Below are 72,089 nucleotides of genomic sequence, written 5' to 3' on the forward strand. Positions count from 1 at the left end.
CAAGACTCCAATTAGACACATATTAGATCTTCTCATCCTGCCCTTCAGATCTCATCATTCCTATTTTCTATCTCGTCTGTCTTTGCTATGTTATTTCCTCAGTTAACTGATTCCTTTATCTATGACTAATATGCTCTTAAAGCACTTGAGTTATATATTTCAATAATTTTATACTTCAAGTTCTACTTGATTCTAATATCTGCATTTATCTCTTATTAGATATTCATTTTAATTCATACTGATTTATTTCATAAGTTATTCCACTTTTGCTAATTCTAATACCTGAATTTATTGAGTATATAAATCTTCTCAATCAAAGTGACATTTCCCTGTGTGTTTGTTTACTTAATCTAGAGCATTAATTAAGGAGGCTTTCGGTCAGAGGGGATTTTCATTCACTTATGAGAGTACCTATCAGAGTCCACTGACCTGGGACTACTTTGCCTCAGAATCAGAGCCTTTCCCTCTTTCCCAACAACTCTGGGTTTAACACACTTTCATGTGTAATAGCCCTTAGTGACTACATTGTTTTCTAATGAGCCAGGAAATGAACTAAATATCCTATGTGTTGTACTTTGTCCCAGAACACATTTTATTTTAGCAGAAGGCTCACTGAGAGTACCTCGTCAACCATACTGCCAGAAGCAGAAATCTCTTTCTTAGTTGATTTGGGTGATTTGCACTTTTCATATTACTCCTTTTCTTTGTGAAAGGAGGAGTCAACTGATGCAATGCTGTAAGAAATTGCCACAGCCACTGGAAACTTCAGCAGCCACCACCCTGGGCAGACGGCAGCCACCAACATCAAAGCAAGACCCTCCACCAGCAAGAGTATCACTCATCTTGCTGAAGGCTCAGGTGATGATTAACATTTTTTAGCAATGCAGTATTTCTTAAATAAGGTATGTGCATTTCTTAGACACAATGCTACTACACTATTAATAGACTGCAGTGTAGTGTAAATATCACTTTTGTATGCACAGGGAAACAAAAATAACAGAGTGGCTTGCTTTATTGCAATATTCACTGTATTGTGGTGGCCCCAAAGCAGATCTGCAATATCTCCCAGGTATGGCTCTATAGGATTAACATAATTCTTATCAAAATCCCAGCAAGATACATGTGTAGATAAGATTATTCTAAAATTTACATGGAAAGATAATGGACTTAAGTACTTAAAATAATTTTTAAAAAGAATAAAGTAGAAGCAAGCAGTCTTTTTGAATTCAAGCATTAAACAGAGGAATCAATACTGTCTGGTGTTGGTGAAGATTTAGACACATAAATCAATGGAATAAAACAGACAACCCAGATATAGATGTACACAAATATGTTCAACTGATTTTTCCCCCAGCAACTCATTTTTGTCGAACTGGTTTTGACAGATGAGCAAAAACAATTCAATGGAGGAAAGAGAGCCTTTATAACGAACATGGTGTTGGAACAATTGGATATCCACAGGCAAAACAATGAACCTAGACCTAAGTCTCACATTTCATACAAAATTAACTCAAAGAATAAATGGACTTAAAAGTATTGTAAAACTATAAAACTTTTATAAAAGAACATAAGATAACAAAGGAAATCTTTGGGGCTAGGGAAAGAGTTTTTGATACCAAAAGCATGATCCATTAAAGGAAAAATTGATAAATTAGGCAGCATAAAAATTAAAAACTTTTGCTCCGTGAAAGACTGTTAAAAAGACAAGCTATAGACTGGGAGAAAATACTTTCAACTTGACTTACAAAGGACTAGTATCTAGAATATACATTTTAAAAACACACTCAGAACTCAACTGTAAAAATATAAACAATCCAATTAGAAATAAAGGGAAAGACACGAAGAAACACGTCACTGAAAAATGCAGGTGCCAAATAAGTACATGAAAGTTCGCCATCATGAGCCATTAGGGAGGTACAAATTAAAACCACAGTAAGAGCCCGGCCGGGCGTGGCTCAGCTGCTGAGCGTCGACCTGGGATCCAGGCGGTCGGGGTTCGATTCCCGGTCAGCGCACATGCCCGGGCTGCGGGCTGCAGCCGATCAATGACTCTCATCATTGATGTTTCTATCTCTCTCTCCCTCTCCTTTCCTCTCTCTGAAATCAATAAAGATATATTTAAAAAAAACAAACAACAAAAACCACAGTAAGGTATCACTGTACAGCTACCAGAATAACTAAAATAAAAAAATAGTGACATCACCAGATGCATAAGGAAGTGAAGAAACTGGATCATTCACACATCACGGGCGGGAATGTAAAGTGACACAGTCATTCTGGAAGGCAGTGTGACAATTTCTTAAAAACTAAGCAAATCAACTGCCATATGGCCCAGCAACTGCACTGCTGGGCATTTATCCCAGGGAAATTAAGACTATGTCCACACAAAAATCTGTATATAAATGTTTATGGTAACTTTATTCATAACAGCCCCAACTTGCCAGATGTCAACCAGCAGGTGAATGGTTAAACAGTCAGGCATCCATGCCGTGGAGTACTACTCAGGCCTTAAACACGGACGACGACGTACTTGATACACACAAGACGGATGAATTTCCAGGGCATTATGCTGAGTGAAAAAAGCTAATCCCAAAAGGCTACATACCGTATGATTCCAGTTATATAGTAACGAAATAATGAAATTATAAAAATGGAGAACAGATTATGATTGCCAAGGGTGAGTGAGGGGTGGGGGTGGAAACAAGGTGGCTGTGGCGATGTAAGGGCACCATGAGGGGTCCTTGCTGGAATGTTCGGTACAGAAGTGTTCTGCATCTTAACAGTATCAGTGTCGATATCCTGTTGTGATATTGCAAGATGTTACCACTGGGGGAAACTGGGGGAAAGGTACACGAGTGGGATCTCTGTGTTGTTTCTTACAACTGAAAATATAAGTTTATGTCAAAATATAAGCTTATTTAAAATACTAGCGTTATACCTATTTTACACTTTATAGAGAACGGGCTCCTTATTTTAAATGTTCATGCCATTTCAAAGGAAAGTACGGGTTAGTTGTCTATATTCCTGGGCTTGATAAAAGTTTAATATAACATAGAAAACTTCTAAATTACTAAGAAAAATGTTTGATCATAGATCAGGAAAAGATACAGAGACAACAGGGTAGCCCTAATTTAGAATATCCTGTTGCATCTTAGAACTAATTTAAATGATATATGATGGCAGCCTTACTAGATAGCCCACCACAAAATAGTAATTAAATGTTAATATTATGGTAACCTTTGGGGAAATTAAAAATTAAATTTGGCACTGGAAAGAGGTTGGATGTGGTCGGGTACACTGAAAATGCCTTTAAATGAACTTAAAATGACCATAATACAGGAAAAAGTTAAAATACAATTTCCTCCACTAAATTCTAATTTGGGTTTTTGTTTCTAGAATCATTATTGAGAGAGGGATCAGCTTTGATGTGAAAGCTTTCCACGATCAGGCCCTCAGCTATGCAAGTTACTTAAAGCTTGTACCTCCCTCTTGGGTTAAATGTCTAGTTTTGAGAGATGTAAACTGAGCTCCCTTTGACTTGGTCTGATTCCTGCATTTCAGATCTACCATGAAGTAGCTGATATAAAACTCAGAAGACATTAGAAATCGAAACTAGTATCAGTAAATCTTTGTTGAGGCTCAATGACTGCATTTCTAAGTTTTCCACCAACGCTAATAGGTTTTGGAGTTAGCAACTACTGTCAAACAGTACTTACAGTAAACACTTAAAAATTTGTACTTTGGGTTTGCCAAAGTGGGAATTAAGGCCCTTTCAAGTTTATTTAAAGACTCAGTTCAGTTCTAGCAGACTCCCTCTAACACAAGCAGGGGTGTTATGTGTGTAACAACTCACAGGAAATCTGGTTTTGCCTTCTGCCTCTTACATTTCAAGCAGAAATGCCATCACTGCACAAAACCTACAGGAATCCCACTCCGAGTAATTAAGTGACCAACCTCTTAAAAACCTGCCAGAAGCAACAGTGTCTATAAAAACCTATTTAGAGTGTCAGTTATTCAGTTCTATTTCTACCCTTAAAATTAGGATTAGTTGGAGAAAAATAAGACATTACACAATTTTCATGTTAACTATTGCCAAAACCCAGCATTAAGATGGACATATTAACACAGTATCTGAATTTTTAAAAATGGATTAAATGAGCCATTAAGAAGGTATGTTCTTTATTCCCTTTTGATAACAAAATTCTTTTCTGCTAAGAGATAGAGTAGGGTTAAATTAGACACATCATTTTTTAAAATATATCTTTATTGATTTCAGAGAGAGAAAAGGGGAGAGAGATAGAAACATCAATGATGAGAGAGTCACTGATGGGCTGCCTCCTGCACGCCCCCTGCTGGGATCGAGCCCGCAACCCAGGCATGTGCCCTGACTGGGAATCAAACCCCGATCGCCTGGATCCTAGGTCGACACTCAACCGCTGAGCCATGCCCGGCCGGGATAGACACATTTTAAAGAGCATTTTGGCAGGAGCATTTGTAATGCATTAGCTTTGAGTGCATTCTAAAGAAAATTCTGGGAGGCTTTCAGCTTCATGTAGTTTAGAGTCTTTCCACATTTCAGTATTTCTCTACTGTGCTGGGCAGTCTTGTCACCTCAACATCACTGCCCCCTCCTTCTGAAGTCTGTCTGCTGTATTGCAAGGAAGCCAGAAACTACATTTTCCAGGCTCTGGTTCCAAGTCAGAGTGAATCAGAGAGGTATTCCCAGGAGGTTGAAAAGACAGAGAAACGGAGAGGCTGCAAGTGTAGGTCGGCAGCAGACATGTGCTTTGAGGCAGCTTCTAGATCTCTTGCAGGTCACCTGCTTTGGAGCTATCAACAGCCAAGCAGACTGGTGGCAGCGTCTTGAGACCAACTGGTGTGACTGCTACCAGCTGAAGAGGCATGAACTTCCAGTGTTCGGAGACTCGGGGCCTCTGGGCCAGCTCCTGAGATCCACGCTCGAAGCTGCTGCACTCACCTTCCCTTGCCCGCCCTTCTGATGCTGGTGGAAGCTCTGCAGGCCGCATATTGAAACCCCTTTCACTTACCTCAAGCGCCTGTTTTCCTGACTGAGCCCTGATAGAAATGTTAAAATAGTTTAAATTACCATTAAGGGGAAACGAGTTTTCCCAGTGTCTTGTTAACTTATGAGTGAGACACTGCCTCATGGTGTCTATTGACTTTGGAAACCCAGCTAAATCAAGACAAATGACCCTGCATGTTTACATCCAGGCAGTCTCTCTACCACTTCCTATGTTAGTGTTTTAGGACACAAAGTCCTAAATACGTGGGGAAAATGGTCTTCTCTTCATTGATTTATGAACTATGACTGGACACTTGTTCAGTAGAGATGTGATGCATTTTGTCAAAGAAGTGGTACCATGTACGTTTCGGCTCCTACTGGTGTTTTTACCAAGTGTATTTCCTTGCTGAGACGTCACGCTGCTCAAATCTTATGGTAAGACCTCTAAAGAGGTCTGAGATCCAGAGGTCAGTTTTTTGTTTTTATTAACTGAATCATGAAAATATACAACTTTATGTTTTGTTTAAGATGCCTGATGGTATTTACCACTAACGAAAATTTTTTTTATCACATTCCAATGAACTAAAAATGTCGCTTAACTCACATTTACACAAACTCTCTTCATCCCATTCTGAAATTTTATTTTTATTGCAGCAACCTGGTCATGTGTAAAAGCCAGTCAATTCTGCCTTTCAAAAAAATAAATGCTGAATAAGTTACCCTCTTCATTAAGTGGACAATGACTTTATTTTCTTTATACAGGTCTTGTCTTTTATTATAACATTCTTTTTTCTACATAATGAAACAAAAATTACACCAACTATAAAAGCTATTCTGCACTTTCCTTGCTAAACTACAGACTAATTTTGTGGAACAAGAAGTCTTCAAAAGTCATTTCTTTTTTCATTATAAATTTGTCTAAAAAGACTGGTATTTCAAAACACTTTTTTTGTGTAGAAAATTTTACCATTTTTAACAAAAGCGGTGAAGACCCCGAAGGACTCAGCGGCGACCTTTTCAAGGAGCAGTGTTCTCAGTACCAATGCAGGCGCTGCCATGGGAACCGGGTGTGCTCAGTGGGCCTGACTCCAGACGCTGTGTCCAAGGTTTGCTGTCCTAGATCGAGGTCCATCTGTACCCATAGCTACATTTTTTTTAATCGATCCCATGCCCACTAAAAAAACAAGCTGCATTATATTGAAATGACACCAGTTATTCTTTTACCATCAACCACTGTGCAAAAACAAAACATTTTCATAATATTTAATAACCAATACACTGGCCAAACACTTCACGCCACACTGTCACTCAATTTAAGTAAAAAAGCTGGTTAACCTCAGTCTGCGTCATTCCAGCATGTTTGGAGCACACTAACATGAACAATGCGTGCATTAGATGAGGAAATGCCTTCAGTTTGAGACTCAGTTTGCCTCAGATCCCGAAATGTTGATAGTTATTAAAACAATTCTAATTTTATTTTCTATAGTGTAAGCTTTGCCACCTTTCAAAGTGATTCTACAACTAACTTAAAGGAAAACTTCAAGAATTTTAAAAATGTGGCTACTGCACTGTTTTTCATTTTATTTTTTTCTAATCAGGATTATTCTTTGTGTCCCAAATATTTTGTGCAAATTTCCCCTGCAAATTTAATGATTCTTAAAAGAATGCAAGCCACTGAAGTTCCTGGTTTTAGTTATTGATGGGTGTCCCAGTTAAAATCACTTATAAAATACTATACTTTAAATAATGGTGCTAAAATCATGCCAAAAAATTGATTTTGCTGTTACTGGGAACTTACTGTGAAATAAGTAGGAGTAAATGCATTTGCCTTGATGATAGTAACAGTTATCAAGTACAACTGTGGCAAAAAAATTGAAGTGATTTTGAAAGTCACTGGGACTTTTAAAGCCCCACTGGTACATTACATGAAATAGCGAGCTTCTCTGCACGTACAAAGAAAATGCCTGACGGGCCCGCACTGACTTCAGAACAGGTAGAGTATGAATTCTCCCTGCCCCCCCATCCCGTTCACTAAAGCAAGCTGATTCTCGTAAACACAAAGTCTCAAAGTTTCTAATCACCCACTCACAAAAAAGTTTTCTACAGTCTCTTTTGTAGAAAAATTGAGTTTTTTTACTGACATTCAAAGCAGTTTCTACCTATTGGTGGCAAAACGTTTTAAGAGTGCCAATAAAAACTGAGGAACATACTCCAGAAATATGGAGAACGGCCCTCATGTGCGATTTTAATCCCCTCTGCTAGGATTTCGGGTAGCAGTCAAAAAAATGGGAGTTAAGTGTCAAGTGTCAGTCCCATGGAAGCAGATTCCTCATGAAATAGAACTATCCAGACACTTTTCAAATCATCTTTATTTTGATTGCAAATGTACTCTTTAGTTACTTAATATTTTATTGTTCCCATTTGAAACTCACAGCTTGCATGTCTTCGCTATCAAACTGCTATGTAAGAACATTATAAAATACAAACTATAAATGAAGATAATCCTCTGTATAGTATTAAGATTAGTGCATTGGAACAACAGTGACTTAAAAGGCAAGTGAGTTAGTTGGCAAACACCAATTCCTTTTCCAATGAAGGATGGTACAAAATGGTACCCAAGGTAAGGACTACATTTTAAGTCTGGGTGCTGAAAAACATCAACTGTGGAAACAGTTACCTCCCCAACAATTTTGACCTAAGGATACAAATGTGACCATTATTCTATAGGATGTAAGGAAAGATCATTAATTTCCATTATAACAGCTGTGGAAACGCACAGCAGAATAACAGGTTGGGATCTTTAGAATTCTAACACAATAGGTATTGATTTGTCATACTCTCTTTCAAATCACATTAAACATTTATAGTGACTACACATTCCCCAGGAAATGTCAGCAATCTATCCTTAGTATATCACTAGGCAATCTACAGCAAGTGCTTAATATATTATACACATCAGGTATATAGAATATAGTAGGAAATTATTCACTGACTTCATTCAGTCATTCAGACTAATCAAGGGTCTTAAGAGAAGACTAACAATAAAAGTTGAACAGAAAATTTGTGCTGGTATAAACCAGAAGAAAAAAAAAGCCAACACAAACAGGTTACTTTTTTAAGTTACTAAGAATATTTCCTTTGCTGGCCAGAATCAAAATTAAAGTTAAGATTTTTAATTGAAGAAACACAAATCTGAGTGCTTGTTACACTGGGTGCTTGTGACAGAGAGACAGAAGCCCACAGAACACACACACACCTTTAATTTATAATCAAAAACTAAGCCAACAGGATAAATAAATTATACATGAAAGACATAAACAATGTAGGCAAAAAACTAAGAGTTATTAGAACAAAAATCATGGAAGTTATGCCAGCACTAATATTTAGAAAAATGTTCAGTATTAGAAAATACCAGATTTAATCCCAAGGAAACATCCCCACAAATAAAAACAAAAGTATGGGAACCACCCTTTATGCAATACCTTTAAAACAACAATAAAAAAACCATGATTACAGGAGCCTTCCTACATAATTTAGACAAAGTAGTGCAACAGTGTGCTCCTTTATAATTTTAGCCTTTCACTCCCAATATGACCCCAATAATTACAGCTCCGATGACAAGGAGAGAAATGATGATGCACAGGGTTTTTCTGGATTTGCGCTGCAGATGCAAAAACAAAAACATGTTTACAAATGCAGTGAAGCATCACCATAGCAACTGAAAATCATTTGGTTCATTTCTAGAGTAAGATCAATAGTAATTTATTGCCCCCAAATTCTTGGCTGTATTTTTTTGCTTCTTAAAAATCTCTTTAAAACACATGAAACTATTTTTTCAAAAATATTCTTCTTGAGTTAATGGGGTAATTCAAGGGGTAGTTATTAAATTTTGTTGGTAATTTTTCTGGGGTAGAAGACAGAAAAAGAAAAGTTACTGATTTAAGCATTAGACTGAGGTTACCTATGTATGAAAACAAGAGTAGCTTAAAAGCTTATACATTTTAAAACTTTCACCAAAAAGTTGTTCTGCAAATTGCCAGTTATAAAAATAGTCATGGGGATACGAAGTACAGCACAGGGAATATGGTCAGTTATATTGCAATAAATACGTGTGGTGTCAGATGGGTACTAGACTTATCACTTCGTAAATTATATAATAAGTGTCAAATCGCTACTGAAACTAATATATTCTATTGTCAACTGTAATTGAAAAAGACACTTTTTTAAAAGCTGTTCGTCAAAATGAGTTCTTTGAAAATATCAGCAAGTGCGTGTGGCAATTTTCCCCAATGTTAATTTATTAGTTTCCAAAATATTCATGAAAACTGCATTCAAAATCTCAACATACAAATAAAAAGCAAAGAGGCAAAAAAAGTAAGATACAGTCATTTAAAATATAAAGGTTAAGAATTTTGTTCCTTTCTTCATTCCTGGCCCAGTTGTAGGTTTCTAGATTTCTTTAATGGCTTGTGTATCTCACAGCAACATGCAGGAATCCTTTTTCTTGTAGAGTAGAAAAATTTGTAAATTTACTTTGTATCAACCAGAAGCACCATTAAATTTACAAAAAGATATGTTTCTGACTCTGAAGTTACGCTAAAAACCATGAATACTTTCAGTGTTCCACATATTCATCTAATTTTTCAACTGAATACTCTATATATGAAACACAATTCCTCTAAAGTTCCAATATCAGGCTTACGTATCTGCCCAGACCCCGCTTGGTCGCCACAGACACATGTAATGCACCTTTAGAACATTCTCGGGTATTCCACTATAGTATAGCTGTTGCCCGGGGAAGCCGCCCTAGGGTTGGGTGGTGAGGTCCTTGGGGTGCTGTAGGGATGAGAGCATTTATCGACTTCCTTAACAGTCCACCTATCCTATCTAGAAGCACCCTGTTTTGCAAAGACAGGAGCCTATTATCAGGCTTCCCGTAGGACTATTGGAAGCGGCCCTTTTCCTAGGACCTGCGTTGCATGCTTTACTCATCACTGCAGGGCCTTGGGTTAAGCACAAGGGCAGCTCCGGTTTTGGAGGTGCAGCCTGGGAAGATGTTTCTTTTCCCCAGGGTGGCTGCAGGCTTTCCCTTTCACAAGGAAGAGGAAAAGTAAAACTTTTATATACCCACATCCCCAAAGTCCAAAAGCAAAATGAAATAATATGTAAACCCAGTCACTGACGAATCCTGCTCAACACTATGCTGGAGCAGTTATAACTGTTGGCATTTACAGATTACCATGTGGTGTGTGTTCAACTATCTATTAGTAATACAGCCTATGACATAATGACTTTCATCTGCAGAGGTGCATGTCTGAATCACGTCCGTAAAGATGGTAAACACGATTACTCCATCAGTGAATACAATACGCTGTAACTCATCGTTCTCTATACAGCTCTGTTCTCTCCAGATCACTGAACATGCAGTCATCTGCCCAGTAAAAAAATGGCATTGACATAAAAGGGAACTTTTATGGTTAGTGAAAAAAGTGGAAAGCAACTTAAACTAAGATGATGCAAATCTTAGATATTTTATAAGAAGGTAACAAGGTCTGAGAAAATAATTATGGACAACAACAACAACAAAAATGAAGTTTGGAAAGGGAAGTCCAATCTTAGGGTGGGATTTAGTGGTTTCCAAAAAGCGTGGCCTTATCCTTGTTGATCATCAAAACTCTACATATACGTTATACTTGACACATACAGATGGATTCCTTATATTAACCTGATTTACTTAAGAAGTCAATTTATTCCTAGTGAAGGGCATGCTGAACAACTAAGTGAAGGACGCTCCAAGCTAAATAATTTCCCTAGGAACTGAGCAGATCTCTGTAGACAGAAGTCCTTGCCTCTTTAGTCCACAGTGTCATTGACAAAAAAGGGAAGAGAAGGTAGAAGGAAACAGTAAGAAACAAAGGTTGTCAGAAAAGCCTGGAGGTCCCCAAGCTCCCCTCAGGACTCTAAACATTCAAGTCCCTGTCCCTGTGGCCATGAATCTGGTTCAACCTGGAAAACAATCAAGCTAAACCCCGTCTTACACGGACGGGCACATTTCTGACCTGTCTGTCATGGGATTTCAAACCTCAACATCCCCAGCCACTTTACGCCTGATTACACACGCACAGTCCGAGTTATAAACAATTGATTACAGCTAATATATTACCTGATAATCTGATGCCCTCGACAGTTGCTGGTTTGCTTGCTGAACGTGCACCTCTGCATTCTCAACGTTGGCTTCTATGCTGTCTTTAAAAGAAAACACACAACTGTTCAACACCTGTTGATGCGACAGTGGAAGAGCTGCACAAACCACGAGACTTCACTCAAGGTAAGGTTAAACATGTTCATTGTTCAAAGGCTGATATTACCATCTGAACTTATATTTGGGTGCCTATAGAGAACTGAGAGCTGTCGTCCGCTCTGTGGCCATCACCAACCCACTTCTGTGCGGGAACCTAGCCCTCCCTGAGGGCCCACACAGCCCTCTCAGACGGTGACAATTCTCACCCTCTTATGGCCTGGAGCAGGTGCGGCTTTGCAGCATGAGACCACTCACTGACTCAGTTTTGAGACAGTCTCACTTGGAACCATTTGCACTGTCGTTCTGACAGCCTGAGCTCTTAGTTTTAAAGCTTGTGCTATCAAACTCACCTACCCCTTCTTGTGGCAGACATCTGTATGGCTCATGGTCTTTTCTTCTCATTCCTCACATATATTTTAGTCCCTGACCCGCTGATGTTTTCTTCAGTCTTTTCCTATTAACCCTATCGCCCACATCAATATCCAATTAATGACCGTATGATATACATTTTCAAAACATATGTATTTTCATATTTCAAATGATCAAAATGATCAGGACCCTGATCAGTACTGCCAATTACACCTTAAATGAACCACTATTACATTTAAAACTTAAAGGGAACCTTAGTGACTGATTTATTTTTAAGAATTAAAAAAAAGAATTCTGAGCATCTAAGTAATGCTACTAAATTAATCTACCTAAAAGCAATCAGAATGAATGCTGGGACAAATAGCTACCTATTCCCTCTAATCTAAAGGGCAATATAGCATGCACAATTATAAATAGCACAAATTTCCCCCAAAGTCCTTACTGTGATGAGAACTCAATTGGTATAAGACTATAACCAGAGGTCCTGGAAATGAGCTAGAATGATGTCGTGTGGTGCCTCCCATGGTCTCAGCAGTAGGCCCTGATTAAATTTGAGTATCCTGAAATAAATAAGTCTGGTCATTTCAACTGCTAGGAGCCAAAAATGAGATCTCTTTCAGATAATACCAAGGGTGATGCTTTGTCTGCTGTAGACTATGCTTTTGATTCCAGAGGAATGAAAAGACAGAGAGAGAGCAGTTATTCTTGCTTGAGAAGTAACCACAGGTAAACTACAGGTAGTTTGCTCACACATCACGAAATCTAATTAGCAGGGCTTACCTATCACATCTCCTTGCTCATGAATCATCATCCCTAAATCTTTAAATATTTCATTAATATCCATAATGTCAGCCTAAGAGAAAGACACATATTATTATAATCAGAAATTCAGTCCCCAATCCACAGAAGGGAAAAATTAAAAAACCCCAAACCACCCAACAGAGAATACATAAATTTTGGAAACATCAGAAAACTATTTACCTATAAGCAATCCCAAGTAAGTAGCACTTGAATAACAGTAACCAGTTCTCTAAAATAAGTTTGTGACATTAAAGATATCAGGCAATAATAATAAATAAAAAATAAATAAATGAATAAAAAAGCTTGGCCAGCGTGGCTCAGCAACTGAGCATCCACCTAGGGTCCAGGAGATCGTGGTTCAATTCCTGGTTGGGGCATGTGCCTGGGTTGCGGGCTGAATCCACAGTGGGGGGCGTGCAGGAGGCAGCCGATCAATGATGACTTTCTCATCATTGATGTCTCTCTCTCTCTTTCTCTCCCTCTTCCTCTCTCTGAAATCAATAAAGACATATTAAAAAATAAATATATATATCAGGCAAGGCAGGATGGAAATGAAGGATCTGTATTAGGAAAGGACTGTGGTTACTGAGTTTATATTATATAATCTGATTTGTTTTGTTATCACGAGCATTAGTCTTTATGCCCTCACAAGGGTATAAAGTATTCTTGTTATGATATATTTCTAGTAAAAATACAGACATCAATTTGACAACTTAAAAGAATAAAACATTAGGTGTATGCAAATTCACGAAATAGTGATAGATAAAAAAGTTATAAACTTACTTTTCTTCAATATATAATAACTATTATTTGGCCTGATGAAAGAGTCAAGTTTAAATACTTTACTCAGGAGGGATGGGGCAATTTACACATTTATCCCATGTCCTAGTCTCCCACCCATAATATGGCGCTGATAGCGTCACAGTTAACCACTTCACAGAGATTTATGAAAATGAGTGAGTCAGTGAACGTACAGAGCTTATCGTATAGTCCTTGGCACATGGAGCCCTCAATAAACTGCAGCTACTGCTGGCTATTAGTAGTCCTCCTTCTAGGGAACAGGTAGGTGCCGTTAGAACTAAGGCTTTAGATCTTTTTGGTGTCATAAGCATACTAAAGAGAAATAAAATACTTTTAAAGCCCTTGTAAAAGTTAGTATACATGCAGGTGAGATCATGTGCCACAGAAGCCATCAGACTCTCTGAACAGCCATTTATCTCTATACTTTTCTCAATGCTAAGGTGACCCAAGATGACTTAAAAGAATTCTAAAAAAAAAAAAAAGAAAATGAAAAAGAGTGGAAGAGAGTATGTTCTCTCATCCCAGCACAAATTCTAATGAGATTATTTTTTTTTAAAAAAGAATTATTCTAATTTATATGAGAGATGCCACCAAATTAATATATTTATATAGTTTCCTTTCTTGAACCCTCTCCCAGCATTAGCTAAGCATCTTGAGGACAAACTCACTAGGAAGAAAACAGCACACCAACACTATAATGTAAAGCTTACTTCAAGTTGCCTAATAGAAGACTCCCTCTCATGGATGAGGCGCAGGTCGTCCTCTGTAATTTCGTCATCCTGCACCTGCACTTGAGATTGAGTCTGGCTAAAAAGAAAAAAGTACGGAAAAAAAGAAAGACTGTATTAAAACAATGGGACTTCCTTCCTATTTAAAGAAATACTAAATAAAATATTTTTTTCAAAGTCAGAGAATTGCTCAAATTCCAAGACTATAACAGAAATATTAATCAAATTTTTAGACTTATTCCATTTCGCTGTACTATTTTTTTTTTTTTTTAAGTGATGATTTAATTATTGGAAGCTGTACTTGGCAGCTGGATATTTCTTGTTGGTTGACTTAAACCCCACACAAGAGAATAATCTATATCAAATAATAGTTAAGCAATAATATTTATTTGGACAAATAATTATAAAGTACTATTTCTACACTAGAATATTTTTATATATTTATATATTTACAATAAATACTAATGTAAATTTTTTTCAAATTTATTATTTTTTTCTATTTATAAGTAATTTAGGATAGTCATGATATAATATACTGAAAACTTTAATTATCTTTTAGGGACCATAAAATATAAAATGTATTTGAGTAAGTATCTTTTGATTTGTATAATGTTTTATATCTCTTACCTTTCCCACGATACAAGATTCCTTTCTTTTGTGCTCTCCTCAGGAAAACCACCCTGAATAATTTAGTAATACAGTGGGTTGAGAAGGGGCAAAGAAAAAACACACAACACTCACATTTCCCCTTATAATAATCTAGACTGTTTTAAGTGTGCATGCGAATATATGTGTAAAGAAGAAAAATTTTGTTCTAATATTTTAGGTCAACTACTTCAAGTAATAATAAAATTATATCCTAAGATGACAAGGATGACAGTCAAAAAATATTTCCAAGAGCCATATAATAAGTGTTATTTAATTAAAATACAACATAGCCTTGGAAACTCTACATTAAGGAACAGGAAAACAACTTGTGATAGTTTCTAAGGGAATTTTAAATTACACTAAGTCAGAATTCTACTCTAAATTATCTTTGCATATATTTTCTTCAGGTGAACATTCTTCAGTATTTGTACAATATACTCCCTCTGTTCATTCCTATCTTCATACAACCCAGGAGTAAAGTGCTCTCTACACTAGCACAAACCCTAAGTAACAGCTTCAAGTTCAAGTAAACATGGGAATATTATTTAGGATTTGACCCCTAATCTTTTCTGAAAATATTTCTATATTTTTAATATAATCTATAATCATTTGTTCCATGACACGAACAAAATAACCACAGTGATACCTAACTACATATCCACCATCCTTCTTATAAACTGAGCAGAAACACTTGAAAATTACTCAAATACTGATTTCCAAGCTTTATGACTTAAAAAACATGCCAATGTTGTCCTGTAAGGGATCCCTGGAGTATTATGCTCATTTTCACAGTGCCTTTTTAAATACTTACAGATACTCTGGAACTGGCTCTCACTCGGGCAACAAAGTCTTTCTCTTTCTCAGCAGCTTGCCTCTGGACCTTCTGAAAGTTTGTCAGTGATGTTGTGAACTCGGCCACCAGGCGATCCTTCTGTATTTTCCTCTGACGCTAGAGGAAAGGGGGATAAAAACCTACTAGAATCAAGCTGTGAAGTTCTGCAGGACTTGCAAACGTCTCACCACTAGCTGGCTCTTTATTTGATTCTGAAATTCTCGTTGACTCTCCAATTACAGGGCCTTACTGATTGATTGTCAATAACATTTTGACAATATATTCAAACACTGTATAAATTTCTCTTGAGGCAAAAAGTCCATACTGCTGAATATCATACCTCAAATTTTCATCCTAAAATCTGGGCCATGATTTTGAGGTTATTTCAAAGTAGTTCTCCTCCTTTCTTTTTAGGAAAAGAAAACCTTATACTCTTACCTAAGAAATAGCATCCACTAAGTAAGCAAGGAAATAAATATGTGCCCCTAGGAAACCTCACATCTTGAATGTGTGCGTGTTATGTGAGGTGGGTCCTGGAAGGCCAGGAAACAATTACTCAGGAGGCATTTTCTGAGCACTTACTTAATTATGGGTCAGGGCAACTGCATGGAAATAATTTTTGCTTCATTGAACCACAGGATACTACCTGGGCAATTAAATATAGTTTTGTGTTCTGTGAACTAATCTCAAATAGAATTCCCTCCCCTAATTTCCTTTCTAGCATAACAGTTCAAAGATCCCATAAGACATTTGATTCCATTCACAATTCAATATATCAACAGTGTTTTAAAGCTTGGTACCTGTTCACTGGGGGTGGTGGGCAGAGATCCAAACTCTTTAATGTACTTATCTGTTTCTTTGGCAAGTTGGTTAGTATACTGCTGCTTCTGCTGTCTGGAGAGAGGAACACACGCTATAGAGAAAGAACTGATATATTTCCTTCAGCTACAAGTCTGCCACTTGAATCAGCCCCGATGAAGTCTGATAAGAAAATCACTTTTTTATAGACTGGCTTCAAATTTCTCTATGAAAATAAAATTATCAGGTTCTATTCTTTGATAAACGTTGAGCCAATATTACATGGAAAGTCCTTTACTCACACGGGACGAGCAACCAAGCTTTGAGAAATAAGTATCAGTGACCAGTTAGAAAGCAAGACGACTCAAGCCAGCTTGAGACTGCGGGATGTCTGATGTCTGAGCCCCGGCGGGGGTGGGAGCCTTTTATCTGCATCCCGCAGTTAGGAGGTCGCCCATAAGTAAAGAGGATTTTCTCCCTTAAACTCTGCCCAGTTCTCAGGTCTTAACATATATCTGGCCTCTCATACTTCTCTGCCTGGGCATTTATACCCTGTAGATACTTAAAAAGAGAAAAGGGGCCCAGCCAGGCGTGGCTCAGCGGTTGAGCACGACCTAGGATCCAGGCGATCGGGGTTCGATTCCCAGTCAGGGCACATGCCCGGGTTGTGGACTCGATCAATGACTCTCTCATCATTGATGTTTCTCTCTCTCTCTCCCTCTCCTTTCCTCTCTCTGAAATCAATAAAGATATATTTAAAAAAAAAAAAAAAAAAGAAAAAGAAAAGGGGAAGAGGTGATAAGTGGTAGTACAAATTTACTATTATTTAAGTTCGCTGCAGAAAAAGAAACAGCATTTTTCCATAGAGTGAACAGGACACAGTAACAAAAGTAAATTATATCTGTATCTACATTTATCTTGCCAGCTAGCTTATAAAGTAAAAAGTAAGATTTCTAACTAAAGAATGTGACACTAAGATAAGCTTGTATTCATGTGATGCTTTATAAATTACAACCGCGGTGCCTCTCATACATACTAGCTCTCATTTTAAACACGGATTAGTCACACTTAGGATCCTTTAAAATAATGAGATGCTAACAGAAGAGTATGTTTAAACACAGATATCTGCATTTGATGGGTAAGGAAGAATTATAAACTATTTGTATCTATTTCTTGAGTACTCTATTTTTATGCCTTTTTAAATCTTTACAACAATATAATTAAAATTCTAAAAAGCACATTTTAATGATATCTACATATTCAGAATCTCCACTACTAACCTTAACAAAATATTGTAACTATTAAGAATTATGTGTTTCTATTTCATTTTACTTTATTTTAATAAATGATTGTTTCTATTTAGATTTGGGTCACCCTGATATCTATACACAACAGAAAAGTACAATATCAATTCGAGATAACTGTAAATTCTTCAAATTGTACTTCATAGGAAATCTGAATTATTACTACCTATCTTTTAATTTCTTCCTCATTTTTTCCTTCAAAACTAATGTTGTTTGATGTATTACTCATTACATATATGTTACTTGAAATTTGTAGCTGTGACTGAGCTAAGATTTAAAACTCAAGTTCAGAATGATGTTCGGTAAATCACCAAACCCCCAATAGACATGTTCTCCTTATAAGCAAAATGAAAATGGTTCTTTTGATTTACCTCACTCCAATTTTATAAGGTTCAGATGAGAAAATGTGTAAAAACAGTGTAAAATCTATAACACCACAAAGTATAACTGCTGTTCTTCTAACAGCATATTAATTTACTAAAACATGTCATATAAATTTAGTATCATGTATTTTAAAAATAGACACTAATGCTTTCTGAAATCAAGTATGTAGGTATAGGCTTTGGGGGAATAGTTCATATTGGATATGTATTAGATCTAAACTGAATAAAAATCTGGCCACTGTAGCACTGTAGGGACTGTTAGGTATGGGAAATAAATCACACACACAAACAAACAAAGAGTGCCATTTCTCAAAAGCCATCAAAAACAACCTATTAAAAAAAGTATAAGAAAAGTAACCAAAGAAGTTCTGCTTTGATAGAGCAAGCCATATCTTAAAAACAAACAAACAAATAAACAAACAAACAAACAAACATCTGCCTACTCTGGACAGGGAAAGACTTACATTAAAGCTTGGTACAAAAAATGGAGCAGAAATACCTTATTAATTTTCCAGTTTTCTTCAGTAAACATAACACTACATACTATCAAAGGAATATAACAATAGTTATTTTTCCCATTCTTCCTTTTTCTTTGTGTTTAATTAAGTACTTACAGCTGTTGCCTCAATTCAGGTGTATCTTGAGGTGTGCCAAGCTGATTCAGAGTCCTCTGTATTTCCACAGCTGTTATGATGGAAAATAAATGTATAACTGTTACAGATGTTAGGGCAACAGGAAATAAGTTAGAAATTAATATAAGCAACTGGGAAGTTAGAAAAACAAAGATAAATATAGAAAACAGTTAAAAAGAGATATAAATGGTTTATTTGAATCTAATTAGTGATAACGAATTAATTTTCAAGAGGAAGCTGTATGGGGGCATTAACATAGGAAATTGTACTTATGATCCAAAAGTACTGTATTCTTCCCTCTCCTGTCAGAATATTTAGTGCAATGGCAAGTGGACTTTCACTTAAAACTTCTGAGAAAAGTATTTGTAATAATTACACAATTCATTGGAATATAAAGTAAATGAATTATGGTTAATAAATGAGGGAGGAATAACAGAATTAGAAAAAATCAACTTTCAATTATCTCTGTAATAAGTAATTCAAAAGCAAGCATCATCAAAGGATACTAAAACCACAGGATATTCACAGGGCCTCAAATTACCACCACATAGACGACATTAATTATAAAAGAGCTAACCTCATCATAGGTAGATTTGTAGCTTAAGGTAAATAACTAAATTTAGCACCACCAATGGTACAGACTGACACTAAGAGCTTCCTGACAATGCAATAATTAAGTCACAAGTCACATAGGACCTATGTATTTCTCTTGCCAAAATATTTAACCTGCAACTAATCATGAAAAAAGAATCAGACCAATCTAGACTGTGGGATAATCTACAAAACAACTGGCTCGGAGTTTTAAAATGTCAGTGTCACAAAAGGAAAAAAACTGAAAGCAGTGGAGCTTTCTAAATTAAAGAATGGAAAAGCCCAAAATAATAAAGCACACTAAAGGTAATATAATTTCTTACTAGATTCTAAATCAGAAAAAAAAAAAATGCTCTAAAAAATTGTTGGGATGCCCTAGCCCGTAATGCTCAGTGGTTATCAAGCATCAGCCTGCAGACTGAAGGGTCTCGGGTTTGATTCCAGTCAAGGGCACCACATATCTCGGTTGCAGGCTTGCTCCCTGGCCCCGGTAAAGGTGAGTGCAGGAGGCAACCAACTGATGTGTCTCTCTCACATCAATGTTTCTCTCTCTCTCTCCCTTCCACTCTCTCTGAAAAGGAATGGAAAAAAAATTATCTGGTGAGGATTAAAAAAAAAATTGTGGGAACAATTGAAGAATTTGAATCTGAAATTTGGAGTGAGGGATAGTAAACAAAAGATGAATAATGTCAACAATTGGTGACTAGGTGAAGGGTACATAAAAAGTTCACTGTACTTACTATACTTTTACTTTTCTGTAGGTTTAAAATACCTAAAATTAAAAATCAGGGGTTTAAAATTCATGCTAAGTTCACAAACCAGAAGTCTACGACCAATGCAATTAAAAAGAAAAGGCTCTTCACAATAGGGGAGGGTTCCTTAGTTTCACACATGTGTGTACACAAATAAAATGTCAAGTAGAAATAAGTTACATCTCAAGGTAAAGAGTTTTCACATTTCCAAGAACTAGAGAAAAATAATGCAACCCACCCGTTCTTTTCGTTTAAAATAAATGGTTTACTTATATAGCTTAAATGCTTTCAAACAGTCATTATTTATTTATGGGATCAAGGGAATTCCAAAACACAGGATAACTTTTGTTCACTGAGCGTGATGTAATGAACACTGCTTTCAAGTCAGAGCTGAAAAGTATAAATACTGAAGAGGAATCATATAGCATATAAGCAATGCTTAACCATTCACCAATTTCAAAGGAATCTTTTTTGCTTTTACTTTGGCAGTAGGTTTTTCTTTTGCAGGGTGGAGAATTCTTGTTTGCCGTTTTTAACTTATGGCTGCTTGCAATTAGTCACGTATTTTCTTTGTGACCTCAACAGATTTACCTCATCTCTTGTCTTTTTAAAAAGTCATATTAAGCCCTGGCCAGGTATCTCAGCTGGCTGGAGCATCAAAAGGTTGCCAGGTTCAATTCCCAGTCAGGGCATATACCTAAGTTGGCAACTGATGGACATTTCTCTCATCGATGTTTCTCTCTCTCTCTCTCTCTAAATCAATAAACATATCCTCAGGTGAGGGTAAACAAAATTAAACAAAAATAGAGAAAGTATATGATTATCTAACTACTACGCTGTACACCCAAAACTAATCAGAATAATACTGGATGAAAACAGTAATTGAAAAAAAGGAAAGAAAAGCTATCACCCACCACCACCACCACCACCAAAAGAATTAAGTTCAACTGCTTCTAATAAGCCCAGTGGGAGCCTAAATCCACCCAGTGATTCCCCCCCGAGTTTTTTTAAACAGACATACTCAGCAGCCCCAGTTTTCATCCTTCCTCCCCAAGGGATTTAAGGAAAGGAGACAATTGAAAGCCTCTGGGGGCTCTGCACTCTTAACAAAACGGTAAACCAAGAGCAACACTTATTCCTGTCCCACTGGCAGGAATGCCACCAAAAACCTGACAAGCGGAGAGTGGCAACAGCTCTCCTAATTCCCACCGAAGTGGCCTGCCTGGAGGACACAGACAGATCAAGTCATGAGGGCCAGCAGAAGCCTCTCCAGATCGTGACTCCAATGGAGATGCTCTTCAAAACGGGATATTTACTAGAACAGATCACTACCGTGTATAAACCTGCTGATACAGGTACACTTCGCTCTATTCTAAAAAACAGAAAACATGAAAAGGAGTTCGCTTTCAATTGGATAGAAGAGCAGTGAGCATTGTCTTATCTTGGTTTGTATATGCTCATATCTCTGCAGTCCAAGCCCGTTTTCAAGGATATTTATTGATCATCTCCTCCTTTGGGACACTGCACTAGTCCACCACATTGCTTATATCTGCTTTTAGAGTCTGAAAAGCAAGGAGCATCACATACTTAGGGGCCTGGGGAGGTTGTAAGTATGCCAGCAAGTAAAGGATAAATTCCACAAAAACATAGGGCCCTCAGTTAAGAATCTTAGTCCCTTAATCTGTATGGATTGTTGTCACTCCTGCAAAGTAAATGACAAATTGCTTTTCTTTAGAGTCCCAATACAAGTAGGGAACAGTGCTAGGTGGGAATTACGCTGCTCCAACACATTTTACCAAACGCCACAAAAGGCTGCCAGCTCTGGCTTCAACTCCCTCAAAGTAAAGGCTATCCAGCTGATTCAGTGTGGTACAAGCAGCTCTACAACTTGGCTTTAATGACCCACTGATCTAACGGTAACTCAAGTGCCTGTGTATCTCCAGGATGCTATACAAAACCAGTCCCAAGCCCCAACAGAAAAAAACCCATAGGAGTCCCTTAGAATCCTGAGGCTAAATCATGCTCCTTTTGAGGAATAGTTTTGATCTTGCTGCTGAGTCCTGTATTAAACGTAAACAATGTTATACTAGGTAACCAAGTGACCTGGACTTACCACTATGCATTAGGTGTTTCTTAACCTCATTGGTATATCGCTTACTACATTTTGTTCTACGTATGTCAGTCAGTCTGCCCCTCACCCTAATTCCTATAGTGCTTGTTCAATGGGATAATAAACTAGCCATGGAGGAATAGAAGCCACATATAGGCTCACCCACACAGACTTCCCCTTTCTCACACTAACACGATTACCGGCAATGCCATATACCACTTTGCAGCAACAGCAAGCAAAAGTAAATATGTGATGTGACACCAGTCTTAGAGGTATTAGCCAGCCACCTAGTGGCAAGATGATTATACTCCTTCCACCTTGCTAGAGGGAGAATTTTATATTCATTGAAATGGTAGCACTGCAGATCACCCCAAGATTCTACCAGCTTCCCAGTCCATGCATTAGTCACAATCAGGGTATTCCACATACCAACGCTTCTGAGCAAGACATTCACTTCACAGAGAAAAAAGTGAACAGATCTTCCAAAGACAATGGGATCCACTGCCCTGCCAGTACTCCATTACCTAGAACTTGCTGGGCTTCTAGAATGTTTAATGGCCTATTGAAGACTCAAGGATGGTGTCACCTGAAAGTATCTTGGGAAGCTGTCCTACAGGATCCTTCTGCTCTCAAAGGAAAACCAATCCAGGGTGCTGTTTCACCTACAGCCAGAAGGAAACTTTGATTTGGGAACTATGGGATGAAAGTGAAGACAAATGTTTCACATTTATACCCAATCACCCAATGGCTAATTTTCCTCCATCTGTGGAGGTGACTTAGAGGCAATACCTAAGTCAGAAATGTAACCATGTCTCCCCCTGAGTAGAAACTGAGGCTGCATCTGCCAATTTGGTGCCAGGATAGTATAATGTCGACACCTGAGGATCATTTCTAACGGGAGATAAGGGTACGCCAACTCACAGCAACATGAGAGGGAGAAGTAACTAAATCTTAGGAGAGTAGCTGGAGGGGACTAGCTAATACTGCCATCTTTAACCATAAAAGTTAGTATCACACACCATGTGAGCTGGAGCAAAGGGGACCCTGGTTTGAAAGTTTGGGTTATTCTAAACAGCCAAGATGTTGGAATGAAGGCAGAAGGAACATGGGGTGACTGCTTGAGGGTAAAAGTACTAATACAAACGGCACCCTTGTTTCCAGCTCTAAAGCAGCAATTACAGACCAAAAAAAAAGAGGTTTCTAGGTAGATGATAAACAGGATGGTGATATGGAAAAACTGATAATCACTCCTAGCTTCTCCCATGTCAGGTCTAACGGGTTTCATTTCATTATCTAGTCTGGGGTATTGTGAATCTATGGTATAGTCATATTCCATTTTAATTGGCATGTGACCAACTTTAAAGAAAGCTTTTCAGACATGAAAATTAAGGAATAAATTCTTTACATAATGACAAACAGTTTCTTGAAGAAAAATGTACCCAATATATGGAGGTAGGATTAAATCAAGACACACCTCTGCAGGAGTACAATGAACAGATTATTTTTACATTAGTCACAATTTGGCACCATTACTTCTAGAGAGGTGACTTTACAGAACATATTAAATTTTTCATAAAATCAAGAGAATACTATTTCCTGTACATCCAAGAAAAGGTGCACTGCTATTTCCTCAAACGAAACAGGCCCCCTTTCTGAATCCATCGCTTCACCACTGAAGACCCGTTCTGAGCCACGTGGGTCTGCTGCCATCTAGCGGAGTGCTTTCAAAATGCTTCATAGCAAAGAATGTATTTTTGTGCGCGTCATAAACCTGTAGGCAGCGGATGGTATGAAAGGTTATGTAATGCGACAACCTGTCAGAGTTCACCAGGAACAGGAGGACACTGTCTGATCCGTGAGAGTGGCAGGCTGCAGGGGCACTCTGGGCTAGCCCTAACAGGCACAGAGTGCGCCTTCGAAGAACTGTCTCCAAAGAACTGAGAACAAAATACAGCTATCTTCTCATTCAGCACAAAACATCCCTGTTGCTCAACCCCAAACAACTCAGAGCTGTGACAGCCAATCATAGTCAAGGATTAGTAACATTCCTGGAGAAGGAGCTTGGAGATTCTGATTCAGTCTCACACACAGCACCCTGAGGAAGATGTCAAGTTTAATGCCGACCAGGACACAGCCTTGGGGCCAGACGGCCTGATTTGGAAATCTGGCCTCTCTTCTTCCTGGCTGCGGACTCTGGTCAATTTACTTAATCTCTCCAAATTATGATTGCCTCAAGAGTCAAACAGAGAAAATCACCTCGTTCTCAGTTATGAACTTCAATTGAGAACAGTGTATGTAAGCACATTTCACTGGCTATAGTGAGAGCTCAATAAGTGAGAGCTAACAGCATAAACCAGTTTATGTTTTTCTCCTGAAGTCAGAAATGAACAATAAGGATATTTTTACTAACATAACTAACTAATGTGAGCTATGCTTTAGGAGGGTACTAAAACTTAATTTTTGACATAGCTATAGGAATAGTAGAGGTAATGATAAATATCAATTGACAAGAGATAGTTATATCCCATATTTGGGAGGGAAAAGTCAGCTACCTGACAAGTACTGAGCAGTTACATATAAGTCATATAATTGAAACTGAACCAGAAAAAAACAAGTAAATATTAAAAGAAACAAACTCTGTTTTAAACACAATTCTTTTCTCATCTATCAAACCCACTATCTGTTTTAAACAGTGGTTTGCAGTATTACAGGAGATGTTATATATAAAAACTGGTAAGTTGACCACAATTAGAGAATCATTAGGTTAGGTTCGTTACAAGGTATAAAGTGCATGGGATGATGTATCACAAGAAAACACCTGTATCAGCTAGCTGAAATAAGTATCAACACAAAAAGGTTCCAAGAAAAAGATCAAGTCAACTTGGTCTTTGTCATATTCCAAGAAAATCAAGAAAAGTGTATTATAATTCTAAAAAGCACATCACAAGTGGAGAAATTCCCTAGAGAACCTAAAAAAAGCTACTACAATAATTAAGGGCTTTCTTCCAAATAGTCTCTCTATCTCATGCTCCATCTTGTGACCCAAACAGGGAGCTTATCTTCTTTGCGGGTAAAAGAACTGACACAAATTGTGGAGAGAAGGAGGGGTGGCAAAGAAGAAGAAGGGTTTTCCAGAGGATGAGTCTTGAGTGGACAAGTGCCTCCAGGGGCCAAGCCCACTGGTTGGCTGTGCTCGCCTGCCCAGCACTCAAAGGCAGATCCTGCTTCCATGAAGGAATCTCAAGTTTAGAACACATTTAATTTGGAATTTCTCATTGGTTTCCTTCCCAGATGCTTCAAAGGTAGAAGGCACAGAGGTAATTAACAAAGTAAATATTTAGGGCGTTTTAAACTTACTGCAGGTTAATAAATAGTTAAATCTGAAGGCATGGTTCTTAAAAATAAAGTACAAAAACAAATCACTTGACAACTACATGTAAACAATGGTTAGGATTTCTGACACAGCTAGAAAATGGCAAGGTCTCACTTAGCAGATATTCAGTCCTAACATGTTATCACAGGGACCTGCTCTGAGAAAGTATAGAATAAGAGGTAACGAAGGCCCAGAGGAGGTAACGTCCCCTTGAGAAGGTGATCTGTGTGAGTAGCGAACATAGGTGAGGACTTGGTAAAGCAGCTCCTATCCTGCCTCTGAAAGAAAACTCTTCTCCAGGTCCCTTGTTGCCTCTTAAGTCATATATTTAAAAGAGACACTGCTTTGTCACAAGGCCCTTGGAAACAAAGTTGTATTGTCATTGGTGTCTCTATTTTATGGTTCTTGAGAAAAAAACCAACCCATGTAAATTTTGGAGTTATGGAAGAGACCTTTGCTCTAAGCAAAATCAGGTTTCCAACAATGTGAGAGCCGTACCCACACATTCTGTTCCCTCTTCAAGGCTGTCTTATATGTGCCACCTGAAGACCTGAGTCACTGGATGCATTTGGGCCATTCTGCCCAGTCCCCCCCCCCACTCCCAGCAGTCCTCTGGGGACTCACAAACAACGCAGGCCTCAGCTGAATATTTAGCTCAAGGCTGCCACACTCCCAGTAGGAAAAGAATAGTCCACAGACTAGGAAGGCACGTTGATGATGTCTGTGGGCATTCTCTTGGACTTTAAATGGGATGAAGACTGAATTATCCCAGAGAAGTGAATGGCCGCACTTAATGTACAGGTAATATGCTACTGAAGTGATGGTTTCATCAAATAATAATCATGATGATGACACTATAACTAGAAGGAAGACTGAAAAAAATAAATGTACCGAGACTTACAGAGCACTATTTTGTAAGAGCTGTGGGTTCTTCCAAATCAATTAATATGCAAACTAATTAATAACTTTAAAAAAAGACTCTGGATAAGTAGAGAAGGCGATTACTTTTTAATGAAAAATACTGCTCAATAAGTGGCGAAAAACAATCAAAGAGATGAAAGAATTGTCAAAACCTCTTCTCCCTATAACCCTTCAAGTATTTGAAGCAGCAATCCTAGCTGCCCCCTAGGGGAAGTGTTCACAGTACTTTCAAAATGTGCATGTACTGCCATGCACTGGCCCAGTGGTTAGTTTCGGCCCACGGATCAAAGGGTCCCGGGTTCAATTCCGGCCAATGGCATGTACCTTGGTTGCAGGCTCAATCCCCCGTCTAGTTGGGGCGTGTGCGGGCAACCATTCGATGTGCCTCTCTCACATCAATGCTTCTCTCTCTCCCTCTTCCTTCCACTCTCTCTGAAAAGCAATGGAAAAAATATTCTCAGGTGAGGATTAAAAAAAAGGGAAAAAAAAGGCAAAATGTGCATGTATCACCACAGATAATGTGATCTCTTTACCCTGCTCATTTGTCTAGTTCCACTGTTCACATTCAATACCCATTTCCTTTAAGAACTGAATTCACAAAAGGGTAATGTGCCTTTCCTTTAAGGTTTCTTTGGAGCCCTTGCTCCTTCAGTAGGGTAACCTTAGGTGGCAGTCAAGACACCTGAGCCTCCCATCTTCCTCGGCTGCCTCCTTCCCTCCAGCCTCACAATTTGGAACAGCATTCTCCTTTCTCAAACGTTCTCTCTCTCGCCTTTGTCAACCAACAGGCCCTAACAGCCTCTGCGTGCAAAGCCCTCGAAGAACACAACTATGCATAAAGACACAGGGGACATTACAGCCCAGATAACAAGAAAGTGTTGTCACTTAGGAAAAAATATATAAAGACTAAAAGATGAAATACCAAAAAAATTCACAAGCCAGCATATTACCAAGTGAGTGAGGGGAGAGTGCTGCCATAAGGCCAAAGGAAAAAAAATAACTTACCCAATGGTACTACCCCACTTTCTGAAAAGAGATAAATGTACTGTAAATACGCTGAATAACCTACTTGAGAGCATTCATTCCAATTTTATATAGGGCTGAGGCGAGCCAGGCACTGCTCCTATAGTACACACAGAGCTGTGAAAAGACATTTTCTCTCAGGGAGCTGGCATTTTAGTAGGGGATGCAAAAATAAAAATAAAAAAAATCGGTAAATAACTGTAGTAGTTGAATTTACTAATAACAGGCATAATAAAAATAAAACAGGTTCACAAGAAAAAGAGTAATTGGAGTTGCCTCCTGCACACCCCCTACTGGCGATCTAGCCTGCAACCCGGGCATGTGCCCTGACTGGAAATGAACCAGCAGCCTCTCAGTGCATGGGACGGCACTCAACCAACTGAGCCACACCAGCCAAGGCCAGGAGCTGTATCTTAAAGTTGTAATTCACAAAACAAAAACGGGTTCACTCAGATTTGGTCATAAATAGCACTCACGTTTGATCACGTAGAAGTCACCAGAGAAGAAAAAGTTGTTGCTCTCTGTTAAAATTCCCTTGGATAAGACATTAATTTCCACAACTATCTCTGTTTAATGCCAACACCTTAGGCACGAAGAAAATCACAATAAAACCAAAGCTACTGAAGTTTTTCTTCTCAAGGGGAAAAAAGACATCCAATAAATAGTTTCAGATGTGTGATGTTAGAAGTAGGTGTATGTATGTATGTATGTATGTATGTATGTATCAAAAAGCATTTTAGGAGGGAGGGAGAGAAAAAAAGGGAGAGAGGCAGGAGGGAGAACAGTTTTCAACTCCTTTTCCTCTATAAATTGCCTTCCCATTCACCAGTGCTCACCAACAGGGGAAAAAATCCCCAATTCCTGGGTACATACACAGCTCCAGTAAGTTCATTAACTGCTCAGGACTTGCCCTGGCACCAAAAAAGAGAAGTCAATATTAGCTTCCCTTTTGTGCAATCGTGTGCTAAGATACAAAAACAAATGTCCCCTTCACCAGACTCTAATTAAACAAATTGTACTGATTCTCATAAGTAACAAAAGGGCTCACATTTGTATATAGATTTTGTATTTCATCTCACAGTCCTAAGAACCTAATGGGGACAAGAGCCAAGCACTGGTCCTTATTAATAAGTTAAATATGCACACAGAATGAGAAGCTAATTGCAACACAAAGAAACTAATAATATTTTTTGAACTCTAAAGTCTGTATTGGACTGACAGCTTTAATCTGGAGCTAAAACATAAAAAAATGAAATAATAAAGACAAACATACATATTTTTCAGTCACCTCCTCAATCTTTATAACATGGGCTCAAGTTCAAACATTTTATGCCTCCCCAGAAAGTTCTGCCTTCTCAAATCTTCTGGAAAACACACACACACACACACACACACACACACAATCTTGCATATTTTAGCAGAAAACTTCAGAGCTCATACATGTGAAGGAGTACACTTTATTACCAATGGATCGACTTTGACCGTTTTGCCAAAAGCTAACTGCTGGCTACGCTGCATCTTCCTCTTTCAGATTATTCTTAACAACATATATACTCAAATGCCAGCTTCTCATTAGCAATGGTGGGAAAACTTACTATAACACGTATGTAGGGGAAAATTTTATCTCAAGGACTATGTGTTTCATGGTCAGCTGTTATCATTTCTATTTGTCAATTTCCTCCAATTCATAATTTAGCTAATTCTGACATGATTCACACCAGAACCTGTTGTAACTGCAACTATTCTAATACTTAGAAATAATTCCTATGTCTTAGTGGAACTCTAGCTGGTCTTGTGAATGACTGTTTCTACTATGGGATTTTAAAAGTATGAATTGTGGGTCCAGATATGGCAATTGGTCTCCTAATAACAAAGGGAATAATCCTGCATATGTTAGAAGAGTTTTCTGGATTCTTTAAAACTTTGGTTAAAAGTATACCCTGTGAAAATTGGAAGATCATAATCCAGTCCACCGAAAATATATATAAGAAAATCATGTCCTAGAAAGTGAAATAGCTCACTCAAGGTCACACTGCTATTTGGACCTGATTTCAGGAAATGTGCACATACACACAGACAGCTAGTCAAACTGGAAACTTTTCCTATCGTCTCATTGATTTTCCTAACTAGGCGATATTCTAAAAAGTCTGACTCTAATCAGGGAGTTGCACTACAAATCACAATGAGATACAACTATGGTTAATATGTAAAAGACTGTGGATGCCAAATTTGGCAAGGATTTAGAGCAATACAAATTCTGATACACTGGCTGGTTGGGAGTATAACCTGGTACAACTGCTTTAGGTAATTGCTTAGCTGTATCTACTATAGCTGAACATACATATATCCTATGACCCAGCAACCCAATTCCTAGGTACATGAAACAAAAGAACATACAAGACTGTTCAACATTGTTTAAAATAGCAAAGAAACATAAACCAGAAATACTCCAAATGTCCATCAACAATAGAAGAAATTCAGACAAATGTCTGAATATTGAATACTATACAGTAATGAAAACAAAAGACCACACACAACCATATGGATGAATTCCAAAAACACAAGGGGAGGAAGATGTCGAACACAAAGCATATTTGATTCTATTAAATAAAGCTTAAAAACTAAGAAAATTCATCAGTGACGTTAGAAGTCAGGGCACTGGTCATCTTCAGAGAGTATAGGCATGAGAAGAGCTTCAGGGGCTAGTAATGTTCTATTTAATTACATGTTCTATTTATTTACATGTGGTGTTGTAACAGGTAATTCATTGAGCTATACACTAATAATTGGTGTACTACTCAATTTTTATATTGTACATCTTTTTTTTTAAAGTTAAAAACAATTATGTGATAGATTTCAACATATTTATTCTGTTTCTTTCAAAAACATGAGTTCTTTCTGCATGTTTGTGTGTCCTGAATGCACTTCTATTGTTTGTGTTTGCGCAAAGATAAATAAATGGCCCCTGTGAAAATACCCTCCTTGGGTTTACCTTATAGAACAGGCTCAGCCATTTCAACCCAAAGGCTTGCTTACTCTTGTATTATACATCACTGGTAGGCGTTTGTCTCAAAGAAAATACAGAAGATAAAGGGTAAAAGGGTGTGTATCTCATTTCCTGACACTGCTAATAAAAATGTTACTTTTGAACATCTCATGCCAAAGCTTGAGGACTAATCTAACCACTCCTTTGATTCATGATTTTCTAGACCTGGGATAACACAGTTTAATTTACATGCCAACTCCAGTCCCTGGGGAATCGCTGCCTGGAGCACTGGGTGAAGAAAGAGTGGATGCCATGTCAGGGCCAGCAAAAGAGAACACTGCTTATGCCACAGGCAAAAGGTGAGCATTGGGGGCACAAATACCTTGCTGAGCCTGTGATAGTCAACAGAACACTTTCTCTCACAGGATGAAAATATTTTCTTAATCCTTTTAAATGCGTCACAGAGAAATCCCTAATAAAGTTATATTATTTTATTATAATCTACTTTTGTTTAAACATATTTTATATTTAAGTATTCACAATATTTAAGTATTCTGTTTGATATAAATATTACTACAATATGGTTGAAATATTTCACTAGTAAAGCCATTTAACAAAAAGTTGTTTAAGGGGAAAAATGTCTAAATACATTGTTTCATCCTATTCTTTGCAAAACAGAACTGCCAGAATAAAATACTAGAAAAAAACAAGCAAAAAAAAAAACCCAAACAACTCCCATCTTACTAAATGTTATCCTTGGGTTCCTCCAAGAATAAAAAAATCTTTTTGACTGCTCTTTTCTTTTTTGGTATAAATTAAACCATACAACCCAGTATTTTGCAAGTTTTCATTGATCTATATCAAAACTAATTAAAAAAAAAAAATTTCCCACTGCTCAGGAAGACTTTAGCCTTACTTGAAACAAATGCACATATTCTAGTTACGAGGGCATTACCTTACTTACATTATCTTCTCTTTAGGTTTCTTTTGTAAAACTAGATAATTTGTGCAGACACAAATTCACAAGATGCAAATGTAGTCTGAAAAAAGCACCCAATGTGGTGCAAAGTACTATTTTATTCAATCAGGTCCAGTATTATTAGCACTACCAGATGGGGGGAAAAGTGAACTGAAATTTCACACTTCTGCCTTTCACTTCCAAGTGATTTCTTCACAGCCCTTCTCAGTAATACACACTGGAGAGTAGGTTAAATTTTTAACAACCAACTCTATCTAAATCTAAACTTCTCTCCATTTAGACACTGAATCTTGGAATTAGAAAAAATAGAGTGATGACTGGCTTCACTAACTTCATGACCCCAGATCTCAAATGAATATTTAACCTGCCATTAACCCTTTTCTGCGTCCAAGGGATGTCAATTCCCTCAACTGTCAGAACTACAAGTAATGACTTTCTCTTCTTTCCATAGACTTTCACCAGCCTCCCTTCCCATTCTCTATCCAATGCCTTTGCCTCCCATTTTATTAAAAAACAGCCCATTCAGCCAGGAACTCCTTATCTTCACCCACCACGTTTACCGTCTATACCACACAACTCTGCACAGTGGATGAGCTGGACACTAAAGATCCGTTCCCCTTCTCTTTCCCCTTCCCCAACAGACTTCAAAGACATTTCTTTTACAGTTATACTCTCCCCAGAGTCTCCCTCGTGTCCTGGAAAAATGCAACCCTTTCTTTGACCCTCTTTCTACTTCAACGGCAGAATCTGACAGGTGCCTAAATACTGATTTTTCCCTTCTCTCTGAAATGAAGCGATCCCCGACTTTAGTGAGCACACTGCAATCCAGCGTCCCTAGCAGCGAGGTGTAGCTATGTGACTATACCTAAGTTCTGGTCAGTAATACAAGTGGAGGTGAGCAGGGTTCTGGGAAGTCTTGTCCCTCCTTCCTCCTTTTCTTCTTCTACACTTGGAATATGGATGTGAGACCACTCATTCCAAAGTCATCAGTTTGCAAGATCCACTTCTCTGTTTTTACCTTAGTCTCTCAGCAGCATCAGACACCGATGATGCCCCACTGAGTCTTGAAACTTTTTAAAAAAATTTCTGGAAATCCACCATATCCTAATTTTCTTGTTATCTCTGGTTACTCCTGATTTTTTATGCTGTTCTCTCCCTGCCTTCCTGACCTCTACATTTTATTAATGCTCCAGTCCTCTTCTCTTAACTGTACTCATTCTTTTGCGATTATTTTAGACCTATGGTTTTAAATGCCATATACACTCTGATGACACTCTAATCTCCCAACTACTATATCTAAAGCAGAAGTCTGACATTTTCACTTAGATGTTTAAAGGATATCTCAACAGTTACTTGACCAAAACAAAACTCTCCCCACTTCTGAACTGCAGTCCTTCCCACCTTGGTACGTATTCACCACCATTCACTTGGTTGAGCAATGCAAAAGCCACAAGTCATCCTGGGTGCCTGTCTTTCTCTCTCAATCCATCTGCATTCATCAGCAAGTCCTGCTGGCTCTGTCTGCAGAGAACATCCATCATTTTTCTCTGTCCCCGCTGCTATCACCCTAGTGTAAGCCACATCTCTCATCAGGCCCCTGTGGCCAACGTGTCCACCTTCTCTTTACCCAAAGTCTATTTTCTGAGAGGAGCCAAAGCAATCTTTACAAAGTACAGATCTGATTGTAACTCTTCTCTGCCTCTTAGAATGAAATGTAAACTCCTTAGATAGCCTCCAAGGCTCTAGGTGACCTGCTCAACTCCTCTCTGATTTCACTTCCTCTCTGATTTCTTGCCTCAAGTGCTATGCTTCAGCCACACTGGAGCTTTTTATTTTTTTCATATTTTCTGAACATGCCAATATCTGGACTCCTTTTTTTAGTACCAGCTGTGGCCTCCATTTAAATGCTCTTTCCCAGTATCTCCTCACTGCCAGCCCCTTCTCATCCTCAATCAGGGCATCATTTAAGTTAAGGCAGCTTCTTATATTTTACACAAGACATAAGATTATGCTTCAAATATCTAAAGGTGTTGATTGTAACGTCACATGGCTGAACACTCCCCGTGTTCACAAGGCATAGTGGTGGGTCTTATCACCACTCCAAGACTGCTCTGAATCACAATGTAGTCGCATACTCAGCTATCAACTATGCCATGTATATGCAACCCTGGTTCAACTTATCACTTCTCATCTGGCTGGATGAACTAATCTCTTTCCCGGGGAGCATGACCTGATTTAAGTTAACCCTTACGCCCTTTCAGCTCAAGTTCACATGCAATCTCCACCTGATGCATGTTTCATACCACCAAGCGCTTACTGCCTCTGTAATCTCAGTACACTACAGCTACTTCTCCTTCTTCCCAGGAGTCCTGGCACCATTGAGCTTGAGGATACCTGACTTATTCTTTGGAGGAAGGCCTTCTGGCCTCCTTTCTTATACAAAGGTCCTGATTTTCCGCACATGTAAATTAAAATGAAAAGCTCTCTTAATTTTCACACAGGTGGCCTCTAACCAAAAACAAGGAACCCACAGAAATGAGAGGTGCTTTTGACTATCATCAGATCAGACATGAAGCTAGAAGAACGACGTGGACACAATGCTGGTGCCCTGGCACAAACTGGAACAATCCTCGATGTCCCATTCCCGTAGTCCCTGCTGTGGACAGACAAATGACACATCTACACTACTCATTTCCTTGTCCTCTAATGGTCAAAGAAAACAAGAAGTAATCCAAATCAGAATAAGCATTATTCTACTCAGCTGTACACAGTGAAACTTTTTTAGAACCATCTGTAATCTAATTTTACTCCCTTTGTTCCAAAACAGATTGACATCTCATTTAAATTAAGAGTATTAATTGTTGGGAAGTTACTGATTAGGTACAGATACACCTATCTGGTCATCTGAAAACATTGTGTTAGCATTCTGGTAAAAAAAACTAGCCTTAACGAAAGATGCTGAAGAATAAAACTATACTAACACTCTGAAAGAGGGCCAAAACATTGACCACAAGATGACTAGAGTCAGCCAAGTATGTGATTAGCTGTGATTCAGAAACAAAGAACAAAACAAAACAAAAATCTATAGGCTTAAAACTGCTTCAGTGATTTGTTTTTAGTCTTATATATGTTCTGAGGAATAATAATTTCTAATAAAATGCCACACTGGATCAATCTACTAGTATTGTCTGTGACAGGAATAGCAAAGGAATCTGTGGGGAATCCAAATAGGTATCTTCTATATCTGCCTCAACAGATGAAAACATTCCCTTGTTAGTTCTTCCCTGCTCCTGAATAACATACTATGTACTTACCCTTTACAAAATTAACCTAAGCCATATCCAGTCAGGTGTGTTTTTTTTACAAACATACATTCCTTAAAAACTTGACAGTGCTGCCCAGTTCTAAACCCATGAGATTTAGTCAGTAAGTCTCATTGATCTCATCCAGAACCAGGGAATTATAAAGCAAACATAAGTATCTACTTTTTTAAATCTTTATTTCATTCATGAAATTACATGTATTATGTGCCTGGAGCGCTAAAGAAAAATGCAGTTCAGTGTTATCTCTTCTACATGTAATTATTTCTTATATTCATTCCAAAGAACTCTAGACTTTTAAGATCTGTTCTTAAAGGAAAGCTCTCCCCTCTCTCAATCTCTAGTAGTTCTCCTTTTATTAATCTCCAACAAGTTCAGCTAAGAACTGAAAACAAACAGTGAAGTCAACTTAAAACTCAACTCACAACATTGTGTGATCTTCTGGATGTTAGAAGAGATACGCTGGGCCAGCTGAGTGGGGTCACCAATGCTTCCTGGCGTGTAAGACATGGTTGATTTGCTTAGTCACTAATTTCATCAGATGTTGGTGGACTGTGCAGTTTTCTAAGCAGTCACCTAAATAACATAAAAGAAAAGTCACATGATTGGCTTACAGTTTCCGAACTGTGAATTTGGGAGGTTACAAATACAAACCTGATTAACCTAACAGGGTTGAAATCTATCAAACAGACACATTGAATAGTACAACTCTTACGTCGACATCAAAACAACGGAACTTTAAAGGACAGAGTCGAGTTAAACATGTTAAACAAAATATGGTTCAAATTGTGCATTCCCTCTGAAATTCTCTGATTTCTCTAAGGAAGAGTTATTAAGTCCTTTTTCTGAGTATAATTTCAATTGTTTACATATTTTGTCTAAGGGCCCACATGCTATTTATCTTTTTCTGTTCAACATTTAAAACAATTACTGGAACAGAACTGGTATTTAAGTACTTATTAAATGGAGTGCAGACTTCAGGCTATCCCCAGGAATTTCATTACTATATCTAGTTTAACACACATATGGAACTTCAGGCTATCCCCAGGAATTTCATTACTATATCTAGTTTAACACACACTCAGGAACATATGACTCATGGATCTCTAATTTCAGAGATAAAAGAAGAGGAAGGTCAAATTTGAAAAAGCAAAGCCAACAAGTGAGGGAAAAAGCCATGGCCTGTAAAATGCTCCCCACACATACTCCTTCCTGACAGAGCAAGAATGACGCTCCTCTCCCAGGAGCCAGCACTAGGACAGGAACTAGGCAGGGATGCCGCTTTAGGAAGGAGGAGAGGTGAAATTCTTTTCTCCTTCTATCCACGCCACACCATCCAGAGTTTGAAAAGAATGAAAAGGGTGTCCTATGTGCAGAACTGTGCACAACAAAGAATTTCAACTACTCCCACTCCATCTTTTCTCTATGTGTGCACTGAATACTGCAGAGTAGTAGGCGGTCAACTTGTAAGCCAGCTCTCCACTACGAGTCTGCTATAGGCCCAGCAAGAAAAGGAGCACTTGGGAGCTGCAAGCAAATTAAACAACAAAGGTGAAATGTCTGTTCAAGTCAAGTTTGTCTTTTAGGAGAAAGGAGGAACTTATTAATGTAAAACAACAAAAGAAACAAAAATCAGTAAAAAACAAGAGGCCAATACTGACAGGGACTATGAAAAGGAAATATCACTATAAATCCAATACTGACAGGGACTATGAAAAGGAACTATCACTATCGCCTTTATCTCAAAAGAATTCATGAAATAGAACCATAAGATTTGGATACCTGGCTAAGACTGGATCTGGGGATTCAATAAGACTAAGTATCTTATAAACCACCAATTGGATCTCAAAATTCTTCATCTATTTTTTTTCAATAAGAGCTTTTTGACATATAATTCACATATCATGTGATTCACCCATTTAAAGTGTACAATCTAACAGTGTTTTAAAGTATTCACCAAGTTGTAAAACCATCACATCACATTTAGAATATTTTATTACCCTAAAAATAAAGCCCATACCCATAAGGAGTCACTTCCCCTTGCTCTCCAACCTCCCCAGTTGTAGGCAACCATGAATCTACTTTATATCTTCATAGGTTTGCCTATTCTATATATTTCATATGAATGGAATCATACAATATGTGTTCTTTTGTAACTGGCTTCTTTCTCTCAGGATGTTCTCAGGGTCCATCCATATTAATGCATGAATCAATACTTCTTTCCTTTTACAGCCAAATATTCTACTACATGGATAGAGACAATTTTCTCCTGGTTCAATGGCATCTTTATTTTTCCTTTCCCTCTAGCTACTAGAGGTCTAGAAAAACTGGCTCACACCCAACACAAACACATTGGATGAGGAAATGTTCCTTTCTTATTTATGTACTCTCTCCTACTCTCTTGGGTGTGTGTGTGTGGGGGGGGGGGTTGTTCCTCCATACACATACATCTATATACAAATGAGTCTCACATCCATGTCTCCAAGTCATACTCTTAACTCTGATCAGTGGTGTCTACATGGTTTTTGAAGCTATAGGAACTTGCCAATTTCCTTTTCAGCTGCCAGTGGCACTGGCAACTAGAAATCTCTATCTTGGACAAGATACTGAGCATTTAGGCATGGACAAACCAATAGAAATAGTTTCACTTTCTTAATTGTGAGCAATAGCATAAAGCTTTGGATTTGCTCCATTTCCTGTCCCAAACTATAAAAATGTATTTGTCAAAATATAGCCTTTGACAGAAAAAGCAATGGTTTTTCTTCATGTCTGATTTTAAAGAAAGTAACAACCTAAAAAGCAAGAAGGGGAGGCATCTTGAAATATTTTATGTATTTTTAAAGGTCTTTATATAAAACAAGTAATGAGGGGCAGTCTATTTTGTAGACTGCTCTATCTCAGTATCTGGCTATATAATAGGTGCTTAACAAATATTTGTAGAATGAGTGAATAAATGTACCTATTTCCTAAGAACACACAACCAGTTTGAGGGTAAATGTCACTATTTCTAAGACACTTAATTCCAGTGCCTTCTTTCAGATCCTGAATGGCTTATCGCTGTCTTGAGGCCTGTGCGTGGCGCCATTTCCTGTCCCTAGAAGACTCTTCCTCCCATGATCTCCATGTGACTGGCTCCTTTTTCCCAGCAACATCTCATTACATGCTAGAGAAGCCTTCAGTGACCATTGGGATCTGAAGCCAGAAGTCACCACCCCTGCTACAATCCACTGATGTAACTTACTGCATCATAATGCTAATCATTTAAAATGATCTAGTTAGTATATTGTTTAATACCTATCCTTATCTCTGGCATATAAATATGAGCGATTAACCACATTCTGTAGCTCAGCTCTTCCATTTGTTAAACTCTTATATTATTTGGCTTTAGTTCAGAATGCCAAGAATTATTTTTCACTTTCATACACTAAGCTTCCAAATTAAATGGACTCACGACAAACTTTACTCAGACTAACTGCACATGTTTTATGTATTTTTCAACCACCAGCACTTAGCTAAAGTTTGGTATCCTAACCAAGACTTTCGGTTTGACTTTGTTATCAGGAGAAGTAAAATATCTTTAGAAAAATGATGTACACCTCATTAATCAGTTAATATGGTCTCCTATTAACTTCTACAGAAACTTTGAAACTGCAGCATAATTTTTAACTAGTCACAAGTTTGAGATGAACTTCTCAAAATGGCCTGTAAAGCAGAGGCTTGTCCACATCACAAGACAGCTTAACGACCTTATCAATTTATGCTCCTTATCAGTTTATGCCCCTGAGGCTCAGGCCACCTCCAGAAGAAGCGTCCACCTCTGACATTACTAAACAGAACAGCATTTCAAAATCATTTCCTTTTCTTCCAGATTCTGCACAAGTTTTAAATTACATGTAGTTACAGTCAGAATACATTGATGGGAATTAAACAAAATTAACGTATGTATACAAGAGCCAGGCAAATGCAAGAAACTTGAGAAAAATATAGCATTTGACCAGACGAGCAATGTTATCTTTATGTCTGAATTTAAAATAGCAACCTAGAAAAACAAGAGAGGAGGCATCTTCAAATATTTTATGTATTTTTAAACGTCTTTATATAAACCAATGAATGGCATGTAGGAAACATCAAGGAAAGTTAGTTTTAATCAAGCCTAATAGAAAATCGATCACAAGGAGCCCCTGAATGGACCTATGTGGTTCCTTTACTATAAGCCCTATATTTTCAGTTCTTCTGTATCCGGAAGGAGAACTTCAAAATGTGTTTTCTAAATCAGTGGGTGAAAAAGAGGAAGAGGTCAACCCGTGCCTGTCGGATCGCGGCAGGAGCCGGGTTCCTGCCGGCTCCGGGGTCGGTCCCGCCCGGTGCGCCCGAGGAGCGCGGCCCGGGCGGCGAGGCGGGAGGCGGCAGGGGCCCGACTGGTTGGACTGGCCGGGCCGCGGGGCCGGGCGGCCGGGCGGCCGGGCGGGGGGCGTGGGCCGCGGGGGCGCTGCGGGAGCCGGGAACCCCCGCCCTCCGCGTCGCCGGCGGCGCGGCGCGGGACCGCCACCTGACCACGGGTATAAACAAGGAGGCGCGGCCGCCGCGGGGACGTGGCGCCTCGGGGCCCGGCCGGGGACCCCCGCATGCTCGCTTACCTCAGCCTCCTCGGCTTCCTCCTCCCTCACCTCCTCCTCCTCCTCCTCCTCCTCCTTCTCCTCCTCCTCCTCGGGCCACAGGCTCCCCCGCACCCCAAAGCCCCCAGCTACGATTCTCAGCAGATGGGTGTTGGCGACGGGGCGCCCACCACTGCGCATGCCCGCAGTGCAGCCAGGAAGGAGGCGGGGCTTGCTTCCCTCCCATTGGACCACGGGGCTGAGCGACAGAGGTCGCCTCCCGCCCCCTCTTGTTCCAAGCAGGGGACCGGGGGTATCAGCAAAATGGCCAGGGAGGTATTTTGGGGGCCTGACATACAGATGGTGAACACCTTAGTTTCCGTGCAGAAAACCACACCAAACAACCGAGAGAAGGAAACGGAAGGCAGCCGTGTTTTTTAAGTGGTGATGCCCGCCTCCCTGGCCTCAGGTCTGCAGCCAGCCCTCTCAGCTCCTGTCTGTCTGGTTTCCTGACCCTTTACTCAGCAGCAGACGCTTTCACAGGTTCGGTAAAAAATGCGAACGCAAAGCAACAATCCAGCGGGAGCAATGAAAGCATAAGTAGTCACCGCCGCGTGCTCATTTAGCAGATAAGTCTTCATAGCGTGCGAGTCATTTTAAGCATCCTTGAAGGGCAGGGCATATTTCGCACTGGGTTTGAAAAAAGCAGAGAATCTTCCAGTAATCAATTTTCCAATAGAATGTAATTGTTAGATAGAAAGCGTCACTTCCTTCAGGTGGAAGAACGGCCTCACCAAACTAATTAGAAGGTAGATTGGCTTGGCCTTTGCTTATATTAAGGCAACACTGTTTTCTGAAAGGATCCTCAGGACATCAGAAGTCCTGATGCACTTAGGTGGGGGAAAAAAACAACAACACCCAAAATATTTTGAATTGGTACCACCTAAGCAAATTCTAGTTTGTTTGGTGCTATACATACATATGCTTAAGTACATAAATATGGTCAGCCAGGGACAAGAAACACAAAGATCTCTTGGTTTATCTTTCACTAAGAAATGGGAGAAAGAATTTTTTCTATTTCTCATCTTTATTGAAGAAAACGGCAGTGCAAGTGTGATAATAAGCAGCAACTTATACTCTATGCCTATAAAGAGGGAGCAATAGAGAGAGGCGGGCATGCTGGCCAAGCAGAAGCACACATTCCATATAAAGGCGCAGCATGATTCAGCTAGAGCTGCTGGTAGACTTCTAGGGATTTGGGCCCAATATAGTCAAATTACGTGCTTTGTCAAGATATAATGGAGCCTGGCCAGCGTGGCTCAGTGGTTGAGCGTTGACCTATGAACCAGGAGGTCATGGTTGAATTCCCAGTCAGGGCGGTCAGGGCACATGCCCAGGTTGTAAGCTCGATCCCCAGTAGGGGGCCTGCAGGAGGCAACAGATCAATGACTCTCTCATCACTGGTGTTTTTCTCTCTCTCTCTGTCTCCCTTTCTCTTTCTGAAATCAATAAAAAATATATATATATATGGAAATTCAGATTTTTATGTGGAATTTCTCCTTTTTCAATATTCTTAAATTTTTATTAATCATTCTGGGATCAGATAAAATGTTTCAACCTCTGTAATAGACAATAGTGTAAACCATAGAGTTTTAAAGCTGGAGAGGCCTGTGTAGATCTAGCTCTACTTCCCCATTTTACATATTAAAGAAACTGAAACCAAAAGAAAATTCATCAAAATCACCCAAATGATTATGAGCAGCACAGGTCCAGATGACTTACTTCAGAACCTTGAGTACTTCCTGCCATAGCATTCATTCAGCAAATATTCATTGAAAATTTGTCATATGTCAGGTACTGTGTGGGGCATTGCAGATAATTAAGATGACTAGGGTATGGTATTTTCCTTCAAGGAGTGAGATCCTTCCCAGGACACTGTAAGAGGTGCATGGTAAAGATTTGTACACAGCACCGTGGGATCCCAGCGATGATGATGCCTTACCGTAGAATCAGGGGCCATTCCAAAGGGGATGCTAACAGAATCTTGAAAGATGTGTAAGAGTTCACCAGGAAGACAAAATGGGAAAGGCAAATGGAAGAGCACATAAAAATTTATAAAACCATAGGCAAATGCAAACTCTTAGGTATAATAATAATAATATAATTTGGTATATAATTTGGTGTATAATTTTATTTAGATAAAGCCTAGTGAGTGGGTTGGAGGGCCATGAGACTGGAAAGGCAAGTGCAGTTTATACAATGGAAAGACTTGTTATCATGTTAAATAGGAGTTGAACTACTAGAGGATTCTAAGCAAGGGTGTGTGTGATGTGCTCATAGTTCCGTGCACTGAAGAAAACTCTGGAGAAGTTGAGGAAATTAAAGGGAAACAACATTGAGACCAGAGAGAGAGAGAGAGATTGAGATTATGACTTGACCATTTAGGAGGCTGTTGCAGTAAGAATCTCCCCGATATCAGAGATATTGAAGGACTGCATGAAGGTTGGATGCATTGGAGAAGAAGAGGTGAGGACTGCTTTGAGAAATATTTAAGAGTTGGAAATCATTTCAATATGGAAAGTATGCCTACTCTTAGGATATGTGAAACAGCTGAACACAATGTAGCTGAAGTCTAAGTTTGTTAATAAAGTAATCGCACTTTGAGCATGGAGATGGTGAAATGAGAGAACAAAGTGACAACAAGTTTGATGTCGAACGTGTTATATTTTCATATTCAGGGGAAGTGATATCCAGTTTGAGGTGTTCAGTGTCCTACAAGTACTTGAAAATGTGGGGTGCAGTTCAGGATAGAGCTGTGGTTGCAGCTATGGAAAGAGATGAGCTAACTCATTCTAAGGATGGAATGTGATGAACTTTCTATGTTTAAGGAGGGCAGAGGGGGGGAAATAACAACCTTAAAAAGAAGTAATCAGAGAAATAGGAAATAAACCAGGAAAAAGTAAACTAAGGAAGGAAGGAGGACATTTCTAAAGGAGGTAATGATCTATGATATTTCATGTCACAGGAAGTTCAAGTGAATTAGGAACTGGAACTTGTGGATTGGACTTGAGAAGAAGTGGCGGTGAATTTAGGAAGAGGCATCTCAATCACTCAAGGAACTGTCATGCAAAGAAGTTACATCTACAGAAGTTCTGGTGCCTTCTGCAAACATCCCTTCACATTGCCTTTGGCAGAAGCCTGGACTGCAGGAGGGGCAAGTGCAATGGGCCAGAGGCTATGCAGCCTGCCAGGTTAGTGAGGGGACTGGAACCAATGCCCGGCTGTCTGAATTCTCCTCTTGGACCCCTTCCAATTTCTCACATTTTAAAATATGTTATGAGAGGATTCCTTCCAGGACTTTTGAAAGCTAAGAATAGATTTCACTTCTTTGTATTCAAATGGAAAAATATGGTATGGTTTAGGTATGCCTTGGACCCAATAGGACTCAAAAATTCTGCTGATTTAACAAGTGATCATTTCATGTCCTCCCCACCCCCCACTCCCAAATTCTGTATATTTGGGGGAGATACCTATGTCTGAAGGCTTGTGATTTGGATTTTTCAAAGCTAGTGATTTTTGGGATTTTGGTTTTTTGGAAAGATTTTGACGGGCAATCAGAAGTCAGTCCTCGAGTGGGAATTAATCTGTGTATTTATGATGTCCCTATTAAAATACCACTGAAATAACCTCTGCTGTGTAGGATGGGGGACTCTCCACTGCTGTATCTCCAGTGTCTGGAGTAGCAATTCTGGTGAATGGAAGGAGATAATTGTCTGTTTATGTAATAGTTTCCGAACTAAAAATATTTTTTAAATGACCACATATGTGACCTTTTGGGAGAGCCAGAGAAGTAAAAGACACAAGAAAGAAAATACAGCAAGACAAGGAATTTATGGATAAGAGAGAGGTACAGGTTGACTTGTGAAAGTTTGTGTTTGATTTATAATACAAACCCACAGCTGTTTTATGAAATCTGTGCTAGATTAAAAGGCAGCTTAAGTTAATATCTAATAAACAAGAGTTTGTTCTGCTTTGTTGCCTACTTTTAAGCAACTCCCAGCTCTGTCTGCAGCCTGCTTGTTTTCTAAGACCACACAGGGGCCTGGTAATATGCCAAGCACAGACCAGACGTTGCTCTGACTTTTAAACATAGAGGTAAGAGATAGACATCCCATAGAAACCTGACATGGACAATGATAGCAAGATGACTGGCATATTTGTTTCTAATTTTACCTCCTAAATATTGTTGATATGTGTCTTATTGTCTCTGTCCATCACTGTCTGTGGCCCAGTCCACGCCAACACCCTCCTCATTGGCATCTCTACCTCCAGTTCAATTCAACTTTGTTATCCTCAAAGCCACTGCTAAGTGCTTGAAGCACAAATCTGAAAACCTCACTCCAGGATTCATGCCACCCCAGTGATTGCAGCATACCCCTAAAGGTACTCCTTAAAAATTAAAGTGCTTGGTAACCTATGAACACAGACATTGGTATGGGGAAGGCCTGGGGGTGGGATGGATGAGGGGTGGAGGGGATCAATGAGGGTAAAAAGGGGACATCTGTAATACTTTCAACAATAAAGATTTAAAAAAATTAAAGTGCTTGGGCTTAGCAGGGTGGGGGGTTGTGTAGGTTGCAGGAAGGAAGCAGAGAAGGGCATTTATGTAGAAAGGTCTGGGAAACCATGGTACGATGCATTCTGGAAGATTTACAGTCACGTTTGTAAATTAAAGGTGCTGAGAAGTGACTGAGTAAAGAAACAAGTATAACTTTCTTTAACTCTGTATTTTCTGAGTGTATTTGACTGTAGAAAGTTTTTATACTTAATGACTGGAAGGACCTTCAGAATATGCATTATGGAAAATATTGCTCTCAAAATGAAGTCCAGTTACAAAATGAAATATGTGTTATTATGCTATTTTTAATGGTATATATAGAGAGAAAGAGAAACAATAACATCTGGAAGAAAATACATGCAGACTTTAACTTAAAAAATTTTTATTTTATATACTTATGAACTATTCAATTTTTTCTTTTAGCAAAATCCTTGTGGAAAAAATAAAGACATCTCTTATTTGAAAATAAATAAAAGATATGTAGATAGGGAATATCATGGGGGGGGAGGGATGCTATGGCTCGAGGCTATGTTTGACTCTGTGGTAATAATTCTTTGATCTTTGAAGTTAAAGAGAAAATGATTTCCATAGTTTTAATTTGTGGTGAGATTGTTCTTGAATGCACTCTTTAAAAGTTTAAATGTCAAACTATTTTACAAAACTATAGTAATTAAAACAATTTGGTATTGTTACAGAAACAAACACGTAGATCAATGGAACAGAATAGAGAGCCCAGAAATAAACTCATGAATATATGGCCACTTAATCTATGACAAAGGAGCCAAGAATATACAATGGGGAAAGGATAGTCTCTTTAATAAATGGTGCTGGAAAAACTGGACAGCTACATGGAAAAGATTGAATATAAGACCTAAAATCATAAAATTCTAGAAGAAAACACTCAAGTTCCTTGACATTGGTCTTGGAAACAACTTTTTGGATTTGACACCAAAAGCAAAGATAGCAAAAGAAAAAATAAATAAGTGGGGCCACAGTAAACTAAAAAACTCCTGTACAGCAAAGGAAACCATCAGTAAAATGAAAATGGAACCTATGGAGTGGGAGAAAATATTAACAAATTAGATAGCTGGTAAGAGATTAATATCCAAAAAATATAAACAAGTCATACAACTCAATAGCAAAACAAACAAACAAACAAACTAATTAAAAAATAAGCAGAGTTCTGGATACACATTTTTCCAAAGTAGTCATACAGATACAGGTACATAGAAAGGTGTTTAATGTCACTAATCATCAGGGAAATGCAAATCAAAACCACTAGGAGATATCACCTCACACCTGTTAGAATGGCTACTATCAAAAAGACAAGAGCTAGGTGTTGGTGAGGAGGCAGAGAAAGGGAGCCCTTGTCCACCGTGGGTGGAAATGTAAATTGGTACAGCCACTATGGAAAATAGTAGGCAGGTTCCTCAACAAATTAAAAATAGGTCTAGAATCAATGACAAAACTAAACAAAAATGCTTTGTGGATTTCTGTTCAGTAGATTATTGTGAAATTATTAACGGCATTTGGTGATCAGTTGGGATCTTATCTGTTTTAGTGGGAAGAATAGCAAACTGCTCATCATAAGACATCTTCCATCACATATATACAGGGTGGGGCAAAGGTAGGATTACAGTTGTTCATATGGAAAACAATACAATAATTAATAATACAAGAATAAACTGTTTTGCAGACTCACAACTGTAAACCTGCTTTGCCCCACCCTGTATATAGGACTAAAGGTGTTCAGAACGAGCCACCCCAAGATGCGCTTCTGTGGTATGGGGCTTGTTTTGAGCTAAAGGCAATTTTAGTTTCAGGCTCAAGAGAAATGTCTGCCCTTCCCTTTAACTACCTAAAAGAACTTAAATTAGAGGCTTTGCCCACAATAAGAGATTATCAGCAATAACCTTTTTGACCCACGTATATGGCTATATGGCAGAGCAAACTTTTATTTGCTAAACATCCCCTCTTATCATTCTGCAAAGAAGTCCCCAAGGTACATTACCTCATCCCTAGCTCAGAATGTCATATATATGTACCTCAGTCCCCCATCTATCTCTGAACCTCTAGGTCATGTGGGGTCTCTGACTAGCTCATGTATGTGGAGTTCCCCTATATATGCATGTATTAAATTGGTTATTTTCTCTTGCTAATCTGCCTCATGTGTATTTGATTGTTAGACCAGCCAGTAGAACCTTGAGGGTAGAGGAAAGTTTGTTCCTCCCCAACAGGACCATGAAACATTGGGTGAAACTTGTTTGGAGTCAGTTGATGGCATCTTGGGGTCAGTTACTTTACCTGTTGCAAATATTGTAACCCCTGTAAACTGTAAGTACACTGTCAAGTGAAAGTGAAAAGCACCAGAAACAGCTAAACAATTACAGATCCGCAAGTAAATAACCTTTCTTTTTCTTCTGTGAATAACCAATGGAAGCTCAGAGAGCTTGGAGATGTGTGCGGGGTCACAGAAACCAGAAGCTTGAATCCTACTTGTCCTTACTAACTCACTTCAGAGTCTCTTTGACGGAGAACTTTCTACAATAGACATTTCCACCTGGCTCTCCCCAAGTCCTTGCCCTTCCCCACTCCTATCCCCCAGAGAGTGCTCCTCCCTCTTTCTAGAGTTCTTATCTCACAGCACTGGAATTGTTTACTTGCTCACCCAAAGTAGGCTATGAAATCATTCAGGCCAGGGACTGTGGCTTTTATCTGCATTCTTTGCACCCAGCACGGATGGCTGGCTAGAAGGTGCTTAGCGAGTGTGAAAGGAATGAGTGGATTTTTCTGTCTCTGACTTTAGAGCACTTTCCTTTGAACAGTGCTACTTCCCTGGAGCAGTTTTTCTCTGAAAGTGTTCTGTGGAGTGCCACAATCATTCGGGGTGCTTGCTTTAAAAAGCACACTTCTGATTTCACTTCAGTCCTAGAGATGAGAACTTCTGGGTGCAGGGCCTGGAGATCTTAAACAAGCCCCTCATGATTTTAATGAAGCCAAAAATTCAAAAACCTTTCTTGGAGTTGTTTTTATGGAGGGGTGCTTTGGAAGGGAGGGAGTAGATAGGCAGCTAACTGGCATGCTTTCAAAGTGTTTGTTGGGAGAACTCTTCCCCTTCCCGCCCCCCACTTTTTTGTAGGGGCTCATTTTTAAACAGACACTTCTAGGCCTTTACCTATTTAGCTTGTCTCCTGTTTCGTCAGCCCAGTATTGTTCAGTGACCACTAAGGGGCAGCAGAGTATAGAAAAAAATGAGGACTGCAAAGCACAATGAAATATTACCTATGAAATAGTTCAGTGATAAAAACGTGCTCCAACCCCCTTCCTACTTTTACCTACCATTTTAGGAATTTTATTTTCAAACATCATAATTTATATTAGTTTAATTAAATTATTTCTAGATTATGAATTCAGTTCCCTCAAAATCAAGAAAATAAATTAATGGAGAAAGAAGGAATACGTTAATGGGATAGAGCTGAGTATAAATCCTAGCTGAGTGATCCTAGATAAATGAGGGAGTTAATAATAAAAGGGAGCCTGTCCGGGCGTGGCTCAGCGGTTGAGCATCGACCTAGGATCCAGGCGATCAGGGTTCGATTCCCGGTCAGGGCACATGCCCGGTTTCGGGCTCAATCAGTGACTCTCTCATCATTGATGTTTCTATCTCTCTCTCTCCCTCTCCTTTCCTCTCTCTGAAATCAATAAAGATATATTTAAAATAATAATAATAATAATAAAAGGGAAAAAATGAACAAGATAATAAATGGGGCAACTGATCCAAGAAAGAACACACAAAATGTAGAGAAAATAAGACATATTTAAACAATTCTTATTAGTACTTCTAGAGAAATTCAAGTGTGAATTGCATAAACATAAAAGAGTGGGCAGCAATAATAAGGTAAAATCAGGGGACGACAGAAAGTCTATCATGCTTCTGTAATTACTGGGTAAGAGTCACTAGACAAAACAACTCCTTCACATAAAACTATGCATTTCGGACATAATCAAAAAGCAGCTACCTGAAGGCACTGGAGAGCAAACAGGAGTCAACAGATTTTGGTGGGAAGGACATGCTTGAAGGAATGGAGGTGTAAAAAAAGTAACTTCCCTTTTCATGATTTTTAGCCTAGGGCCAAGCTTAGCCTGACACATGGATTAGCAGGGACTTGTGGGCAAATGTCATCTTGGATGACTTAGCATAAATCCATTCTTTCCAGAGACATACACCCCTCCAGACCATCCCAGGTGTTGCCTACTCCCCTGTGGTAGCTTTCAAACTATACTGTTTCTTTAGTTGTTGCTGTTTTAAGGATGGGAAGGTGAGGGGCTGGGTGAGTTACTGCTAATTTTAATCAATCTTATTGCTTTTAGACATCTAAAACTATTAGCCTAGAAAATACTTACACACTGATTATGTTAGTATCAATTTGATAAGATTAACTTTCCAAATCTTCTCAAGATGTCTAAACCATGAATGGATATAAAAGTAAAAAGCACAAACTCTGGAAATATAAGCAATTAAAGAAATATATTTGCCAAATAAGTTTAGCAAGCTATTATAAGTAAATGTGTCCTCAGTCTTCACACTCTGTACTATAGGGATTTTTGAGGTTATAATTTGAAGGAGGTGCAATTTATTTTTTCCTTCTTGGAAAAAATGAAGGATAGTTTGTCATTACTTCGAAGTGGTTACTCAGAAGAGATAACTTGGTAAATAAAACTCAGCTTTTAGTAGCCTAATTATTTCTCAACTCAGGTAGTTACAGGTGAGATTTCAAAAGGCAAAGTAACACAATAAAGGGATTTTCTAATGATTAGCCATTACATTCTATAAAATAGATAATGATAACATATATCACTGGACTAAGTATATTGCCAACCATTTATTTAGTACTAAATATCACTATAATTTTAATAGCTGTCTGCAACAAGTTTCCACTCTAAATATATTAAAAATTTGGAAATAAGTACTTTTTGGAAAGATTAAGAGGTTACAGTTAATATTTTTAAAAAAGGGTAGGAGAGTTTCTAACTTTCATTTTAACTAGATTTTTTCCCTCTACCAGTTTCAAACTGCCACCTCCTTGTTTTAAATTGCTGAAACTGAAAACCTGAGACCTTTAAAATCATTCCACCATGAAGGCGATGGCGAGCGCTCTCCCCCAAGCTGAGGCTGTGGGCTCTGCTGTGAGCGTGTGACCGGCTCGGTGTCAAGACTCCTCACTCGCCAGGACCTGGGGCAATTCTGCAGCGTCCTCGGGCTGGGGGCTGTGCCGGCCGTGTTTGGGGACTCACTGGTCATTGTCGCCATCGTGCGCTTCAGAAGCTGCACACACCTACCAACTTGCTGGTTGCCCCCGGCCTGGCCGACTGCAGGCGGCAGTGGCCGTGATGCCCCTCGGCGCAGGGAGGCCCGTGGGGAGCTGCTGGTGCCGGGGGACAGTCCCTGTGAACCTCACACATGCTCCATGCTCCCTCTGTTCTGCGGCTTCATTGCGTGGCTGCTGTGTCTGCGCTGATGGAGGTATGGCCCTCACTGACCCTCTCACCTCTCCAACCAAGTTCACTGTCGGTGCCGGGAACGTGCACGGCGGCCTCTTGGCTCTTTCCTGTCGCCTATAGTTTTGCTATTTTTTACACTGAAGAGGCTGAACTGGTAGTTGCTCTCACGTGGGTAGGAGGCTGTCAGGCTCCACTGAATCAAAACTGGGCTCTGCTTCGTTTTCTGTTCTTTACACCCACTGTTGCCATGGGGTTTATAGGCGGGAAGATATTTTGGGGGGCCAAACACCAGGCTAGGGAGCCAGAAAGCACAGCCAGCCAAGCTCAGTCCTCAGAGTCACGAGGGGAGGGAAAGCTGCTGCGACACTGGCCATGGCCGGGGCAGCATTTCTCGTCCCTCGCCTGCTGCGCGTTATTGATGCTGTGACCGATGCTTACGTGGGCTTTATAACTCCTCCTTGCGGGTGTGAGGTTTTAGTGGGGGGGCTGTTATAATTCCGCTGTGAACCCCTTCATATATGCTTCCTTTCACCCCAGGTTTCGGAAGGCAGTAAGACTTACTGTAAGAGGCAGAGCCCTAAGGTGATTCATCAACAATTAACTTATTTTCTGAGGAAGCAGATGCAGATGAACAAGATTACAGCAGGGACTTCAAAATTAACATGGAATTAAGGTCAAGTGCAAAATTAAACACTTGAACCTAGAGGGGCAGCTGTCATCACTTGCCAGGTAGGACGATATTAGTCAGTAGAGGCCTTGCTGTCTTCATGCATTTTGGCATTTTTTAGAATTTAGTGATGGGTGAATAAAATTTGCTGATTACTTCCCATTTAGTATTTGTCTATGGTTTTCTAATTTCTCTGGTAATTTCTAATGCCGTCTCGATTTTCTACTTGTTTCTTCAAATAATGTAAGCTTTGTAGTTTCCCCCACACTTATTACCAATGTTTGGTTTTCTGAAGTACATAGAGAGTTTTAAGAAAGTCCCTGCATAGCTTGCAATTTAGATTCTTTGGGGACAAAAATCTTCCTTAAAGCATATTTTGTTTGAGAAGTAAATATAAGATTATAAATTCTTGAAACTTTTTAAAACCTAAAATGACTTTATAAAAAGCTGCAATGTGAAACTTCCTGGTAATTGAAGATGGTCTGAAAAACACTGTAACTTTTACATTTTCTGAACCCTGGCAATGCTTCTCTGCATTTTACAGAGACTGTGTTCACAAAGACCATGTACAGTGATTATATGATTACACACTACATCTTACTTGGGGAGAACAAAATTTATTATGGTCAAATAAGTATGTGGACAAAAGGATGGTTTCTGTAGTTTTAAAAAAGTAATTTGAAGTAGAATAATTTTATAAAAGAGCTAATTCAAATCCACTGTTTTTTTTTTTTCCACTTTTGAGTTCCTTTTTTTGCACCAGACACTGATTTGGCGCTAGAAATAAAAAACAGTGATTTAAATATAACCAAGGATTATTTCAAGATAGCAAATACCCAAACTGGTATTATGCACTCCAGGGATAGCTTGCTTTCTTATTTGAGAATATTTCTTAGTCACATAAATTTTAATTAAAAATATATGTTGATATGTTGAGTGTTTTAAGATAGAGTAAAAATTTGAAAAACTAATAAGAGGGTGATTTGCCTTCTCGAGTCTTTGAATCACAGCCTCAAATTTTTTAGGTAGTTCATTTTCAGACTATTCTGTAACAAACGTGTTTTATGACATGAGAAGAAGAGGTAACTAAGTAAACAGAGTTATATAAACATTATATATGTTTTATAAATAAACCACTTTACAAAGATTAAGGTTTTTTCATATTTGCCCATTGATACCTTTCAAACAGAGCTCACAGCATTTAGGAAAAATTAGTTAAAGATAAAAGAGGGTAAAAGGAATATGAAGGTCTGCATAGCAGAATACCTGTTTGTGATTCAGACCATATGTCAAGGAGCAGGCCTATTGACGACCTTTTGAATGACCACAGTTAAGGTCCCCACCCTCACTCCTTAAGAAGAGCTCGGAGTTTGTGTCCCTTGGATGGTGAGTCAGTAATGTCTTCATAGAAACATGTTCCTTCCCTCATCTGCAAGTGTAAACTGACACTGACACTCATATAATATGGAAAACCATTGAGGGGACTTAAATATATATAACATAGTGTTCTGTTCATTTGCACTATAGAGAGTATAATCTGTAGATAAACAGGTTACAGTAGTAAATACTGTCCAGTGATATTCGAAAGCTCTTATTTGCACCAGTAACCAGGAAATACACTTCAAATTTACTCTATCTTGTTTCTTTTTCTATTCTTCTTGTAGCCCTTCATAAACAAATCTTTTGATAAAAAAAAAAAAAAAGCAACTTGTTTTTGTTTTTTTTTGAAACTAACTGGATTATTAGTACAGCACCTCTCCTCTCTTTATATTTCATTTATTTATACAAATAAGCTATTAACTTTTTGGCCATGGGCAATATCAAATTGCTGTAGAGCCAAGGCTGTATTTGGAACAAAACACACAGAAGATGAAAGCAGATTCTCTTTGCAGCACCATCTGCAATGTAAAATCTGACCTTAAAACATGTTGTTGAGCTTTGTCTCTTAATCCTCGTAGACTTTGGTCCCCAAATCGTCTTTCAGCCAATGGGAGGCTGCAGCATTACTGCAAAATAGTAATGAATCCACTTATGCCCCAGGTTCTACACTACATAAATACTATGCCTCTCACACATACATACTATTATTTAAAATACATGTTTATTTTTTATTAATAAAGTATAAATTTATTTAAAATCATTACTGAATTCATAAAAGCTTTTGTTCACATGCATTTTTCGCAGCCAGTTGATACTAAAAGTATGAGTGGTACACTATGTGGAGCTTTGTGTATATGTATACTTTTAAGTATTGAAATGGACATAGAAACTTTCAGGGCAATTGCTGTAGTTTGCCTCAGTGTTGGTTGGGATTAGAGCAACTCTATCAATTAGTGGCAGGGCTGTAAGCAATCCATCAATAACAGATTATAAAGACAGAATAGACCATCATTATTACCTAGGCTCTCTCAGAGGGCTACGAATATAACTGGGTATGGCTGTAACAGCATCTACTCATTACTGGTGTCCTAATTGATGCTTACCTCAATTAAATAAATGCCTCATGTGTTTACAACCTTGTAAGATGCTATGTTTATTTTCTTTCACCTGCAGTTCCCTTGACTTATGTTTTTGCTCTTCATTTTTGACACATTACAGCTTATTTATTTATTTTTATTAAATTTATTGGGGTGACATTTGTTATTGAAATTATATAGGTTTCAGGTATACGTTCTATGATCAATCTACTTAAGTATCAGTCTTAAAGAATGAGTCTTCAGCATTGTATTTTATAAAACAGAAATATGTTAGTAATGTTAATTGAAAATCAAATTAAATTGAAGTGAGTGTTAAAAGCTAAATATGTCCTTTTTTATTCTGATTACTATAGTATTTTAATGAGCAATAATTTTAGATATTTTCAGCCTTTACACAGATAGATTCCTACACTTTACATATAAAGCAACATACTAAGATGCAATGTCCTTTTTATTTGCTGTTACCTGTCCACGTTATTTCAATACCTAGCACAGTGCCTTGCACTTAGTAAGTTCATAAAGATACTTTTTTAAAGCGAATGAATGATTAATTCTTTATTTTCACCCATCAAATAATGATCTATTAGTCTTTTACATTAAAAATATCTCCCAACTTCTTCTTTATTTGGTTTTTTAAAGTAGAAAAATGTTAATAATCAATGTTTAAGAAAAATCCAGTTTTAGGCAATTAACAGGGTTTGTCTAACCCTATCACTAAAAGTAACTTTATATTTAATGATAAAAAAAGTGTTAGAAAATGTACACTTCCATAAGATCAAGTTTCCTTGCTTTACATTTTTTCAATGCTTTGCTCTATACATGAAGGACCTATCTATATATGTTGACATTTAGCATTGAAACTGAGTTTGTGTCAAATTCATTACTTGTTGTTAAGATAAGAATGATAGCATTGGATTAAATAATGAATTTCCTAGCTAAACCTTCAGAATTCAACAGTTACTGTTAAAGTCCATTATATAGCTAAAATTTTGCCCTCCCAGCATTTTTCCCTCTCAGAATTTCTTCTATTAGCTACCTAATTATTTATTAAGCTTTGTGGGGGAATATCCTCATGCTTTGTGGTTTTTGACTCATTTTGCCAAGTTGTTTCTCTGGTCTTTGGTACTTTTTTTTTTTTAACCAGTACTTGTATTTCATATTGCAAACACTACGATTGCATAGGTGCACATCTTCCTTCCAGACCTCTAAGTTGGTTTTCACTTTTCCTTCAGTGTGTTCAAGTAGGTAAACTCTGAGTTAGACTTTTGTGTTTTAATAGATACTTTAATACTCTAAGAAGAACATGGGGATACATGAGGGGATACCTCAGAGATTTACTCTGCAGACTGTAAAGGTCAGGTTGCTTTTGAAATCATGGGCCCTCTTTTATCTGCAAAGGCTCTACGCAGCATCAGAGTCCAGAATGAGGTTCGAAAGCCAGGCTGGCTAAGCTTAAATCCCATCTCTGCCATCTACAAGCTTCCACCTTGGTTAAGTTACTCATCTTTTGTGTATCTTAGTTTCTTAGCTATAAAATGGGGATGACAATGTGATATTCTCATTTAATTTAGTCAGCAAATAGCTATTGTTTAGGAGCTCATATTACTGGTGGGAAGGATGCAGCACAGACGGCCAGAGAGGGAAGGGAGCTCCTAGGAGATGGTAGAAAGTACAGACAAGGCAGGCGGGGCTTTCAAGGGGATTCTGCCTGCCTCATAAATTTAACCAAGATGAATCATAACAGGGACAGGACATTTCCTCATCTTTAAAATGGTCTATACTGCTTAGCTTAGTATTGTCCTTAGAAACTGATGAAATATTGCCCTTTGGCATTAGAAACAATTTAGTGCTTATCTTTGCAACAGTCACTTGTATGTGTGTTTGTGGACGCAGGTGTGCATATTGTGAGAACAGAATATAATAGAAATGCCAGCTCTTATATAATTTCTGGGAAGGTAATCTATGCCTTTTCATTTCTGAGAAATGCTGTTGATTGTTCCGACTGAGGTATCGCTTCTGTTTTACAAGGAATTCTGCTGGGTCCCCCATTATGATGTGGAAGATCCAAGAAGACACTCTTTATGATGGGCAGTTAAAGATACATGATCACCTGGTGTCCCATGGTTAAGTGTCTCATCACTGCCTGGCTCAGCAGCACAAAAAGAGCCATCTTCCAAAAGGTGCTTGACCCTCCACTGTAATAACGTGGCCTTGTTCCAGAGCCCCAGAGGACTGCATTGTGTTTCCTCACCAGAGCCTTCCAGCAAGTCCACACGGCAGCTGTTCCCACTAGGAACACCACCAGCACCACAAAGCCACTAAATTGTATGGCAGGTGTGCTGCAGCCCAAGCCCGTTGCAGGATGCTCCAGGCTGCATGCAGAGCTGGCAAGCTGTTTTGTCATCCAGGACATGCACCAGAGCAAAGAGGTCTGCCAGGCATTGAGCTCCCTTCTTTGCTCGATTTGAAGTCCCCACCTCCAAATACCATCATATTAGAGATTCTGTCCTTAGCAATATGTCACCACGTATAATGAAGTGGAAAAGACCTGGGAGCATCGACTCAAACCTAGGTGTGAATAAATGATTTCCCAGAAGGAAAGCACAGACCCTGGTTGTACCTGTGCCTTCGTTTCTCCCTAGGCTGGCAGCTTTCTGAAAGCCAGATGTCCTAGGTGGAAGTGGGGCACCGTCATTCTGTTTCAGCATCCTGTCACATAGCCTCACCCGGCCCCTGGCTTCAGTAGGGAGCTGAAAACGATTTCCTGTGTGGGCTGGAGCACTTTTAGACCCTGTTACAGGAGCCGGAATCCTGAATCCCAGAGCTGTTTCTGCACCTGGAAACCACTAGTCCTCATAGTCAGGCCTGCTCACATTTGGTGTCCTTGTCTCTGGTGCACAGAGATTATTTCATGTATTTCCTCCCCCTCCCATTTTTTACATGCCTGCCTTTTCCATGTATTTGGAGCGCAGAGGCTGATGAATGCATAAATGAGCCATCTTGACCTAAATTCCTAATGAAATGTTTATCTTGTCGGTGAAGTAAAGGTGAAAAGAAAAAACATGTCTTATCTGACTGTGTGTATTTTGTAATCTCTCCTTCTTAACATGAGCAAGCCATTTGGTTTTAAAAAGTAAGAGCTTGGAGATTGTTTTGCCGCTTCTCTCTGGACAAAGGGTGCTCTGCCTTCTAACTGAACAGCCCTGGCTGGGTGCAGCAATCCAGGGACAGCCATGACCCAGAGGCCTCAAGAGCACCGGGACACCGTTGTCCATGGATCACACTTCTTAGCGGCAGCAGAAGTAGGTAGATGCCTGTGGTTTGCAGAAATCTTTTTTTAAAAAATATATCTTTATTGATCTCATCAATGATGTGTCATTGATCGGCTGCCTCCTGCACGCCCCCTACTGGGGATCGAGCTCGCAACCCGGGCATGTGCCCTGAAGGCGATCTCCTGGATCCTAGGTCAATGCTCAGCCCCTGAGCTACACCAGCCGGGCTGCAGAAATCCTTCTAACCTGCCTCTAGAATTCCCCAAATTCCTGGTAGTATTGCAAGGACAAAAGTCTGTGTCAGGAAAGACTGTTACTGTCAGAACTACCTGGTCTTCAGGAACCACACCTTCCCACCTGGCAGTTTTGCATTTCCCTTGATTTTCTTTACTTCATCATTTAGTTGCAGTTGCAAAGAGGTAATGTAATCTCTGAAATGAAATAAGCAGAGCCCTTCCATGAGACTTGAAGCTAGTCCAGCAGTACAGAACCCTGCTGTTGGGGTTTGAGCCTACAGTTGCAGTCTTGTTAAAACTGAAGCTCTAGCCCGGCCAGGCGTGGCTCAGTGGCTGAGCATCGACCTAGGATCCAGGCGATCAGGGTTCGATTCCCAGTCAGGGCACATGCCCGGTTGCGGGCTTGATCAATGACTCTCTCATCATTGATGTTTCTATCTCTCTCTCTCCCTCTCCTTTCCTCTCTCTGAAATCAATAAAGATATAAAAAAAAACCTAAAAATTGAAGTTCTATTTCTCCACCCCAATTTAATGAATTATTACCATGCACTGTATTTCATATCATAATTATTGGGAAATTTCTAATAGGTTGCCAGATCAATTTCAAAATTTTAAAACCACTAATTTGAAATTTAAGCTTATTTAAAAATTAAATTTATGGTTGATGAACTGCCTTTTATTGCTTGGCCACTTATAAGTTTTATTGCTCTTCTAAACTAATAGTAAAAGAAATCATATATCAAATGATTTAGAGTACAGTTATAATGACCAAACTAGCAAAATAGCTCATAAACATATGAAGGTGTTATAAAACTCAAGAATGAATTAATGAATGAATCAATTACATATGGTAACCGTGAGATCAAAAACGCTAACTGTGATGCTCAGGGTTTTAGCTGCTCTTCTCTCTTAGCCACTCTGGTGTGTAAGTCCATGATAATCCTACTTCCTACTAACAATTCCAATCTTTTTAGTCTGTTTACTAGGCCCAAGAAAAATATTTCTGTACAGAATTGTCTTAACAAAGATAGATGGGAAAATAATACAAACTCCATCAATATCCAATTTGATTTATAATAAGTTGATACCACCTACAGAGCAGAGGGCACTTACTAGTTCCTCCAGCTCATCCTCATGGGCACCTGTGTAGAACATGGCACCACCATAGGCAAGGGGCAGGATCCAGGGGATGCTGAGGCTAATTCCTGACACAGGCCCCATGCAGACATTAAGCAAAATAGATCTGACTTCTACCCAAAAGTTTCCCTTGGGAAAACAGGGGGGAAAAAAAAAAAAAAAAAAGCAGCAGCCCCATGAAAGTCAATTACAGAGAAATTTTGACAAGTTGGGAGTCAGTAGAAAACTTTGTGAGGAAAGGAGAAAGGAAATCAAAGAAAACAAAGATGGTTTCAGGTTACAAAGGGAAGAGTCAATGGAATAAAAAAGGGAGGGAGGGGAGTGTGCAGGCAGTGGGTATGGTGAGCTCTGCAGCAGTTAACAAATAGGGATTTAACATTTATCAGTCAAATAAATATTTTTGGAGAAGCGACAAAGAAGTATACCTCCTAATATAACTGAAAAACATTGATTTATACTGTAATTTTTGAAAAGCAATTTGTTTTCTTTTCATTAACAGTGTTAATTGATTTCACTTGGAAAATGTAAAGATATCTTCCACTTTCTCAACCTGATTTCTTACATTTGTTCAGAGAACAAATTCATAGTTGCTGAACTCTCCTTGAAAACCCCACCACTCACAATAACTTTTACGGCTTTCCTAAACCAAGGATAAAATAAAGCATAAATCAAAGGGTTCATAGCTGAGTTATAATAAGCACACCAACAGCAAATCTCATAAATGTAGGCAGGGGTTATGAAGCCCATAAAGGTATCCATTAATGAGTCAATGATATAGGGTAACCATGAAATCATAAATGCTATCACCGTGATACTCAGAGTTTTAGCTGCTTTTCTCTCTCTCTTGGCCACTCTGGATTTATAAGTATCTGATGGTGATTCTGTTTGGCTACCAATATTTTCAATCTTTTTAGCTTGTTGTCTAGCCACAAGAAAAATATTACTATAGAGAATTATCATGACAAGCGTAGGTATACAGAAGGATAGAAAATCTATCAACACCCAGCTTTGATTAACAACTGCCTGACAACCTCCTACACAGCTGAGGGCTCTGGACACTTGCTCCAGCCCATCGTCATGGGCACCTGTGTAGAACACGGCACCGCTGTAGGCAACGGGCAGGACCCAGGAGAGACTGATGCAAATTCCTGACACAGGCACCGTGAACTTGACCGGATAGACCAGAGGGTCAGTAACAGCCAGGTACCTGTCGATGGAGATGGAGCACAGGTGGAAGAGAGAAGAGTAACAAAATGCCACATCACAGCACGTGTGGAAAGTACAGAAGCTTTGCCCAAAGTACCAGCAGTTCTCCACGGACCTGACCATGCTGAAGGGCATCACCGTCACCCCCACCAGAAAGTCAGCGCAGGCCAGGGAGGCGATGAGAAAATTGGTTGGAGAGTGCAGCTGCTTGAAATGAAGGATTGAAATCATCACCAGGAGGTTTCCAAACACGGCCAGCAGGGCTCCAAAGCCGAACAGCGTATAGAGAATCAGGCGGGGGCCTGGTGAGTAGGGAGTTTTCACACAGGATCTGCTCACGTTCTCGTAGCAGAGCTGCACAGCTGCAGAGGGGAGCGAGCTGTCACTCATCCTAAGGCTGTAAACACCTCGGCAACATCTGGAGAAGGTCCACCCTTTTGTCAATCACATAAATAGAGCAGTTTTATATTTCCTGAAGGGGGAGAAAAGTTTTTTTTTAAATGGATTACCTTTGCTCTAGTTACCAGATATTATTTCCATGACCTGCCACATATCCATATTTATTTTTAATCTGAGCATATGAAATCACAATATATTCAGCTTAAATAGTCAACAAATGTTAGCTATTATTAACTATTTCCATTATTGTTCTAATACTTAAGAATATAATTGGAAATAATTTTCTAAATCCAATAAGAATTTAACTTCAACTAAATCTGTTGCCAATTTGCTTTTCTCACAAAAGAGGTCTTGCTTAGCAGTCTATCAAACATCTTTTACTCCCTGGTCTCGATGCAGAGAATATTCCTTTTTGTCAAAGTTGGTGAGATATGTGTGATTGTTATTTATTAGCTGCCTTTTTCTATCCACTCCACCCAAGACCATCTGAGGAGTGATGACAGTAACCCTCAAGATGCACAGCCAAATCCCAAATCCAAAATCATCTACCGTGGAGTCCCGGTAGTGAAAGGTGTGAACAGGGGAAGACACTTATATTTCATCATTTCCACTTACAATTTATTGTTTGCTGTAGAATAGCCTCGATACTAAAGCCCACAGGGATGGCTTTAAAAAGGAAAATGAGAGAACATTCTCATTCATAAACAAAGATGCAAAAATCCTCAACAAACTTTGACAAACTAAACCCAGCAATATATACAAAGATGAAACATCATAATTTTAGTCTATGCCAAGAATGGAAGTTTGCTTTAATGTTAGAAAATCTATTCATATAATTTGCCATTTTATTTATTTTATTTTTATTATTTTATTTTTAAAATATATATCTTTATTGATTTCAGAGACAGGAAAGGAGAGGGGGAGCAAGAGAGATAGAAACATCAATGATGAGAGAGTCATTGATCGGCTGCCCCCTGAGCCTGCATCCTGGGCGTGTGCCCTGACCAGGAATCGAACAGCGATCTCCTGGATCCTCGGCCGGCGTTCAACTGCTGAGCCACGCCCGGCTGGGCTGCTGCTTTTTTTTTTTTTTAAATATGTCTTTATTGGTTTCAGAGAGAGGAAGGGAGAGGGAGAGAGAGAAATGGAAACATCAATGATGAGAGAGTCATTGATCGGCTGCCTCCTGCATATTCCCTACTGGGGATCAAGCCCACAACCCGGGCATGATCCCTGACTGGGAATTGAACCGCGATCTCTTGCATCCTAGGTCAGTGCTCAACCGCTGAGCCACGTTGGCCCAGCTAGAGTAGTCTTAATCCTGTAAAACTCTCTAACCACATCCTATTACAGTCTCCCCTGCCACAATATGATCCAACCATGTTTCCCCACGCCCATGCTCTCATTGCCCCCAACAATGTGCCTCAGGACCTTTGCACAGGTTGTCACATCTACCTGCATTATTTTTCACCAGAGCTTCACAGACTTGTCTCATCACCACCCTTCAGACCTCAGCCTTTACTTCACTTCCTCAGAAAAATCATTATCTCCATAAGGTTGGTATCTCTACCTCTCATTTGTGGGGTTTTTCCTACCTTGTTTTCTCATTACCTTAATTGTACTTATGAGAATTTGGTCTAATCTTATTTGTCTGTTTACTTGTCTATCTCTCCCGATGACATGTAAGCTCCATGAGGTCAAACACTTCTTAAGTATCACCATGAGTAAACCAGGCAGTTTTTATTGCTTTGTTTCTCTGTTCCTTTGTTGTTGTTTTGTTTCAGTTAGTCAAGTGGATAAGTAAAATTCAAATTCATTCCCTAGCTTTGGAAGAATGCAAGTAAATGCATTTTTGAATAAAAAGAATTAAGTAAGTAAATCTAATCTGACCAAGAATCTTTGAAAAATAGAGACAAATGTCTTACAACTGGAATAAGGCCTGAAGAAGGAAACTCTCAAAAAAGGTTTTTGGTTCTGGGATATATTACATTAAAGCTGAAATGCAATATGCATAGTCCCACTTCAGTGGTTGGAAATGGGTCCTTTACTAAACCTGATGACACACTCCTTTGGCCTAAAATTCAGGCAGTCTTCTCTAAACCCCAAGCCAGGCTAAATTTTCCTCCCTACTCCCTTAGCTTCCTGCACTGTAATCGAGTGGCTAATGGTCTTTCCTATTAGACCATAGCCCTTTGAGGTCAGGATTCGGGTTTTATTAATCGCTGAACCATAAGCCCTCACAGCAGCACATGGCACATAGTAGATGCTCACTAAATGTTTGTTGAACTGAGTATCTTTTAATACAGAGAGCAAGGTATTCATGGTAGTCACCATCCTCCTGAGATAATGGCTACTCTCTTCAGCCTGGATGAGTCCTAGAAAGGAGAGCATTAGACTAAGAATAGTGACAGGATTGCTCACTTTCCTTGAAGAGCATGTGGGGCTGTTCTGAAAAATAATTGAGCTAATGTTCATGAACACCCTCTGTAAATTATAAAAGTTCTTTGTTAAGGTAAGGAATGATTATGGCTACCACAGAAGCTTCCACCTGCTCCTCCCGTTCTCCTCTATTTACCTCTGCTCCTAGGGAGCCAAATAAAATGCTGGTCTGCACAGAAGACCATCACATGGCCTCAAACATCAGTGTGCACTGAATGACTGGCTGCCTTTCTTGTTCAGTCCCTCAGGTGTAGCAGTCCAAATGTCTTTGTTGAATTCCCAAAGAAGATGGGAGGCTCATCATGTACAGCAAGTTGTAAAGTGCTCCTGACATTGTAAGGGGCTCTGTTGCCCTACCAGGCCCTGGAAGGGGGTCTAACTTGGCCTGAAGCCTGAGGACTCTTCCTATTTCTTTCATTCTTCAAAAGGAAGCCTCTGAATGTTGCCTTCCAGATAAGGGCCGAGGAAATCTCCTCCTGAAGGATTAAATTACTGCAATCAGAAGAGAATAAACCAATACTCTGCTAAGCATCTTAAAACCCAATTCTAATTTCAAATACTATCCTGTGAAAACAATAATTTACTGACATTGCAGGACCTAAATATGCTATATTCAAATTATCAAATTATAATTACTGACCTCGGGAAGCTATAAATGTTCAACAGACCAGGTAGATCAAGAGGGTATTGGGAATTCTTAACCAAATAAAAATGTTATTGAAGGTGTTTTGGAGTAAAGTTTCCCAATAGCAAGAGTAGATTTTAAAAAAGCAAAAAGTTTATGAATGCATTTAGGATGTATGTATGTGAACATTAGAAACCTTAGGATTAGATGTCCTGCATAGAGGCACTATGTCATTGGCCAGGTCAGAGAATGGAGGGGGTTTGATTAACCAAATATTCAGATATTAGTCTAAGAATTGTTACAATAAAATACTTAACATTAAAATCTATGGTAATGGAAACAAACTTTCTTTTCCAACCTACCAGTGTCTAAAGGTTATTGTTATGAAAAGCAAACTTAGTACCTGCACATACAGGCAAACACTAATGAATAAATTGCTCCAGCCACATATAAACATTCTAAGTTTTTAAATATATTCCATTAAAAATTTTTCCAACCTGTCAATACAGAGGATAGTGAACAATATTTCTACATGACCAAACTTTTCTGTGAAGCAGTTGGACTATTGACACCTGAGGAAAAGGAAGGGAAGAGCTCATTCTTAGCCTCAGGAAGTTCACTATCTGAGCATGAAAGCTTCTTTCTAAGTGTTGCAAGTGATTCTGAGTTGATGAGTCATTTTCCACTGTGTGCCTCTGCTGGTCCTGTGCTCAAGTTCCCCAGCACAACACTGTGCACATATGACCAAAGTCCATTAGAATAGGAATTAAATTCAGTTCAATTTCCTCTTTACAAATAGCTCTTTGCTTTATCTTTCCTTCCAAGAAAAGCAGCCCCCACCGTCCAACATCCTTTGTTTTATAATTGTTTATGTCTGTGAACTTGAGTAACTCTCATTTTCCTCAAAGTTTCTATGTTTTAGTCACCTGGTGAATGTGTTCAGAGATTTTTCTGGGAAGGGCACCATGCCAGGCACTGTGGGATACTAACATGAATAATATAAGGTTATAGTCTTGCATACAAGAAGTTAGCTGCTAGATGAACAACTAACACACCTGTGCACAACCAACACTAGTACAAAGCAGGAGTCAGAAGAGACAGGTTTGCCCCGACCTGTTTGCTCAGTGGTTAGAGCTTTGGCCTATGGACTGAAGGGTCCTGTGTTCAGTTCCAGCCAAGGGCACTACTGCAGTTGCAGGCTCGATCCCCAGCCCTGGTCTGGGCGTGTGTGGGAGGCAACCAATGGATGTGTCTCTCTCACATCTGTTTCTCTGTCTTCCCCTTCCACTCCCTCTGAAAAGCAATGGGAAAAGCATCCTTGAGTGAAGATTAAAAAAAAAAAGACACAGGTTTGGGGTCGGTGGGGTGGGATTAGAAGGAAGATGCTGGAGATGTTTCATTTGAATCTTGAGGGAGCATCCAAAAAGATATTTTACTGAGAGTAAAAAATGAGAAACTCAAATTTGAGGGAAATGAGAGGGACTAAGATAAATATATTTGAGAGAAATAGAAAGAGAGGTGGTCATTGAAGCCATGAGATTAGAACAGGGTTTCTCAACCATGGCATTACTGAAGTTTTGGACCAGATAATTCCTCATTGTGGGGGGCTGTTCTGTGCATTATAGCATGTTTAGCAGCATGCCTCTCTTCTGCCTCCTAGATGTCATTGCCACTCCCTCTCTGGTTGTAACAACAAAAATGTCTCCAGACATTGCCAAATGCCCCCAAGGGGCAAAACTGTTCTGACTGAGAACTGCTGGATTAGAAAGACAGAGAGATGGTGTGAAGAATGAAAAGAATATTATAAAAAACAAAATTTGGTGAAATAAGTTTATGGGGTAGGAAAAGGAAGAGATAGACTAAAGGACCCAGAGAAGAGACATTAAGTGAGGCCATAAATATTATCCTAAAACTGGGGCAGGGAAAGAACTTCAGTTTGTGAATGAAGCTCAGGCTTGGGGAATAATTAGTATGTGTACTCCCCGCCCCGAAGAGATGGTCACACCACCTCTATACATGCACGCAGGCCACATGTGTATATAGATAAAAATTATGAGAGAAAGAAAGAATATGCTTCTAAACTCTTTCTTTATCCATTCTTCTCATTTAATAAGACAGTCCAGTTTTATCAAAATATTGCCAACCTCACATCAACTCTTTTTGAAAAGAAGTTTAAGTCCGAACCAATAAAATTGGAAGTAAATACAGCTGTCTGCTTCCTTCCCCCTTTCTGTCATTCACACGCTTCACAATTCAGGCTCCCAGGACTCTCCGGCTCTCTCCCCACTTCCCTAAGATGCAACAATAATCTCAGGAAAGATTTAGATAAACTGTACATAGCTGTCATTGAATGTGAAGACCAACTGTGTCTCCTCTTCTGATCTTTACAAGAAAAAAAGTAGAAAGCCCTTATTATTTGATTTAAGCCAAAGGAGTAAAATTCTAAATCTTTAATTTTGGAAATTCAGGAATCAGCAAGGCTTGGAAGACAGTTTCTCCTTATTGGAGATGCCTTCCTCAAATCTTAGAAATTAGCCCCTTTCGTAGCTCTGGTATACCCAGAAGGCTAGAGTCAGTCCTCATGCTTGCATGTCTGTTATACCAATTGGAAGAATCTATCTGTTCTGTCCACACTCCTACCACTAGGAAAGGATCGTAGAGAACAGAAAGCTTTGCCTAAGCATGTCCAGGAAACAGGCCTAGGGTGGAAGAGTCAGGGTGGAAGATCATTCCTGTGACAATCATCCTCAGTGCCTTGCGAAACCAAGGGTAAAACATGCCATATATAATGGGGTTGAAAGTGGAATTGAAATAACCCAGCCAGAGGAAGACATTATACAAGTCTTCAGGAGTTGTGAAGTTAATGAAAGGGTCTGTAATCGTCAAGAGGAAAAAGGGCAGCCAGCACAACACAAACACTCCCATGACTATGCTTAAAGTCTTGGTGGCCTTGCTTTCTGTTTTGGATGATGCTCTCATTTTGCTTACTGACCCAACCTGTTTCATCACAGGACCCGTGCCGATCTGCTTAGCGTGCTTCCTGGCTACTGTGAAAATGTGTACGTAAATCCCCACCATCACGGTCCCAGGGAGGAAAAAGGCTATAAAGGAGGCCATAACCCCCCAGAACTTGTTAAATATCAACACACACAAACCTGCGCAGTCAATGGCTGCAACAAAATCCTCTGCACCAATTATGTTTAATTCTGAGAACACTAGGCCGAAGGCAAAAAAGATTGGAACAGACCAACTGATGAGCAGAAAGACCTCTATGACAGGAATGGTGATTTTGGTGACATAATGCAAAGGGTCACAAACAGCATAGTAACGGTCCACTGAGATGAAGCAGAGGTGAAAAATGGAGGTGGTACAGAGCATGATGTCACAGCAGCTGTGGACTTTGCAGAAGAGATTTCCAAAGTACCAGCAGGATTCAATGGACCGGATCATACTGAAGGGCATGACCACACAGCTCAGCAGAAAGTCAGTGGTGGCCATGGAGAGGATCAGGAAGTTGGTTGGGGTGTGGAGCTGCTTGAAGTGGGTGATAGCGATGATCACAACCAGATTGCCCAGTATGGTCATCATTATAGCGCCAATCATGACTATGTACATGGCAGAGACGCTCAGCGCAGACCTCACACCTCTAGGGCATGAATTGTTGACCGAAGCAAAGCAAAGTTGTACTTCTGCAGGGTTCCAAAGGCCAGGTGAATTCATTGTCTTGGGCCTTTGGGTACTATGAGTCTTTTGCAAAAGTACTGTGTTCCCCTCCTTTCCGTGAAAGAAAGGAAAAACAATAAAAATTACTGAAAACTTTTCAGAGAGGCCCAGCGGGCTACATTTCCAGTCCCAGGTTGAATTCCCTACTGTTCAGGAGCACTGGTTTGGATCCGGCCCTTACTACACACAATATATTCAATTAAGGAAACATTTCTCTCTGCAATGTAAACAATATAGTTTTTAGAATTTAGAGCAATATACGGTAAACAAAAAATATGTTAATGCCTACAAGATTATACATGAATAATCTCAAAATGAAGGGGAAAATATTTCAAATGATGAACTCTGTAAATCTCGTGGCTTATCTCCTTTCATTTAGCAGCAATTTCATGAATTCAAATTCAGGTTGAGATCATCTTGTCCACAGATTTCAAGTCTCATGTTGGAAACAAATTTGACATATATGGATGCTTGTTTTGTTGTTGTTGTTGTTTTTAATCTTAGTCATTTATATATATCTTATTTATTTTTTTAACATCTTTATTCATTTAATTTATTGGCGTGACATTGGTTAATAAAATTATATAGGTTTCAGGGATACAGTTTTATAATACATCCTTGTGTGCCCATTGTTTAAGCTGTTGCTTTATATAATTTATGCATGTTGCTCTTAAAATGTGGAATTAATGGGACTGGCTCACCCAGAGTATGACATGGGTTTGGTTTGTTTTTCCAGTGCCAGGACTTGATGTATAATCCTGATGACCAATGACAAAAATTAGTGAGATCTAGGGCCAGGTTAGAGAGGTGGACTTTGGCCAGAGAATAGATTAAAACTCCCTGGTCCATTGGGAAAATGAACCCACAAGCACGTCCTACCTGATTTACTTGGAAAAGATATTAATGAGAATACAAGTACCTTTGAAAATAATATTTACAGTATTTGCTACTAAAGCTCAACATTCTTTCCAATGTGTATTAGTTGAAATCTTAACAGTATAGCACATTTTATTTGCTTCAGATATAGTAATTTAATTTTTTCAGATTAGCATTTTTCTTTAGATATATTTTAATTGTAACAATCAAACATTATGCCGTTGAGTTGAACTTGACAAATAGAGAAGTAAAATGTAAGAAAGACAAAGACTTGTTTAACTTTTTAATAAACTGTAGTCAGTCTTGGAACACACAGCACAAATTATTTCGTTACTTATTACTTTGCCTTCTAAGCTCTAAGATATTGAATATAATGAAATCTTAAACATCTAGTTACCTTCTTTAATTAATCAACTTTATTTTGCCATTTATCTTCTTTGTATTTGTGAATTAATTTTTTTCTTTATTTTATTTTTCCCCATCACCATTTATCCCCCACACCCTCTTCCAACTCCTTCTAAAATCTTTTCTTTTTAATGTTCTTTTAAAATTTATCTTTAAAGATAGCTAACAATTACCACAGCATTACTTCGGTATTTGTCACTGTATATACATAGACTTAGCATTCCTCATACAAAATAGCACACTCTTTAATACTTCATGGTGTAATTTCTGGAGTTTAAAGTTTCATTTTTGAAAACATAATTCCTGGAAAGATTGATATTATTTAATTCCTAGGTTTATAAGGGAAATTTTATTTATTTTATTCTATTTTTTGGAAAACACAATATGAAACACTTGCTAGAAATTAATAGCATTATCTCATATTTCTATGATGTATGATTATATGTATTAGAGAAATATTCAAACCTCTAAATGTTAGATTAAGACAAAAAGGGTAAGACACATGGTTATTTAAAAGATTATTACATGGGTAAATTGTTAAGGTAATGTCAAAGGTAATAATACTTCTAAGCCCCTACCTTAAGCTTTTGACCAAAATTTATAAAAACAAATAAGAAAATGCAAATATGACTGCTGGTCTATTGCTCTGTTTAAAAAGGAGATGCTCATGAAATTAAATGCACTTGGGGTTTTGTTTATTGTTTAAAAACTGAACAGAACATAGATTCTTTTTCTTTGAAGATTCACCTCCACAAAAGATACAGTAATTTTATAAATAAAACACAATGAAGTTTGACATCTCACTTTTATCATGGGACATAATAGCATTGCAACAAAGAACCAAATTCACAGCAACATTGCAATCACCTAATGAAAGCACAGAGGTGTTAATTATTTTTGCCAGGAGTTCAAAATAAATATTTGCTAACAGTTCTGGGGAGGAGCAAAGACTGCATTGTTTATTAGTTCAAATGTAGTTCTTTAAGGGAAAAGATTACAGAGTAAAGACACAGACATAAGGACTCCGAAATAATGATTTTGAAAATCTAAAAGTTCCTCAGAATTTTAAGGAAAAAAATGAAAAAGGCATTAAGTAATAATATTTCAAGTATCAAATACCTAACATTTAAAAAATGTATATTTATTTCGCTTAAATAAGGAATATATTCAACAAGCTCAATAATATGTTGTAAATAAAGTGGAAAATTTGGAGAGAACACATCATACCTGCTTTATCAGAAATTACTTTTCTTCTCTTACTCAAACACTCCACCTCCGTGTGTTTCTCTGAAAATAATGTTTTTATCTTCTTTTGTTATATCATATTTAGTAGGTTTTTTTAGGTAAGGAAAGTTGCTTATGAATTAGATTTAAGAAAGATCTGCAGCAGGTCTTTCTCTTGTTGACTCTTTAGAATTTCAGTGATTTGAAAAACGGATCCAGACTTATATTTATAGTATTTTAAATTTGATTCTTTTCACCATGTTAAAAAAAAAGATAAATCTATTTTTTTCTTTTTCCTCTCTTAATATTTTCTCCTTTGGTTTACAAGAATTTGTTCGGCTAAGCAGGCATTTTGGAGTTAAAACCATTGAAAGGTGGCCTATCTGCTGTGCCAAAGTTTCTTACCAGGCAAATGAGCATTACACCCGGTGCTCTCTCCCTGCCGCTTGCCCCCAGAAAATGCACCTGGGCCCCGGCTCTGCGGGTGGGCCCCTGGCAGGCGGTGCTGCCCTCGGTATTTATACACAGGCTATGCCTCCGGGGCCGTATGACCTGGGCCCTGTTTTTGACAGGTGGGGCCTTTAACAACCTTCCGTGTGCTGCCAGCAGAGAGATCACAGCAAGTCACCAGAGAATTGGCTCTGGGGCATGAATCTGCTGGGGGCTGTCATCCCTACGACTCCAAAGGGATCGCGTGGACTCGCCTCACTCAAGGCTGGAGTGGAAAAGAAGGAACAGCGAGCTCTTTAATCCCCACTGAAAATCTGACTCATCTACATCTGTTCATTTGCCTGGCAATGATATCATTTGCCAGTGATACTCATTCACACTGCAGTTCATTGTCAGTAATTTTCCAAAGAAAGGCCTTGGCCCAAACAAAAAGCAGTAAGAACCATGTATCAGACCAACTGAATGAAAAATAAAAACTTCCATCACCGTGCGTCAGGGAAAAGTGGCCTGATGGCTCCAGAGGCAGGCCCCGAAGCAAAGGAGTCCAGGCGGAAGGGTGAGATGGGGCTGAGGCAGGGAACCCAAGGCTTCAGAAGACATGTTCCCTTGTTAGCCTCAGTCCATTTTAAACCTAGTTTCAGAGACAGGCAACTTCTGATTCCTGGTGATGTCTGATAGGCTCAAAATGCAACGCGAAATGCACGATCCATTCAGTTTTGCAGGTGTCAACGCTATGCCTGTCCAATTTGCTTTTAAGAAAAGTAAGGTTGGGTATTTCAAAAGCTCCCCACAACAGCCACTGACGTTTTAAATGACTTTTGGACAGAGCAGTCCATTTAGTTAAGAAGGCACGAGAGGAAAGAGTGACATTTTTAAACATAAGTTTGGGGTTTCCCCCTCACTCGGTTCTTTGGGTATAAATCCCCACTTGACCTTGTTGGAGTTGGTTGCTTCTCTCTCTGCTCCCACTACAAACACCCCACTGCAGTAACCTCCCTTGAATAAAGTCGGCCTCATTGCCTTTAATAAGTGTAATGAAGAATTTTTTTTCTAACACACAACCCCTGAAGTTTTTAGAGTAGAGAAATTGTTCAGAAGTAAAGAAACAAATGAGGCTTTTCAAAGCAGGAACTGAGAGGAAGTCAAAAGGACCAGAAGGATCACGAGCCATGAAATGTCGGTCACTGTGGAAGTGGGGCAAGTCAATTTTTTTTATATAGAACTTTATTTTTGTTGCTGACACTATTACAGATGCCCCTGTTTCCTCCCCTTTGCTCACCTGCATCCAGCCCCTGCCCCCCTTCCCTCTGGCCATCTCCACTCTGTTGTCTGTGGCCACGGGCAATGCACCTAAATTCTTTGGCTAATCTTCACCTTCTTTCGCCCAGTCCCCACCTCCGCCCTCCCCCCTCCCCTTCATCAGCATCTCCCCAGCCTAAGCTACCATCTCCTCTCGTCTGTCTGGACTTGCAATCAGTAGCCTCCTACCTGCTCTTCTCAAATTCGCTCTTGTTCTTCTCTTATTAATTCTTTACACCAAAGGCGTTTCAAACCACTCATCTGAGTCTGCTGTGCCTCGCTGCACCGCCCCTCGCTCTCTATGGGCCTAAAGTGAACTGGGACTCAGGATCAGTCTGCTTTCCCCCTCCTTCTCTCCCTCCCACAACTTAATCCCGGGTGCGAGGAGACACGGGCATGACTGTTACATGTACTCGTGTATGTCCCAGTCTATCATATAAAGGAAGGTTCTGTTGTCCCTTAATGTTTCCCAGAAAGATTACCGCAAGGACTTTTACCTAGTGCTAATGACCTGACTTACATCGTAGGCACTGTGGTGTGGATGAAATTTATTTGGTGGAACTGCAGGCAACTTTCAGAGAAAGTGGTTAAAACAAGTACAAGGAGAGGCCTTGTGATTGCTGGCTGCTGGTGCAGACACACCATGCAGGTTAAGAAGCTGGAGACAGAGGAAACAGAAAGTCCTTTCAAATATAAACCACAAAGTAAGAAAATCATAAGGGTGAAAACTCAAATTGCATATGACGATTTGTAATCAACCGCTCCTCCTATGAGCAGCTCTTTCTAGTGAGCTTTGGTGTGTCAGGAAATAAATGAATAATTTATATGATGATTCTGAATAATTCTCCCAAGCTAAATGATGAGGTGGACTTCGGGTTGATAGTAACAACCAGTCTTATGTCTCACTTCTTCTGTGGATTCACAAGTCATAATGATCTTCCATTTTCTGAATTCTTAGAGTGGACTCAGAGAGGAACCAAAACCATTAGCACTTTTAAAAAAAATTCTTATATTGGTCTTTAATCGTTTTATGTGTATAAGTCAAGGCCAACCTGTTCTCAACTATGTTTTATATTTCTTTTGTACATTTTCCTTACCAGATGGCTATTGTTGTGTTGGCTGCTGTCATTTTTTTATTTGACAATCTAAAGGAAAAGAGGTCAGTGCCCCTGACTAATAAGTCAGGTATTGCGTGTTTTACAAATTCTTGTGGCAAGCATACCTGTTGAAAATCGCTGGTCTAGTCAATGAGTAAGCTCTTGCTGTGCTCTTTTAATGACCCCAGGGGTCAGTCACATACCCAATTGGTTGACAACTAATAAATGATTGATTGAACAGCTGACCAGAGATACTGAATGTAGCTCTTGTGCAGGTTACAGAACACGTATCTAGATGACTGAAATTTAATAGAGTAACATTTGCAGTGATCTGGCGATGTAAGGCATGTGCTCCAGGTAAAAATAATAACAGTCTCATTTTCAATACTCTATTCCCTTTTCTGATGGCTGTTTAATTAATGTGCTTCAGGAAACAGATTTGCAGTTTCTGAATGGGAGCTAAATATTTTCCCTGACACTATGTACTTGAGAGCTTTCCGAAACCATGGATAAAAAAACCCATGAATGAGGGGGTTGCAAGTGGAATTGAAGTACCCAAGCCACACCAAAAGGTCAAGTATTATTATGGGAGTAGAATTGCCTAAATATGGGTCGATCAAAACAGCGAGAAAACAAGGCAACCAGCAAGCTAGAAACACCCCCATTACTATACCGAGGGTCTTAGCTGCTTTCCTGTCCTTCTTCTTAGATAGATTTTTGTTCACTTCTTCCTTTGTGTTTTCAGGCATGTTGCTGATAACTCGAGCATGTCGCTTGGAAACCACAAAAATTTTCCCATAAATACCAACCATGATGGAGCCAGGAGTAAAGAAACATGTGGTGAACAGTACTGTCCCCCAAAATTTGTTAAAAGTAAGTGCACAGAAATTGAAACAGGCAGCAAGGATCTCATAGCTCTGCATCCCGGACACGTTGGCCTCGGATAGAACTAAAGCGAAAGAGAAGAGAGCGGGGGCCGACCAGCAAAATGCCAGCAGGCGCCGTATCATGGAGGTGGTCATTGTGGTTGCGTAGTGTAAAGGGTAACACACAGCGTAGAACCGATCAACAGCAATGGAACACAGGTGGAAGATGGAGGTCAGGCTCAGCATCATGTCAAAGCTCGCGTGGAACTTGCAAAAGCCGTCCCCAAAGTACCAGCAGCTC

The 72,089-nt window shown here is 39.0% G+C and overlaps 4 protein-coding genes and 1 pseudogene across 4 annotated transcripts in view; 1 reads left to right on the forward strand and 4 right to left on the reverse strand.

The window, feature by feature from the left end:
• Positions 1–5,767: 5,767 nt before the first annotated feature.
• On the reverse strand, positions 5,768–35,446 carry STX7 (syntaxin 7). Its single transcript, XM_016204967.2, has 9 exons — positions 35,101–35,446; positions 18,603–18,672; positions 16,304–16,397; positions 15,483–15,620; positions 14,651–14,703; positions 14,006–14,102; positions 12,474–12,546; positions 11,187–11,269; positions 5,768–8,684 (listed from the first exon to the last, which is right to left on the reverse strand). Exons 1-9 carry the CDS (start codon positions 35,183–35,185, stop codon positions 8,595–8,597), a joined length of 783 nt encoding a protein of 260 aa, XP_016060453.1. The 5' UTR covers positions 35,186–35,446; the 3' UTR covers positions 5,768–8,594.
• Positions 35,447–39,435: 3,989 nt separating this feature from the next.
• LOC148093129 (trace amine-associated receptor 9-like) lies at positions 39,436–50,088 on the forward strand (annotated as a pseudogene).
• Positions 50,089–57,737: 7,649 nt separating this feature from the next.
• On the reverse strand, positions 57,738–58,775 carry LOC107530962 (trace amine-associated receptor 6). Its single transcript, XM_016204894.2, has one exon. It carries the CDS (start codon positions 58,773–58,775, stop codon positions 57,738–57,740), a length of 1,038 nt encoding a protein of 345 aa, XP_016060380.2.
• A 5,749-nt stretch (positions 58,776–64,524) lies between these two features.
• On the reverse strand, positions 64,525–65,568 carry LOC107530961 (trace amine-associated receptor 4-like). Its single transcript, XM_016204893.2, has one exon. The coding sequence runs from the start codon at positions 65,566–65,568 to the stop codon at positions 64,525–64,527; it is 1,044 nt and encodes a 347-aa protein (XP_016060379.2).
• Positions 65,569–71,338: 5,770 nt separating this feature from the next.
• The window catches only part of LOC107530960 (trace amine-associated receptor 3), a 1,032-nt gene continuing 281 nt past the window's right edge, over positions 71,339–72,089 (reverse strand). The window contains exon 1 of the mRNA XM_016204892.2: positions 71,339–72,089. This exon is cut by the window's right edge and continues 281 nt beyond it. Coding sequence (XP_016060378.2) covers positions 71,339–72,089 — 751 coding nt within the window.

The sequence above is a fragment of the Miniopterus natalensis genome, chromosome 5 (assembly GCF_054644295.1).
Source record: "Miniopterus natalensis isolate mMinNat1 chromosome 5, mMinNat1.hap1, whole genome shotgun sequence".
NCBI lineage: Eukaryota > Metazoa > Chordata > Mammalia > Chiroptera > Miniopteridae > Miniopterus > Miniopterus natalensis.

What these genes read in the sequence shown, in the direction of transcription:
- LOC107530961 (XM_016204893.2), bottom strand. Translation starts at nt 65,568, where the DNA reads ATGAATTCACCTGGCCTTTGGAACCCTGCAGAAGTACAACTTTGCTTT.
- LOC107530962 (XM_016204894.2), bottom strand. Translation starts at nt 58,775, where the DNA reads ATGAGTGACAGCTCGCTCCCCTCTGCAGCTGTGCAGCTCTGCTACGAG.
- STX7 (XM_016204967.2), bottom strand. Translation starts at nt 35,185, where the DNA reads ATGTCTTACACGCCAGGAAGCATTGGTGACCCCACTCAGCTGGCCCAG. An exon ending in AATCTTGTATCGTGGGAAAG is followed by an intron (nt 14,103 to 14,650) that starts GTAAGAGATATA and finishes TTTTCTTTTTAG; the next exon opens with CCAGACTCAATCTCAAGTGC. An exon ending in CGAGGGCATCAGATTATCAG is followed by an intron (nt 8,685 to 11,186) that starts GTAATATATTAG and finishes TTGCATCTGCAG; the next exon opens with CGCAAATCCAGAAAAACCCT.